This window comes from Coptis chinensis, chromosome 2, assembly GCF_015680905.1.
Source record: "Coptis chinensis isolate HL-2020 chromosome 2, ASM1568090v1, whole genome shotgun sequence".
In the NCBI taxonomy this organism is placed as follows: Eukaryota; Viridiplantae; Streptophyta; class Magnoliopsida; order Ranunculales; family Ranunculaceae; genus Coptis; species Coptis chinensis.
Window position 1 is genome coordinate 20,567,353 of NC_141457.1, and position 72,089 is coordinate 20,639,441.

General features: G+C 38.0%; 3 protein-coding genes and 1 pseudogene across 7 annotated transcripts; 3 read left to right on the forward strand and 1 right to left on the reverse strand.

The window, feature by feature from the left end:
- The first annotated feature begins 16,167 nt into the window (after positions 1-16,167).
- On the forward strand, positions 16,168-21,279 carry LOC147515286 (uncharacterized; annotated as a pseudogene). The gene is made up of 5 exons (XR_015212973.1): positions 16,168-16,230; positions 16,351-16,461; positions 16,509-17,999; positions 18,712-18,919; positions 21,108-21,279. The product of XR_015212973.1 is annotated as an uncharacterized LOC147515286 (transcript).
- LOC147515287 (cation/H(+) antiporter 15-like) lies at positions 20,637-23,766 on the reverse strand. Of its 4 annotated transcripts, none has more exons than XM_086586542.1 (3): positions 23,197-23,766; positions 21,946-22,953; positions 20,637-21,852 (listed from the first exon to the last, which is right to left on the reverse strand). In XM_086586542.1, the coding sequence occupies exons 1-3, from the start codon at positions 23,407-23,409 to the stop codon at positions 20,689-20,691; spliced, it is 2,385 nt and encodes a 794-aa protein (XP_086442668.1). In that variant the 5' UTR covers positions 23,410-23,766; the 3' UTR covers positions 20,637-20,688. The 4 variants fall into 4 exon arrangements, with proteins under 4 accessions (XP_086442668.1, XP_086442677.1, XP_086442681.1 ...); XM_086586551.1 differs by having other exon boundaries at positions 21,946-23,097; positions 23,197-23,329; XM_086586555.1 differs by having other exon boundaries at positions 23,180-23,316.
- A 9,921-nt stretch (positions 23,767-33,687) lies between these two features.
- LOC147515288 (uncharacterized) lies at positions 33,688-35,065 on the forward strand. The gene is made up of 2 exons (XM_086592857.1): positions 33,688-33,753; positions 34,340-35,065. The coding sequence occupies exons 1-2, from the start codon at positions 33,688-33,690 to the stop codon at positions 35,063-35,065; spliced, it is 792 nt and encodes a 263-aa protein (XP_086448983.1).
- Positions 35,066-36,831: 1,766 nt separating this feature from the next.
- On the forward strand, positions 36,832-38,091 carry LOC147515289 (uncharacterized). The gene has a single exon (XM_086592859.1). The coding sequence runs from the start codon at positions 36,832-36,834 to the stop codon at positions 38,089-38,091; it is 1,260 nt and encodes a 419-aa protein (XP_086448985.1).
- Positions 38,092-72,089: the final 33,998 nt, after the last annotated feature.

Here is a 72,089-nt window from a genome sequence, read left to right on the forward strand (position 1 = left end):
AACAAAGAATAATAAAGATTACATGAGAGACTCTATTCAAATCAGGAGAAAAAAGTTGTTGATAAAAAAGCTAGAGAAACAAGCTGCGAGAAAAAAAAACTAAATAGGAACTAAAAGTCCCAATTCTTAAACTTCTAATTATCTCATATTCTCGAGTTCTTCAATTTACAACTATTGTGCTGATTTCTACAAGTCTTCTTTCTCTACCTCCTCAGTATGTGTTGATTTCAAAAGTTTTCTTTCTTTTGATTTGCGAACTGTGGGAAAATAATGTTTAAAAGTGATAACCTTCGAATCTTCGATATTGTAGGTCCATCGTTCATTAAATGGGAAGACTAGGGAAAGACTGGGGGAGATGTTACCCATATAAGAATAGCTTGGCTGAAGTGGAGGTGTAATTCAGGCATGTATGTCATTGGTGCAGAATGTTGAGCAACGAAGAAACAAACTACTTCATATATTTTAATGGAAGTGTGCTCTGTGCCTTAGGAACCCAATGGGCTAATCAATTTTGTCCTTTTCCTTCTCTGGAACTTATCTTTTCCTGATGGAATTATGAGATCTAAAATTAGTCTCCTCTTCCTGTTATTAATATGGTAAGTTTTATCTAACTGTTGAATGTAGATTCATGTTTTTCAACTCTATCAAATCAAAACTAATCAACCTTTGATGGTAATGATATGTGTGTCTCAGTAACTAAGCACTTCTTAAAGACATATTGTTGTAGATCGAGCTAGAATTTCTTATATTTGTGTTCAAACTTATTGAGCCAGATGTTCTTTTGAGAAATAGTTCTAAATTGAAAATAGTGTTGCTTTGTCTACTTTTCTTTAGTCCTCTTAGGTATGCTTCTTTATTAATTTGAAAATTGTTAATTATTGGCATAGTAAAGCTTCAGATAGAACTTTGGATGGGCGAGAGATGGGAATGTTTAATACAACTATTGTTGATATAGAGTCCAATTACTTATGTGCCATTGGAATAACTGTCGAGGTAAATTTATTTTGACTTGATTTGGTATGTGTACAAACCATTGATTGTTATCGTAATATCTTATTAATCGTAAATTTTCTATACTACTAAGACTCTCTCTTCGGCCTGATGGAGGATACAATCTACCTCGAATCTGATCTACATGAGTTTTCTTACAGTTTAGTAAATTTTATTGTTTATTACTTTTCCTAAGGTTACAAGACAGACCCAATAGCAACTGCTAACTTATCTTCTTATTCTATTTTCTTTCTAATATAGGTCGATATTCTCGACGAGCCAAACCATATTCAAGAAGTTTGTATTGATATCAACATATTCAAGATGTCTTCATGCATACCTTCTTTTATAGATGTGTCTTGACATGCATTTGTGTATGTGTACTTTATTAAATTTCATATACTTCATTCCCCACATTCTGTGAAGCCTCTGCTAAGCCGCATGCAAAAGATGCATTTTGATCATGTGTTTGAGCTTACAATGCTCATTGGGGCAAGTTAAAGAGGATTTTATGAGTAAGAAACTTAACTTGGGCCATTTGGCAAAACATTTTGGGCTAAAAAAAAAACCCATCTTTGGTTGGAGGATCGTTTCAAACACAATTCAAGAAGAGAAAGGAGCATAAGCAGCGAGGACTGACGAAAAGAAGAAAATCATTTGGAAAACCTGAAAGCGGATAATATCAGGTATTGGCCATTGCTTTTATTAGTTAAGTGGTATTGCGACAAAACCGGTCCACCATCTGATTAGGCACTAGATGGTTCTCCTTTTATACCCTTACTTGTAGACACATGAATGGATTTTATTTGCATAGGTTAAGATTTTCCACCAGTTCTCCGAAAAAATTGTCGTTAAGAGCTATATCTAGAAGCCTTTTACACCTTTACAGGCAGACACGTGAATGGTATTTATTTACTTTGGTCGAGATTTTCCACCAGTTCTTCTAGCAAATTGTTGGATGTTGTTACATTGTAGAAGGCCAAAGGCCCACAGTAGCAGCAAAATATATTTATTATTTCCTGTTGTGTAATTTGTGTTTTGTTTAGAAGATGTGTATTGAATAATCAAAGAGTGCTTTTTAGTACCGAAATTTTTAATGTAACAAAACTCTCTTCTGAAACAAATAAGCCCTTCGGTCAAACTCCAAAAAGACAAACTACTTCGAACTTTTATCAATCTTCACACTTTCGCACCTTCAAGGTTCAAGGTAAATAAATTATTACATCTCTCTCATCCCCACTTATACTTTATTAAAAAAAAACACTTCCTTAATTGGTAAAAAGATTACGAATTATCAGTACATAAATTATTAATTAGTTTAAGTTAAAGAATTGTGAAAGTTGTTGTTTCAAACTCTTCCGACAATACTTAAGTTTCACAATACTCAAAGTTTGTGAGACATTCTGAATATTGAGTTTTGGCTCATGTTTTGTATGTTTCACATCATCTGTAATTTTGATATTTATATAGTTTATGATAGTTGGTTGCTAAATATTAATATTTGTTAGTAATTTTGGTACTGTGTACAACCGTTACACATACACGACATGTAATTCTTTTTTACCACTATTTACTAAGCATATGGTTTTGTCTTGCAGCTATTCCGCTCTACGATAGTGGCGCTGTGAATGGATGATGGATTCAACACGGAAACAACGACATTCACAAAGGATGTAAGAATCTACTTGACTCATTCGATGCCAATATATTATTAATTGGAATATACCTTCTAATAACTCACATATGCATTACTACTTGGTGGCCTTCTAAAATTACCCTTTGTGCGATGATTTAGTACTATAACCGTCGAAACAAAAGATAAGGAAGTTCTCTAGCTCAAATCCGACTTACCTCATAACTCTTGACAGTCTTATTGTTATATACACTAATAAAGGTAAGCAAAATGGGGTTTTTTTTTGTATAATTTAGGCACTGCTTGACAACATCATTTGACATCATTATGTATGCTTTAATTACATAATTTGCTTTAGATAAGGAAATATTCCTTTTTTCTTCTTTTACATGACATTTACCTTATCATGTGAGTAATAGTTAAGTTACATGCTGAAAGATTATGCTGGAAAAATAAACTGAGGGTTGACAACACCTAGGCCCTTTGTTTATCGACGATGTTTGGACTTGACATCTAACTGAGGAGGTTCGAAAGACGTTCCGCACTAAATATTGTCTAAATATAGTGACACCAATAATTACATTTATAGTTTGTTTTGTTTGTCTGTTTGTGGTTTGTTGCAGGTTTAATTCGTTACGTTAGTTAATGATAAAGCATGACCATTTACGATAGACAAATGGTCATTGGCTGTAATTATTTGAAGCTAGCTAGCATTATGGAGAAATCTGACAAATCAGATTGCCTCACTGATCCTTTGTGTCTTCACCACAAACAAGAACAAATGTATTCTTGATGAGTTGTTGCTTTTCAAGTTTGATGTTGTATTTGGAGAATGGTTTTCTTCTTTACTCTTTTGATTTGATATGGTTAAGTTTATATAAAAAATATTAGAAAAATCCTTGCTTTGTGGAATCTCTTTGAAGAACTCAATTGCAATTTGCATTTATCAATATTTGGATTTGAGTAGTAATTTAAATGAGCATTATTTGAGTCATCTGCTAAGAGTATATGGCATGCTATTTGTAGGGGAACACATACACCTATATAGATGTGGTGGACAAAAACACGAAGAAAGGAGAGGTGAGGATAGTGATTGAGTTTAACTTTCAAGCTGAGTTTGAAATGGCAAGATCAAGCAAAGAATAAAATCAATTAGTCTACAGGCTTTTTTAAGGTGGTAGGCTCATATTGCTTTGGATTGCTAAGACAGTTTCCTGGTTGAAGGGGCATCACTACTCAGAACAATAGCTTTTGGAAGACATGTTTTCAGGTGTGTGATGGTAACAAAACTACCTATTATGACTTGATTGGATATGAACCATTTGTAGACTTTCAAGAGAGTTAGTTAAGACCATGTCCCCTGGCTAGCATGCGATAATTTCTCTTGAAATCAGGATTATGTCAGTGATTAGAAAGTCTTTCAAATTAAATGGATTTTTCTGTGCTTTAAGGTAAGTCAATGTGGAAGGTTGAAGAGGAATGGTTACCAGAACTGGACTAGGATGACACTTTAAGTGAAGTCATTTTACTCCAACATAAAAGGTGAAAGCATATTGGTTGGTGGTCTAGATACTTCTTTTGTGTTGGAAATCATTTTGGAGTCCCTTTGTCCTCAAAGATCAAGTTCTTTTATTGGTGCACAATGATAGATAAAATGGATAGGTGGATAATAGTAGGTTAAAGGTACAATCTGCCGAATCGATGTGCTCTTTGAAAATTACAAAAGAGTTCTCCTACTTCTGATGAGATGGTCTTCTGTTCCACTCACAAGAAATTTTGGTGGATTTAACGAGCTAAATGGAGACTTAATATGAAACAATATATTAGTTTATAGAGATTTACTTATGGACAGTATATTTCCCATATATGTCTACAAGTCTTCTTTCTCTACCTCCCCAGTATGTGTTGATTTCAAAAGTTTTCTTTCTTTTGATTTGTGTGTACCATAAAGTTTGAAGTGTTAAGGGAGAAGGTAATGCAGGTCTAACATTAGTACGTTTGACTGTGACTTCCGAAATTGACAAACCATACATTTTACCTATATATACCAACCCTAACTGTTTATCAACTCAGTCTACTTCCTCATCTAGGGAGAAGGTTAAGTTATTTATTTTAGTCGTCACTATCTATATACTATCCACATATTTTAGTATGTTCCATAAAAACGTTAATAAGTGAATCTAAAGCTTTAAACCTTACATGTATAGTTTCAGAGCTTTGAACTTCTCTTTCATATGAGCAATTCTTGATCAATAAAAAATTTCAAGTAACTATTTTCACTCACCTAATCCTCATCTACTAACTGTATTTTACATAATGTGTTTAAGACTTATATTTCCCTTTTCTGTAGTTATTAGCATGCTCCATCCATGCTAACGGATAAATTTCTTTTGACATAATAATAAGATTTCAGTGCACCCTAAAGATGTAAATGCAGTTACTTATTGATGGATCTGATAACCAAGTGTTTTTTTTCCCATATTTTATATTGTTTTTATTTGTTTTAATATGTGGTTGTTATTTTTTATTCTTCACTCTTAATTTCCTAAGAGCATTTCTAGACCAATTCGTGCATGGGTAGACAGCAATGATTCTATCCATAATATCTTTAGAAGTTGAAGTAATCCAAACTTAGGATAAGTTCATGGTCGTTTAAATTTTGAATGGGGTTCTTGGTATTAGTAGTGTACTCAAGTGGGAATGAATTACTTTGTACATGTTTACATAGTTCGTGATTCCGAACGAAACTCCGGAATTCCACTCGGAATTTCGGTTTTCCAAAAAACTGGAATTCTAAATATAGTGTCGAAATAATCGAAATTCCAAAAGAATTCGAAATTCCAAATGTAATAGGGTCGAAATTTACTGGATTTCGGTTTTTGGATTTATCGGAATTCTAAGAATTCCGAAATCCCGAACTATGCATGTTTAAGGTTTGTGTGTTAGTAGTTTGCATGCCGATGGTATTTTGGAGTAGATAAATTTCTCAGAGAGTGTTAGTGGCGCTGCCAGAAATAGGAGATTCTTACATGGAAACACAAATAGGAGATTCTTCAACAGAAGGTGAGTTAGTACACTAAATGAGGTTTTTTTATTTTGTAGGGTATGTTTTTATTATTATTATATATATATACAACCCGACTCTTAAAAGGACCTTAAATAAGTACCAAATCTAAAACACCCACAACTTTACCTACAAAATAATTTAAAACCTAATCTTTTGTGCATATGATCTACTAGTCATAAAGAACATCTCTACAAAAATTGAACTGCTTGACAATTTTTAACATTGGCAAAAGATGATTACAAAAACTAGACATTTCTTGACTATTAGATATTTTTTCAAAAGTGAACAACAATTTTTATCTAAGTTAGAGGATATCAAACGAGTTGAATTTTTGTAGAGATGTTCTTTATGGTTAGTAGATCATATGTACAAAAGATTAGGTTTTAAATCATTTTGTAGGTGAAGTTATAGGTGTTTTAGATTTGATACTTATTTAAGGTCCTTTTAGGAGCCGGGCTATATATATATATATATAGGTTCCGTTTACAACACTTTTTATATAATGTTTTATACAATACCCCCTACCGGACTCTTCAAGATGTTTTAAAGGCTAATTTTTTGTAGATAAGATATTCTCACCATGGATATTACCTCCACTAAAAATTGGGTCATTTGAACATTTCTAAGTTTGCCAAAAAAAAGGGTTACAAAATCGATAGTTTTGGACTGTTGATAAAAATTCATAGGTTAAGAGCAATTTTTCTCATGGTTAGGAGTTTTCAAATGAGTTAAATTTTTGTGAAGATGATCTCCATGGTGTGAAGATCATATCTACAAGGAATCAAGACTTAATTCATATTTTCAAAGGATATTGTATAAAACGTTGTATAAAAAGTGTTGTAAACGGAACCTACCCCTATATATAATAATAATAATAATAATAATAATAATAATAATAATAAGTAAACCTCACAAATCTAATATGATATAACTGAGTTAGGTTGTGTTTTGTGAAGTTGTTGGACTATATATTCAAAACTTGAAACTATACTTCTAAATTTTTTGGTCGCACTAATTTTATTGTGTACATATGTTTATGTTGGAACATTTGTGCCGTTCAGACTACCATTCTTCAAATGCATACTTAAAGTAAAATGATGTAAACCTACATGATAATATAGATACTTGAGGGAAACCAAAATGTTCCATGATCATGTACCATAATAGTTGAGTAATATACTCATATGGATTTATTTTCTTAAAATTGAAGTTCAGGCACACAACATAATTCATATTTGATATTTCTTAAATTTTGTGGGAGTCGGATTCCCCAATTTTTCAGTTCACAAGTTAATGTTTAATGCATCTTAAAGTTAAAGCAATTGGTATTGCGTTTTTCGACGCAGTTGGGTACGTTTGATTGATTTTCTAACCTGATTGTTTTGTATGTTCTTAGATTCAGGTGTGATATTAATCTAATATAATGTTGATTTTCTTTTACATGCGTTGCTTTACTATATTTTTGTTAGCCTTAAGCTACTTCATTAGTATTTTCGTCCCACTTACAATTACAAAAGGAAGGATTTCTTAGCACTTGGTTTCTTTTGCAACAAATCGAAGACGAATAATCTAAAAAAGCATCACATTTCGAGTATGAATTTGAAGGTCTTGGTTTTCCAAGTCATGGCTCAGTCCTGAAGGTTGGACGACTCATTGATTCTTATCTAGCGGAAATTGCGCCTAATCTATATCTAGATCTACGGACATTCATTGCTATCATTGAAATCTTGCTTAACTATGCCCGAGTTATTGATGATGGACTCTACAGTGCAGCTGATATATATTTAAAGGCAACTTATCCAACTTTTTGTTTTTGTTAGTATTGCAGTCTGAATTCATTTCTAATATAGAGTGATGTTGTGATTCAGTGTTAATTCAACTCTTTCTTATGCTTTACTTCATTTTAATTTGTGATGGGGTTCTAATTAATAGATTTCTTTCGTAGAACAAAATTGAAAATTTTATCACAGGTTTTTTTTCGAAATTTTCGTGTTTTTAAAAGTGATTTTTTTTTGTAATTGCAATATTAGTAAATTAAGTATTTATTTGCCTTCTATCACGAACCACATTCCACATTTGTCTCTGATGGTTTTCAAATATTAAACCGTGAAGAGGAGTACTGTCACGCCCCGAGACCCAACACACATCCCGAGGACGTGGAATGAATCTCGAGGCCGACACCTATCCCGATTCTACCGAAATTTCGACAGAGTTTTCTTTGTTTGATCGACATTCGTAAACCCTAAAACCTGTCATAAACCTGTCATAAACCTGTCATAACCTGAAAATCCTAACTACAACCTTCCAACAACCATACATATACAACCCAACCTTCTAAACCACATTACATCCATCCCCCACTGTGTAAGTGTAACTGCGACTTGAATACATCAAATATTACATCAAAATGACTAGACTATTACTATACAACCAAAAGAAAAGAGCTATGCTCATTATATACAGCAAAAGAATAACCTAGATTATTTCTATACAGCCCAAAATATAAACTTGACTCTGTCTCTCGTCAAGCATAAGGGAATCCTCCCAAATCTCCATAACCCTCATCGCTAGGGTTAGGAAAAGCCTCCTCCGCAACTGGCTCGTCTGAAATGTTAAGTAGGATGAGCAACAACTATGCCCAGTAGAAACACACATAACCAATAAATAGTCTACTTATAGAAAACATTTAAAACATGCAGGGTTTCTATAATAGTATTCAAATATTGTGACTATGTATATATACATCACTAACTAGCAGAAATCATCTCGACATGCTTCATTGATATACAAAATAGAGTTTTTTTTTTTCACAATCATCATACAACTATTGTGGCCGCTGCATCCTATTAGAATGGTGAGGGAATGGTACGACGGGTACCAGATCCGCGGGCAATCTCGGTTCAATTACTTTCCGATTGTGAACCATGCACCGTTGTTTTCTCGATTTTACCGGCAATTTGAAATGCCGTTGTTGTGTTCGTACACACAAAATCCCCAAAGCTTTTAGGGCTCGGGTGGGCCTGTGACCCACGACCCCATACGGGATGTCACCTAACTTACGGTGGTCAACCGTTCGACGATTGCAGTAGCTTTCGGGATCGACACACATCCGAGGAGTGGACTAAACTCTCACTCCTCACGCCTAAACCTCATCGAGGTAGCATGTAACCCCACTCAAGCTAATCACCATCTGGCGGTGACCGCGCAAGCATGGTTATCTAGAAAAGTAGAAAAGGAATTCCCGGACTACATCCGATTGATGCATCCCTTTAAAGGTGGCCCACCACCTCGAAAGGTGTACACCACAGTTGGAATCCTAGAGCGAACTGCCGTCTCCGGAAATGCGACAACAGTTCCTTCTTTATAGGAATTCACAATTCCTTTTCTAAATCCCCTCGTGATAAACATAGTAATATCTATATATATATACTCATATTACCGATTATTTTCAAATACTCTAGTTACCTATGTAGTTTTTCTTTTAAAACTGTTGATTATGTAGGTGTGAGTTCACGGATTTCCCATCCTCGAAAGTAGAACAACCTATGACTCCCAAGCGGGCGGTCATAGTAAAAATAACAACCGATGATTCCCAAACGGCGAATCATCGTAAATAATATGACCATCCGGGAACAATCGAACCTCGCACCTAGTTACAAAACAACCGGGTAATCCTTACCCGCATTACAAAATCCATCTCTCGTCTCCTTCGAGACAAGAGGCGCGAACCTTTCCCAAAACCAGTTTTTCACTTTTAACTTGAGAAAACAATCCTGCACTACCCGATTTTTGAGAAAACCCATTTCACACTAAAGCTATATATATATATATATATATATATATATATATATATATATATATATAGTTTATAGCGAGGAAATCTGATTGCAAAACATGAATATCATATATACATGCATGGTTGATCTGCTAACTATCTATTTCCTAGTTAAACAATTCAAATCATGCATGAAAATAAGCGGGCTATATATATTGGTATGTAGGTTCCTACCTTAGCAAGCTCCTTCTCCTCAAGCCCACTTAACCAAATCGAACCCGATTTTAACGAATCCAACTCCTATAAATCATATAAGCCCAATCGTGAAATCTATTAGAACCGAAGAAGACAATTAATATTTCCTTTCAACATAAAGTCGAGAGAAATAATTACTCGTTGATTATATTAACCACTAAAGTAATTATTAACATACTACCCTTCTAGTTACCAAAAGTTTTGTTCTAGACTGCTATAGGCCACCACAAACCGTTCTGAGAATACCGACGATTTCTTTGTCGAGGCGATCCGACTACGTGCCATTTCGGTTCTTACATATATTTTCTCAAGAACTTAACCCCTTTAGATGCTTCAGATTCACTCTCCTCCCATCCCACACAATTTCCATTTGTAATAAGATCCCAATCCAATTCCAAATTTCCACTACAACCCATTCCACCCTCTTCGGTTCATATCAAATCTAATTACAATTACTGTCGTGTTTCTTATCAATCGTGCATTACTGAATCAAATCCTAAACAAGTTTAGACTAACATAACTTCTTTAAATTAAAGTGAATATAGCAATTCCTACCGAGTCAGCAAGCGAAAATCGCTCCTAGCTTGCTGCTCCACCAAAATCGCTCCACTTTGTCTCCTCCCACAGCTGCTGTCGACCTAACAACCACCCAATTTCAATCATCCTTCATCAATACAACCAAATAGAACGAAATCAAGTTCAAATTATTTGATTGGTGAAACTAACTCACCTCTTATCTCGATTTAAGCCCGGTATGCTCGAATTCACTTCTACTCCCAAGCTCACAAATACCAAATACCCCATCCAATATTTCCATCAATACATCCCCAACTATCGACGTCGAGTTCAAACTAGTTGTTTATATATATATATTTATATATATATATATATATATATATAGTTTATAGCGAGGAAATACAGTGCAGAACATGAATATCATATATACATGCATGGTTGATACGCAACTATCTATTTCCTAGTTAAACAATTCAAATCATGCATGAAAATAAGCAGGCTATATATTGGTATGTAGGTTCCTACCTTAGCAAGCTCCTTCTCCTCAAGCCCACTTAACCAAATCGAACCAGCTTAACCGAATCCAACTCCTATAAATCATATAAGCCCAATCGTAAATCTATTAGAACCCGAAGAAGACAATTAATATTTCCTTTCAACATAAGTCGAGAGAAATAATTACTCGTTGATTATATTAACCACTAAAGTAATTATTAACATACTACCCTTCTAGTTACCAAAAGTTTTGTTCTAGACTGCTATAGGCCACCACAAACCGCCGTTCTGAGAATCCGGCCAGTTTTTGGCATCCGGCCGATCGACTCTGAACCATTTCAGTTCTTACATATATTTTCTCAGTAACTTAACCCCTTTAGATGCTTCGTATTCACTCTCCTCCCATCCCACACAATTTCCATTTGTAATAAGATCCCAATCCAATTCCAAATTTCCACTACAACCCATTCCACCCTCTTCGGTTCATATCAAATCTAATTACAATTACTGTCGTGTTTCTTATCAATCGTGCATTACTGAATCAAATCCTAAACAAGTTTAGACTAACATAACTTCTTTAAATTAAAGTGAATATAGCAATTCCTACCGAAGTCGACAGTTTAAAATCGCTCCTAGCTTGCTGCTCCACCAAAATCGCTCCACTTTGTCTCCTCCCACAGCTGCTGTCGACCTAACAACCACCCAATTTCAATCATCCTTCATTAATACAACCAAATAGAACGAAATCGAGTTCAAATTATTTGATTGAGGCGAAACTAACTCACCTCTTATCTCGATTTCGCTTCGGTATGCTCGAATTCACTTCTACTCCAACTGCTACTGCCGAAATACCACACCCCCATCCAATATTTCCATCAATACATCCCCAACTATCGACGTCGAGTTCAAACTAGTTGTTTGGAACAATTAAACTCACCCGGCAGCGACGGTACGAAGAAATTCCACTCGATTTGAATCTTCATGCTTGGTTTTAGTGTTACTACGATTAGGTGTGAGGAATTGTTGGTTCCAATCACCGAATTTGAGAGAATTTGAGTTTCTCTCACCTAGGGTTTAAAGGATTGAGAAATTGGGGAAGATGGGTGCGATTTGGGTTGTTTGGTGCGATTTTGGTTTTTGGGCTTTTTGTTTTAGTGCGATATGGTCAAGGCCCAAGCCCAATATGACCCAATTGGGCTTAAGGTTCTAATACTCCTAACCACCAACTCGTTTGACGTCGCGTCGTAATCATTTTTCCGGCCCATCCCGCTAAATTTAATCTTCTATATTCTATCTCTCACTTGAGGCTATAACAATAACCCACTCATATGCGTGTAAGTTCGTTACTCGTGCCGGCTTGACGAACGAAAAACCGCTAACCGACCTTTTTGCCAAATTTTCGCCTATGGTCGCTTACCTAACGTGACTTATGAGTCGGAGTTAAGTTTCAGTAAGTTACGTACGGTTGAAATATAAACCCGACGACCAATTTACATCAATGACCCTAGATTTGATATGAAATTTATAAAAATACCCTTTACGAGAATTCAGGACTTTACAAGTACCTGAGTTTTTTGGAAAAATGGTCACTGAATCAATAAACATATTATTGGTCATGCTCTTTACATGCTAACATGAATTAGCAAATGATGAGCACTCTTATTATCTGCTTTGAGGAATGTACATAACGATAAATAGAAGTTGGTATTACACACCAACTTTGATAATTATCAAGAAATCAGAAACTTGACACAAATGCATTGAACTAACCACAAAAAATAATTAACGGGAAATAGGATAATAATGAGAAATCGCAAGTTGGATGCAACAACATTGAACTAAACTCAAAGAATAATTAATTAAAGAGAAATCGGAAAATGGATGCAACACTGCATTGAACTAACTCAAAATAATTAACGGGAAATAGGAAAATGGATGCAACACTGTATTGAACAAACCTCAAAGAAAAATTAATGGGTAACCGGAAAATAGATGTGAGTGCATGGAACTAACCGCAAAGAATAATTAACGAGAAATCGGAGACTGGATGCAACACTGCAATGAACTAACCTCAAAGAATAATTAAAGGGTAACTAGAAATAGGAGACTGGATGCAAATGCATCGAACTAATCTCAAAGAGTTGTTAATGCAAAATCGAAAAATTGGATGCAAATGCATTGAACCAGCCAACGTCAAAGAATATTAATGGGAAATCGGAAACTTGATGCAAATGCATTGAAGAAATCTCAAAGAGTAGTTAACGGGAAATCGGAAATTGGATGTAACATTGCATTGAACTAACCTAAAAGAATAATTAACGGAAAATTGAAAATTTGATAATTAACGGAAAATTGAAAATTTGATGCAATTGTATTGAACTAACCTCAAAGAATAATTAGTGGAAAATTGGAAACTTAGAAACTTGATGCAATTGTATTGAACTAACTCCAAAGAAAAGTTAACGAGAAATCAAAAACTGGATAAAAATACATTGAACTAACCTCAAAGAATACTTAACGGGAAATCAAAAACTAGATGCAAATGCATAAACTAACCTCAAATAAATAATTAATGGGAAATAAAAAAAATTGGATGCAAATGCATCAAATAACTATCCTCAAAGAATAATTGACGTGAAATTGGAAGCTGGATCTAAATGAATTTAACTAACCTCAAAGAATAATTAACGGGAAATTAGAAGCTGGATGCAATTGCACTAAACCAAAGAATAATTAACATGACATCGGAAACTGGATGCAAATCCAACTAACTAACCTCAAAGAATAATTAATGGGAAATCGGAAACTGGATGCAAATGCATCGACTAACCTCAAAGAATAATTAATGGGAAATCAAAAACTTTATACAAATGTATTGAGCTAACCTCAAAAAATAATTAGTGGGATGAAAATTGAAAACGGGATGCAAATGTAATGAACTAATTAACCTCAAAGAATAATTGACGGTAAATCAGAAACTGGATGCAACACTGCAATGAACTAACCTCATAGAATAATTAACGGGAAATTGAAAACTGGATGTAACACTGCAATGAACTAACCTCAAAGAATAATTAACGAAAAACCAGTAACTGGATACAAGTGCATTGAACTAATTAACCTCAAAGAATAATTGATAGACAATCGGAAACTGGATGCAAATGCATTCAACAAACCTCAAAGAATAATTAACGAGAACTCGAAAATTGGATACAAATGCATCAAACTAACCTCAAAGAATAATTAACGGGTAATCGGAAACAACATAAAACTGCATCAAACTAACCCCAAAGAAAAATTAACAAAAAATCAGAAAGTGGATGCAACTGCATCAAACTAACCTCAAAGAATAATTAACAGAAAATTGAAAACTGGATGCAACTGTAAGGAACTAACTTGAAATAATAATTAACAGGAAATCAGAAATTGGATCCAAATGAATGGAACTAACCTCAAGGAATAATTAACGACAAATTGGAAACAGGATGCCAATTCATGGAACTAATCTCAAAGAATCATTCAGGTGTAATCAAAAACCTGATGCGAATGCATCAAACTAACGTCAAAGAATAATTAACTGGAAATCAAAAACTAAATGCAAATGTATTGAACTAACCTAAAAAATAATTAACGGGAAATCAAAAACTGGATGTAAATGCATTGAACTAATTAAACTCAAATGATAATTAACTTGAAATAGGAAACTGGATGCAAATGCATTGATCTAACCTCATATAGTTATTAATAGAACTAACCTCAAAGAATAATTAACAAAAATTGAAAAACGGGAAATCAGAAACTAGATGTAATTGCATTGAACTAACCTCAAAGATGAATTAACAGAAAATAAAAAACTGGATACAAATGCAATGAATTGATCTCAAAAAATATTTAACGAAAAACCAGAAATTAAATGCTAATGCATTGAACTAACCTCAAAACATCGTTGTTTTATGTGTAGTGGAAATGTTTCGACAAGTATATGATTGGGAATGACTTGCTATTCAAGTATATTCAATATGAATTTCACCTCATTGGGCATTCTCATGAAAATTTTATCAAACTTCTATTATTAATTAAACAACAAAAAGAACTCGAAGGGTTTGTATAAAAGTGTGTTATTATTATTATTATTATTATTATTTTCTAGAGTGTGGTTTTCATATTGCAAGAAATTTGGATGAGTGACCAATGTAATATTCATATCTCATAAATAGATCTATCTACATAGTTCAAATATTTTTTAGAATAATTTAATATAACGACACCCGTTCATAAGACGGTTCAAAAGCTAGTTTGTATCTAAGGCATTAGAAGATAGCGGAAAAGACATTGACATGGAGATCTCAAGAAATATTTCTTTGTTCTCAAAACTCACGTTACGAAATATACGGGAGCTTTTAAGAGTTTCGAAATATTACAGAATAACACATATATCAAATACTTTATAGATATTTCAGTCATTTGGAAATTGGAATTTTGGACTAGTTTGCATCTCTAAAGCAGGACGCACCTACCAAAATGTACTTTGTGTCTGTGTCGAACGCAGACACGGACACGGATGCGGGCACAGTCAACACAGTCAAGACGCGGTCAATTAAATTGGATACGGATCAAGACGCAATCTGGACGCGGTCAACATTTTCAAGACGCGGATTTTGACTCAAAAACATATAAAGTAAATCAAAATAATATTTAAAAACCCAATTTTTCCAGTTTTTATTTTGTTAAGACGTATTACATGTTTTTAAAGTTTGATTGGGAAATATTAAACTTAATATTGTGGCTATTTATTTTGAATAGCTTTACATTTAATTTAGTTTTTAATTGTCAATTTATATAAAATAAATAAAATTATAAATATTAATATTAATTAATTTCCCCGTATTTTACCCACGGGGCGTCCTACTTTTTTTGAGACTAGCCACTTTGCATGTGGTACCCACGTGGGCTCCACTGAGTTTTTTAAAAAAATTATAAATGTGAAATTACTATTTTACCCCTCTAAAAAAACTGGAAATTACCAAATTGCCCTTAGGACGTTCACCCAAACACTATATTAAGATATAACGGTTTGCGTCCGCGTCCGTGGGTTTGCATTTCAGGAGAGAAATTCTGTGTAAAATTTTGAACAAATGAGACGAAACCTCAAAATCCTAAAGAATTTGAAAAACAAATGCCGCTTCAAATGATTCAAACCCAATTCGTTCATTCAATCTAGAACAAAAACTCCAACTCAACAGTCGAAATTCACTAAACCTATTAACTTGTTTCCCAAGTAATCGACCCACAGCATTCTCTTGCACTTGGTTTCTTAAATTGGGCTTCTAAAAACAAATTTCTCTCACACTTAACTCACGTCCCTCCATTTCACTTACCATCTTTCGATTTATGACGTGGTATTGCTTCGCAGACAGTGGGTAAGAAAGTGCCGTAATGGCGTTTGTGATTTTTAATAATATTGGTTCGTTTGGTGATCATGATGAGATTGGACATGAGGTATGTAATTAGCTTTTAGCTTCACTTGCTGATGGCCGTGATGGGTATGTTGATTTCGCAAAAAAATGTTTAGTGAAATGTCTGTTAGGGGGTATTTGTTTTAGTATACTGTTGGATTAGGTGTTTGTTTTTATTGGGATGTTTTGTAGAGTTTGTGAATTTGACGAGTTACTGAAATTTGTGGAAGGGGTTAAAAGAGATGTTTGGATGATTAGTGTATCAATTATTTCGGTTTGATTGTTGATGATTTGTAAAGTGGGTAGAGTACATGAGGTGAGCTAAGAAGTAGAGATTGCAAGCCTGATATTGTGGCTTACAGGATTGTAACGGAAGCTTTTTGAGCTGAAGATGAATTTGTAGAAACGGAGAAGGTCTTAAACAGGAAGAGAAAATTTTGGGGGTGGCGCCTAGGGCCAATGATTGTAGAGAGTTCTTATTAAATTTGATTTCCAAGAGACGGTTGCAGAAATCTAAAGAATTGGGCCAAGTAATTATTGAAGGAAACTTCCCGATTGAGGACGATGTACTTAATTCGACAGGCTCAGTTTCAGCTACAGATCCTCCTTTTTCAGTTTTATTTTTTTAAGTTCCTGATGTTGGCCAAGTGATTATAAGAGAGGTTTCCTTCCCTTATAACTTTAAAACAACTTGAGTAGAAATCTGAATGGAAAGACTGAGGAATTGGTGGAAGTTTATCACATTCTATCTTCTAAGAAGGATTACTTTTTGAATAAGGAGAGTTACAATATGATGATTTCCTTCTTGTGCACTGCAGGGCAAGTGAAAAGAGCTTATGCAGGTATTCAAGATATGAAGCAGAAAGGATTTGGCTTGATGTATTCTCATATAATTCTGTAATGGAAGCTTGTTGTAGAGAATATCTCTTGCCCCTTGCAAAATGGTTGTGGGATGAGATGTTTGCAAATGGGTGTTGTGGGAATTTAAAGACCTACAATATTCTTATTCAAAAATCATTCAAAATAGGAGAAGTGGAAGAGGCTCGCCGTCTATTCAAACACTTGTTAGAGAATGGATTAGCCCCCGATATTGTAACATATATATCCCTCATTGAAGGCCTTTGTCAAGAAGCAAAGTATGGAACTGCTTGTGAGATCTTTAAAATGTCAGTTGAACAAATATAACTCTTGCCCAGTCAATTTTAATGTCATTACTCCATTCTTTGTGCAAGGAAGGTATGTCGTAATTAACATGCTGTAGCATCTAAATCAGTAAGTATTTGGAGTAAATTTGCACGTTTCACAGTTGCAGCCTTATAACTATAGGTGTTTATAGAAGTATTGATTCTCACTAGTCCACCAAGTTCTTGGTACATGCAGTTAACTCTCTTGCAGCTTCAAGGGTGATTCATGGTCTTCCTCCTGATATATATTATTGATCATGAGTGTCATGTAGTTCTCTTGAAGGGTTCAAGGGATTCTGGGGACACAGAGATGGCTATTGAAAACGTTCAGTGGATTGCAGATAATTCATCTTCCATTCTGCAAGTAGCATCAGCAGAACTAGTTTCATCTCTTTATTCGTCTTTAAAGCCAGAGAAATTCATCCAGTTGATACGTGTGATGATGGGAAAGGGTCTAGTTTCGTATAATGATACTTCGATGGATGTTTGTGATGGAATCTCACTTACACTGCACGATGTTAGAGCGGCCATACATGTACTGCAGTCAGTATGATATTATGCCCCAGTTTATTGTCCTTGCTCAGTTAATAAAGAAAAAATAAGTGCGCAGATGAGTCATTTTTCACAGGTAATTTGTTTTCCCTAGATTTTCTTCATGAAGTTCAAGAATAAAGTACTTAGCTATCTCTTTATGTTTTGGGGTTTGAAATTTAGAAAAATGTCAGTTTTCCTAAAAGTATGGAGAACTAGAGTATTTGGAAACAATAAGAGTATACAACAACTGGCTAATCCACACACAACACATTGATCTGTGCGTAGTCCAGAGGAGGTGAAGGAAAGAATTGGCAAGTGCTAACCGTAAAAAATTGGTGAAAAAAATTTACCCAAACACACAGTCACTTATCTGGATCCAGAAGTGATTCACTTCGAAACTAAATAGGCATTCCAAGAGATCCGTATTGTCTAGAATAAAGCACGAAATAAAACTGTAATGGTAGTCGATCTGCAAGAGCGAAAATTTAGTTAGATATTTATATTCTACCAATGTTTGAGCTTTTAGAAATCTTCTGTACTACATTCATATGGACAACCTATATGTACATATACAGAATCCTGAGAGTAGTGGATTGGTCTCAATTATTTGGTAGGTTGCAGGACTTCACACTTTTATATGATCTCATTGTAGTCTAATGGTCCATAATACCCGCGTTTGCTTCATTTTCTATATACTAGAAATGATTATTTTTTTTTTTGCATCTGACACTGGTGAAATGCAGTATCCATGCTTGTTAATGTAATTTTCGTTGTTGAATAACTTCTGATTTTTATTTCATTTACAGTATTCAGACGACCTTCCTGTATCCTTCTATTTCGACTACTACACCAAAACCTGCATCGATCCCATTGCTTTCAGCATTAAGGAGATTTACTTTGGTCGCAGTCTCGCAGAACATACTCTAATTTAAACATGGCAGCTGTTAAAAAGTTTTTTGTTATCTGGCACTATTAGGGGCTAGAAATACAAAGGATCAAGTGAAGGAAAGAAAGGTAACAAGAAGTGGAAACACTATTAGTTTATTTTATATGATCATTAGCTCAGGTTGTTAGAAAAATATTTATAATTAGAATTATTAGGTTTTGGTAACTGTATTAATGACCTAATTAGCAGTTTGCCCGCTAGCACTTATTTGCACTTGGTCACTTATTATTGGCATTTAGCCGGTCCAAAATTGTTTGTTAACAGCAGCGTTGATTAAGGCTTTACAACTGTCAAGGAACCAAAGCCTTAATCGAAACATTCCATCAATAAAATCATATCTACATTTAGTATTTTGGACAATTGCCCTCAGAACACCTTGATTAGCTAGAATAATCTCTGTGATCACTATGTCAGCACCTGGACCATAAAAGTAAGTAAATGTTTTTGAAAAAAACAAACCTTCCATCAACAAACTCATGTGTACATTTGTCTGTGCAACTGTGTCCTATATTTAATTGGAAAGAAAGATTTATTGGTACTTCTAAGCCATCACAACTTGTGTTAGTATAGATAACCGCTAGAGGAAATGAAAATGTATATTCAGAATTAGATGCCAGAGATGATAGACTCCATTGGGGCGAGGAGGCAAGTGCAAGCTCTGAACATTAGCATGTTGTTTGTGACAAATGAACCAACTCTATGCTCATGGAGACCGCCTGATGGGGCTGTTGGGAATTCAAGATGTGGATATGGTGGGATAGTGAGGTACCAAGAAGTTGATATAGTGGCTACTTATACAGGAGATGGTAAAGTCAAATCTGTTATATTCCAAGAACTCAATGCGATACAAATAGGTGTCGAGTAGTGGTGGATATCCAGGCAGTAGCGCGGTACTGGGTTGGCGGCACTAATAAGAATAGAGGTTATAGATTCCAGGACTTGATGGTCAATTGGGAAGTCCTACTCAGGGACTAACATAGTTATGTCACTGTGTTGCTTTGGGGTCCTCGCGGTGAATCTTGGCGATTGTTGTAAAGTAGGAGTTGGTCCTTTACAGGGGGTTATGTCTGTTGGTTTGGGTTTGATGAAAATCTCCCTCACTTGGCCTTTCTGTCAGACTCTGGTATGCAATAGGTAAGTTATCTTTGTCCTTCCTGGTTTAAACACTTTTATATCAGTTGATTGTAGCTTATATATATGGTTCTTATCAATAAAGTTTTTTTCATCAAATAAATAAAAATAGGTGTTGAGATGTGTCTGACGAAGAGCCTTGAAAGAATTAAAGTGGAAATTTAATTCTTTGAGAGCTGTTCAGTAAGTTAGGGGGTGCTGAATTGGCTCGATTGCACTGTCATAACCCGGCAACTTCCATCCATAACTTAGCTAACTACTTTGAAGCCATCTCTTTTGGACATGCCTATATGGAAGTCAATAGGGATGTGTTAGCAGGAGCTTGTGCTTGCACAGTTGGACAACTGCTGCTGCTCATGTCTATAGGGAAGTTAACAGGGATGTCTATGGAACTTTCTGATATGTCAATCAAGGACAAATTAGGAACTATGCAGTCCGACTTAGAAAGGACTTGCATCCCAGTCTGTAGCGCGCATGTCTTAAACATTGGTATATGTCTTTAGTTTGATATACATCTTTTTGTATGTGTAAAAAAAACGAAAAATTCATATTGTTGCCCTTGCAAAATTTTGATTAGAAAAAGTCCCGCAATTATGTTAATTGAAACTAAATGTTGTTATCAATCTATATACACTAATACACATACCATGATTCACGATAAGTTGTCATTTGGTATCTTTCATTCAAAACGAGGTTTCTTCCTCTTTCAACACATTGTCATATCAGATTTAGTTTTCTTCTTGTCATCTTGCGAAAAATCTCTTGAGCCTGCAGTTTCTTTTGCTTGTTGCTGCATTACCAAGATTGTTGCATTTCCCCCATAATTTGATGTCTCAAAGATGTCTCCAATAGTTCCTAGTTCTGAGCATTTGTCCCAATCTGTAAGTTCAAGGATAAGTGGGGAATTATCATCATGGCGTCTGCCCAGTATGATCATTTCATACTTGTTTCCCATTGCATCAATCACATTTATTACCCCTAACCCATCATTTACTTCTTCCTCTATGTATGTGACACGATCGTTGTATTCAGTTTTGAGGTTAAATTCACTTACTGTCTCATCATCAAGACTGCTCTCCATTATTTTACTATATTCATTAGAACTCATGAGGAACCTAATTACAGTGACCTCAACGTTTGGGTGTTCAGACATTCTTTCCACATATGCTAGTGCCTCACGGTCGTCCGGGCCACCCAGGAAGATCACTGCAACATGATAAGATGACCAATTTTCTAAAACAAACTTGATGCCGCCAAGAACTCCACGGTCAATGAGGATGCCAACAGAGCAAGGGGCATTTTGAAGGACATTCCTGTTCATTGCCCTTATCCCTCCGTTGACAGTCCCAGTAGCTAATTGTCTGTGGAAGGGGAGAATAATGAGAGAAATCAATTTGCTGAGCGCAAGCTTACATGCATCAGTATGCATAGATGCATAAGCTGATACCACGGTGTAGGGCTGAACTGATACTCTGCCTTGGTTGTTTTGTTCATAATACCTAAACACATTCATGATACTTTGGGAGGCCGTAGTAGCAGAAGAAAATTTCCGGTGCACTTTGTGGGAAATGAGAATGGGAGTTTCATGGCCAACAATTTCCACAAAATGAATGATGCTCAAGTTGATGGGACTAAATTTGGTCGGATTAGTGGCCTTGAGGAGATGGATCATGGATAGTGCATTCTGCTCATGGTGGATGCATGCAAGAATGCGTAGTTCAGTGTTGGGTTCAGAGTGTTGAATGGTTCTTTTGCTGTGGAGATTATAGTTCATTGATGACTTGTACAGATATCTCATCAGGGGCGCGGAAGCCCCCGTTGTGATAACCGATGACATGACCATGATTTGAAATGTAACTCTGTCAATTATCTGCATGCCAGAAAACACCTAAAGTTAGTAAGATCAAATTGTGATATATGTTTTAGAAGTATGGGGGACATAGTGAACAAATTGTTGTTGTACCTTAAGTCCATGCAACACTTGAAAAAAAGAAAGATCCAGAAAGCCTTGTGCGTTCATCGTGAGGCCAAGTAAGATGGCATCCTTGTACGACATATTGTAGTAAAGAGCAGGTAAAAATGCTCCTAAAAATTTTCCTGTGCAACTAAGGAGAACAATCAAACCCACATGGAGAACGGTACGTAAGTCAAAGCGAAATATATCCATCATCATCCCATTCTGGACACAGAAAATAGGCATGATCATCCATGTATTTAAGAACTGAAGCCTATCGACTAGAGTTGTTCCTAGAGGTGGCCCTGGTGGTATAATCACCCCAAAAAAGAAAGGCCCAAACAGGATGTCCAGACTCAAAAAACTAGACAGACATGCTAACATCATTACCGCTACGACCACAAAACAAAAGTATGCCTCTTTCACTGCCTTTTCATCTGGTATCTGTTTAATCATCCACTTTAGTGCTGGCCGCAGTATAAATATAATTATCATCATTACTAAAGATATACAGCCCGTCACAATTATAATTGAAAGTAGAAAGTGATCTACAACACCATCAAATGCCACAACAATTGTCATTATGGAGAAGTACAATATACCACTGATCAGTGAAGAAGATAAGGCTAAGTGGCTGAACTCCGTGTTGAAAATGTTGAGTTCAGACAGATGACCAGCAATTGCAGGGAAAGCTGGAATGGATTCTACAAGTCCTACAATTATAAGATTGCGGTATAGCTTGGTGTCTACGTGCTTAGTCGTTGATGACATCAGAGTAGCACAAGCAATAGATAGAGTCGATGGAATGACAAAGACCAAAACGCAAATTAGTATTGCTTTTCTTCCTGCCTTCAGTATCATCCTTGGGTGGTTCATCTGAACTCCAGTCAAGAAGGTCTGGTAAACTAGACCCAGACTTGCATACACTTCTAATGTTAAGAAACTTCCCCTGGGGAATATCATCTTTCGGAGTCCTTTGAAGCGACTTAGACATGAAGGACCTAATATGATACCAGCCTGTTAGATAAGAAACGCGCAACATTAACATTAGGTAGTCTTTTAAATACGAACTGTATAACCCTGTCAGATGATTCATGACCCCATGACCAAACAAAACTGCACATTTTAGTTTGTTGCGCTTGCCATCTATTCAGTTGGTTTCTGTTATAGGAAACAATATTAAAATCTAAAAAAAAAGTATTGCATTATAAAGACATATTTACATTATATATATACAACTTACAAGCAGAAGGAGCTTACAAAGATTTGAGAAACCGTTGTAGGTATGCCAAGAGGCTTAAGAAGAACTGATATGATAATCGCCGTGAATGAAGCTATAAACAGTTGAATTTCCAGTACAGGGAAGGAGAATTTGAGAGGATTATGACTGAATATACCAAAGGAAATGGCCGAATGGATGAAATCACATCCTTCTGTAATAACTGGCTGATACGTGGTGTTCTTACCTGCCATGATCTGAACTTATTTACTAGCCATTTGTTCTTGTTACAGGTACCAGAAGAACACATCAAGAATGAAGAAAGCAACAGAAAACCAATTCCTTCCTTGTTGTCTGGTTGAGAGTCAAGACTGCTATGTATGATCTTTTTGCTATATGCTAAATGAAGATGGTTTTTGTTGAAAAAAAAGGAAGAAAAGGAAGCGAATATAATTGATAAATGTTTGACCATCTAATTCTGGGTCTGTGGTTATTGTCTTCGAGAGGTCATTGCCTTACAAATAGGCACGTCTACATATATACACTTTTTTTTCCCATATACCATTTCAAATCCCCGCTCTAGATGTAATCTGTTCATGTTTAAGTATAAACACCAATCTAGAATATGAAGCTATGGAATAAAAATTTGTACGTGACTATATGGTGATTTATACTTTATGGCTCAGCCTAATTGCATATAATAAATTGATGTCATGTCATCATTGCCACGTGAGCTTTGTTGAGGTTAAACACCGATACCAATCGATTCCCCACTACATAGATAATTTGTATTTGAACACAATTCAACTCCAGACAATAATTTCAATATTCCCTACAACCAAACTAACATGCCCAACTCGTTAAACAACTATTAACAATAGATAATAATGTAAAGCAGTAAAAGCAAACCACAACAGAAAAATATACCGTGGTCCGGCCAATTGTGCCTACTTCCACAAGAGTTTGTCTTTTTATAAAGTAGGAAGGAATATTACAATCACTCCTTGCAGTCTCTCACCTTACTAGATCACTCCTCTCTCTTTACAGGGTTGTTTCTCTGTAAAGGTTATCTCTCAATCTTGATTGCTTTTAAGATTGGGTTTCTCTCTCTTGTGCTGTGTATTTTCGTGTCTTCTCCCTTAGTTAGGTTTTGCCAAAAACCTCAACCTGTATTGTAAACTCGCGGTTCCACAAAAATAGAATTCTTCTGAAAATAGACATGTGCGCGGGTCGCATTTCGGGCAAGCCTATTTGAGCGCGGGTCGCACTCAGGCTTCTACACGCAAACAGAATTCCTTTTCTCCTCATGTGAGGGATAACTCCAACAATCTCCCCCTCTCGAACAGTGAGAGGGATATCTCCATGCAATTTCCAAATCAACAGGAGGAGTTTGCTACCATTCCGGCAGTAGCACAACAAATATCAAACTTACCTTTCGGTAAGACTTTGGTCATCATATCCGACCCGTTCTTGTTGGTATGGATCTTCTCGATACACAAATGCTTGTCTTCGAGTACTTCTCTAATCCAATGATAACGTACGTGTATGTGCTTGGATCTAGAATGAAAATTTGGATTCTTGCTCAAATGGATGGCGCTCTAACTGTCACATAGAACTACAAACTGTTTCTGCTTTAGCCCTAGTTTGTCGAAGAACCTCTTCATCTATAGCATATCTTTGGAACACTCAGTGGCTGCAATATACTCGGCTTTTGTAGTGGAGAGGGCAACACACTTTTGTAACTTAGATTGCCAAGAAACTACTCTCCCTGCAAAAATAACCAGATAACCAAAGGTAGACTTCATCGAGTCAACATCACCTGCCATGTCTGTATCAGTGTAGCCTTCAAGTAAGGGCTTACTTCCACCAAAGCACAAACACGATTTGGAAGTGCCCTTAAGATATCTCAATATCCACTTAACAACTTCCCAATGTTCCTTACCCATATTTGACAGAAAACGGCTTACAACGCCCACGGCGAAAGTAATATCCGGTCTTGTACACACCATTGCATACATCAAGCTGGCCACTGCGGATGCATAAGGAATCTTTTCCATCTTACTCTCCTCATGCTCACCCTTTGGACACATCTCTTTGGTCATGTGGAGCTGGCCACCAAGCAGACAACTGACTGGCTTCGCTCGATCCATGTTGAATCTTTTCAACACCTTCTCAATATAGCTTTCTTGAGAAAGCCACAACTTCCCACTCTTTCTATCACGAGTGATCCGCATCCCAAGTATCTGCTTTACTTGACCCAAATCCTTCATCTCAAAGGACTTACTCAACTCTTTCTTCAGCTTGGATATCTTATTGATGTTTGGGCCAACTATCAACATATCATCCACATATAGTAAGAGCACTATGAAATCCCCATATAGAAATCTCTGAAGAAACACACAATGATCGGAAGCAGACTTCTTGTATCCTTGCTTCACCATAAAGGAATCAAACTTTATGTACCACTGTCTCTGTGCTTGCTTCAACCCATATAAGCTCTTTATCAGCTTGCATACTAGGTGCTCCTTGCTTTTGACCTCAAACCCCTCTGGCTGGTCCATGTAGACATCTTCTTCAAGGTCTCCATGAAGAAAGGATATCTTAACATCTAGCTGCTCAACCTTTAGGTTCATACTTGCGGTCATACCCAATACCACCCAGATATAAGTCAACTTCACTACAGGAGAGAAAATCTCATCAAAGTCAATCCATTTCCTTTGACCGAATTCTTTCACAACAAGGCGAGCTTTGTGCCTTGGGTGACTTATTCTTGAGAATTTTTCGTCCTTGCGGTTTCTCAACTAACTCATAAATATGATTCTTATGCAAAGAATCTATCTCGTCATGCATGACCTTCAACCACTTCTCTTTGTCTGTACCTTCAAGTGCCTCTTGATAGTACATAGGTTCTTCACCATCTAATAGTAGAACATACGTATATGGTGGATACCTGGTTGAAGCTAGTCTCTCTCTGTTTGACCTCCTTGCCCCATCTACTGGTGCCTCAAGAGAATGCACTTCTGCTTGCTCCGGTGGTGGTTCATGCACTTCATCTACATCTTCTATACCAATATGTTATATCCCATCATGAGCAATAAGATTCTCATTATGAGCTTAAAACTCATAGTTCTCTCCATTCTCAATGCCTTCTACACGTTCCACAGTAGGAACTTCTGGTTCTTAATAAACAAGATCATTGGTGAAAGCATGTAGCTTCTCACCCTCCTCAAAGTCTGCTATGGTTTGGTCTTCTAGGAACACAACATCTCGACTTTGGATTACCTTATTGTTAATCGGATCATAGAGTTTGTAACCAAACTTTTCATCTCCGTAACCAAGAAAAATGCACTGCTTGGCTTTGTCATCAAGCTTGGATCTCTCATCCTTCGGAATATGCACAAATGTCATGCACCCAAATACCCTCAAGTATCCATAATCAACATATCTGCCTGACCATACTCTCTCTGGATAATCACTACTCAGAGGCTTTGACGGCGATAGGTTGATCACATGTATGGCTATACGCATTGCTTCTACCCAGTATGTTCTAGGTAGCTTAGAGTGAGACAACATGCATCTCATCCTCTCTACAATGGTACGGTTCATTCTCTCTGCTATTCCATTCTGTTGCGGTGTCTTGGGAACGGTCTGCTCATGACGAATCCCATGATTATAACGCCCGTATTTAAAATACGTATTTATTTATTAATTAATTTATTTAAAATTCGCTAGATTGGATTTGGGATACGTGGGCCTGATTTTTGGGCCCGAGTCTGTGTTGGGCTTAGGTTTCAAACCCATGTATATATACATATTTTTCTAGAGAATAGGGTTTTTAGATAAATATAAAATAAAAATGGAGGAGGAGATAAAAGCTTGATTCCTAGAGCGTCGGAGCGCGACGATTCGGACGATGAGGGATTCGTCGAGTTTTTAATATAGGTGAGTAGATTTTATCTCTCACTGACTACTAAAACTATTATTTTCGCCTGTTTAGAATTTATGAATTTACTATCCAAAAATATATAAGTTTTGTTCATTCTTCCAGTTCATTATGTTCGATGCCGAAATATTCTGTCGGCTGTTGAAACCCAGTTATACTGATAAAATGGGTTTGACTATTAATTAATTTTAATTAGTTATCCATATATAATAAACTATTGTTTGTGTTATCGATTTTATTTGTTTTGGGTTGGACTGTTTTGTTGGTTGTTGAGTTAGAATCGGCGGTGGCTATTGATTGTGGGTGGAAGGTGGCTATCGATTTGGTTGTGTGTTGTTGTTGGATGGAATACGGTGGTTGGGCTGTCGAAGCTCGTAGAAGCTGTTAATGGCGGCGCAAATTCGAGATCTAGATTTGATGAAGGGCTTTGATTTAAGGATTTGAGGTTTTTGTTTGTATTAAAGTTGTAGGGGTTTTGAATCTGGTTATTTTCGAGTATGTTTGGAGGGGTGGCGATCGGAACTGGTGGTGGCTGGTGGTGGAAGAGGCTGCTAGAGCAGTTGAGGGAGACGACTTGGTTGGGCTTGGGTCGGGACCAAGTGGGTTGGTTTTGTTTGGGCCAAAAATCTATTTTAGTTTTGGGCCGGTTTTTATATTAGTTGCTGGGCCAAAATCTAATTTTGTTGTTGGGCCGGCTCACATAAGCTTTCTTTGGACCGGTTTTTTCTATTTTTATTTTGGGCTTGGTCCATATGTTTTAAAGTGGGTCAGGTTGATTCACTAGGCCAATTTAGACTTTTGGGGCCGGGTTCAAAGGTTTGGGTTTGGGCTTGGCTAGTTGGGTCCGAACCATTACCTTAGTAATGAGCCCAGGAGCCATGCACCTTGACCGTAGCCATGAACCATGGCTATGACCCTGAACCTATTGAGCATGAAAATGACAGGTTGACTTTGACATTGACCATTGACCGTTGACTGTGGAATGTTGACTTTTCCCAGATTTTCACATATTTAAGAATATGGACAAATGTAGTAGTAAAATATTGTCAAAAATTGTATAACCTTGTTTGTCATTATCTAATTAAGATTGATGTGAGTAGTGTGTAAAGCATATAAATATTAGCACGTAACAAGATGGGAATTCTTATAAGACTTAGATATATACGTTTTTATGAGAATTAAACTACATACGGACTCAAATTCATGGACTTTAGTATTGGGCTTTTGATGGTTGATCAGTTTGACTTGACTTATGATTTGGACTCGAATAATTATGTGTGATATTTGGACCTGAGTTGTTTCTTTCTTTTTAAAGTCGTTTCATTTTGACATTGGTAGAATGGACATATATTTTGATTATTTATATACTATTTATATTGTGCACAAATGGAAATAATGCGTGCCTTTGATAGTGAATTGAGTTCACATAAATATATTGAATGAATACATTACATGATTGATTACTATTATGAGTTGCTACTTAAATGAATTGTAGTATTTATGAAAGCTTGAGATATTCCATATGGTGTAGTGCAATATATGATTGGCATGTGAAATAATAAGTTTTGAGATTTGAAATAGAGATGCTTGGATATCGTGCAATGAATAGAATTGGCACGTGATAATGTGGTTTTTTATTATAACGAGAAATGTTGAACTTCAGTCCAATTAAGTGTACTAACATGAGATAGAACAAGAATTATTATTAAGATATTTCCAAATATGGTGGCTTAGTGCAATAATTTATTTAGCACGTGATAGAGTGAAATGGTTATGAGATACTAAGGTATGACACCTGAATAAATTACGTAACAAAAATCCTAGAACATAGCTACCACAACTCATGTGATTTGGCCCTAGTGATGGGTGTATGTGATATGATTGGCCCTTCTGGCGTTTCAGTGAATCTGAATGGCCCTTCGGGAGTAAGTAATTTGATTGGCGCTTCTGGCATTTCAGTGAATCTGAATGGCCCTTCTGGCGTAGCTAAATAGTGACTTGATTATTTCGTTCGCAAAACTAGAACGAGACGCGCGATATTTTTATGCCGAATAGTGGCGATTACTCACATAATGGCTTTTCGTGTGAGGGTTACCTGGTATGCGATATCCCGCTTAGGGTAGCTACACACGGAGTGGTTCATTATGTGAGAGGAGGCATGTGGATGTACATGTTCGGCGTTGGGTAGTGATTATGGTAGCCAGGAAAACTAGATAAGACATAAATACGATTTGATTTTAGGGACACGCAAAGAAAGCCTTAAATAATATAATTATGGTAATATGTTGGTTAATGATATATCTTTAAATATATGATTGTATATAGTTTTGCAGAAGGGTGGGTCAAACTAATTACAAATGAGAGGCGACCCACTTTTAATTTAGCATGAAATGCGGTAAGTATAGAATATGCTTGGCTGGTTTTTAGTTTAGTTAGAACCTAAGGCGCCTCGGTGGAGGAACTAAATGTCTTTGTATTATGGTTGGGAAGCTAAGGCGCCTCAATGGAGGAACTACATGCCTTATTTATTATGCGTATAGTTTGTTGTGTGGTTAGTGGGAAGTTAAGGCACCTCAGTAGGAACTACGTGCCTAAATTATTGTACTTAAGGATGTTGTATTAGTCGTTGGAAGTTAAGGTGCCTTGGTGGAGGAACTAACTGCCTTATGGATTGTGTATATATTTGTACCAGCATTATTTATAATGCTGACCCGATTTGCATGTTTGCTTATCGGGTGTGTTCATTAAATGAACATAGTTGATAAGTCTTGACAGGTTTAGTGTTGAAGAAGGTTGGTTGCTGCTTGTGGTTTGCATTAGCGTCGCATTTCAAGATATGTTTTGTTTTCCCTTGAGGTGAAATAGATTTTCAGTTGAGACAATATTTTTGTATTTTCATTTGTAATTTTAATTAAAGGGTTATTGAAAGGAGATTTGTAACCTAATCTTATTTGTGAATTTTTGTAATGAAGAGGACTTTTGTTTAAGTTGAAATTTTTATTGGCTTTTAATTATCCGTATATTTAAACTGTTTATGATTTTTTGGAAGTTAAGAGTGCACCACACCTCGAAAATCGAAGAGTCGGGAACAAATATTGTTTTTTCGAATTCTGTCGAAATTCGGGGTGTGACAATGACTCTGGTAATACTCTTCAAACGACCCAATGTACTCACCCCCATTATCTGAGCGAATACACTTCAACAACTTCCCACTCTCTCTTTCCACTATGCTGTGGAATTTCTCAGACAAGCCAAGTACTTCATCCTTGGTCTTCAAACTATATGCCCATACCTTTCTTGACGCATCATCAATGAAGGTCACGAAGTATAAAGGTCCCCCGTGGGACTTCACTTTTATAGGACCACATAAGTCTGTGTGCACTAGTTCAAGGATGACATTGTCCTTTCTGTGAGACGTGAATCTTTGGAAAGACACCCTGTGTTGCTTTCCTACCAAACAGTGAGTACATGTATTTAAATATGTACCTTTGATGTCTGGCAAGGCATTTTGCTTAGCAAGAACTTCCATCCCTTTTATGCCCATATGACCACGGTCTAGCATTGCCCAGTTAGGAGGAAGCTTCTTCTTACATAGCATACACGCCGATTTACACAAACTAGCCTGTGTTTTGTAAAGAGAGCAAGTTTTCTTCCCTCTGGCTGCTACAATGGAACCTCTGCTCAGTTTCTATACCCCATTACCAAACGAGTTTACAAAGCCATCGTCATCTAACTTCCCAGCCGAAATTAGGCTTAGTCGTATGTCAGGGACATGTCTTACATCCTTGAGTGTCAAGGTGTAGCCGACATTGGTTTCTACATGAACATCTCCAATGCCTATAATCTTCGAGACACCATTGTTACCCATCTTCACTTTACCATATTCACTACAGTTGTAGGAAGTGAAGAATTCTCTGTGTGGTGTGACGTGATAGGATGCTCCTATATCTATCACCCACTCTATATCCTGGCATGAGGCACTAAGACAGCACACACCACAATCTGACACAATTCCCACTAAATCATCGACTAGTGCGGTAGTATCTCTACCTGTGTTTCCGTTCCTCTGCACCATGTCTTCATGTACACAGTTATTCTTCTCATCCATCTTTAGTGTTCTGCACTCATACCTGAAGTGACCCTTGGTGGTACAATAGTAACATTGCCTCTCTGCCTTAGGAGTTCTAGCTTCACCCTAGATTTATACTGTCATCACCTTTAGAGCGAGATGGTTTCTGTTTCTACCTCTTCCCGTTTCTCGTGACAAGGATCTCTCGAGTGAGAGGGCTGCCTTTTGAACTCCTTCTAGTCTCCTCATTCAACAAAAAGCGATAGCCATCTCCATGGTAACGATTCCATCCTTGGCGCTCTCGTGTAGAGGCGCTAACGTCTCCCGACTTTTCGGGTAGAGAGCCTAATAGAAACAAAGTCTCAACTTCGTCTCCCAAATTAATCTTCATCAAATGCATCTGATTGATGGTATTTTGTACTTCGTTAAGATGCTCAGACATTGAAGAACCTTCTTAGTACTTCGTGTTGGCAAACTTCTTAACGACTAGCACTTTGTTTCCGCCCGACTTCCTCTCATAGAGGTCTTCGAGTTTCTTCCACAAGGCAAAAGTTGTAGTCTCTTGGGATACATGGTGAAAGACGCTGTCGTCAATCCACTGTCAAATGTACCCAATTGCTTTTCATTCAAGCTTGCTCCACTCAGCCGCAGTAATCGTTTCTGGTCTTTCTCCTCCATTCTCAATGAGTTATGCCAAGTCCTTGCAATAAAGTAAGTCTTCCATCTTGGCTTTCAAAATGGTGTAGTTCTTCCTATTCAGACTCGTCATGCTAGTGTTCACGAAATTGTCTATCTCTACAAGTTATTTAAACTCAAATCTTTTCTCAGGAGTTTTGTCAGACAACTTCCGACCAAGATTTGGATAACACCCTAGGCTAATCTAACCAAGGCTCTGATACCACTTGTTGGGGTTAAACACCGATACCAATCGATTCCCCACTACACAGATAACTTGTATTTGAACACAATTTAACTCCAGACAACAATCTCAATATTCCCTACAACAAAACTAACATGCCTAACTCGTTAAACAACTATTAACAACAGATAATAATATAAAGCAGTAAAAGCAAACCACAACACAAAGATGTACCGTGGTTCGGACAATGGTGCCTACTTCCATAAGAGTTTGTCCTTTTATAAAGTGGGAATGAAGATCACAATCACTCCTTGCAGTCTCTCACCTTACTAGATCACTCCTCTCTCTTTACAAGGTTGTTTCTCTATAAAGGTTATCTCTCAATCTTGATTGCTTTCAAGATTGGGTTTCTCTCTCTTGTGTTGTCTATTTTGGTGTCTTCTCCCTTAGTTAGGTTTTGCCAAAAATCCCAACCTGTATTGTAAACTCGCTGTTCTACAAAAATAGAATTCTTCTGAAAATAGACATGAGCGCGGGTCGCGCTGAAGGTACTGGAGGTCGACCAAGGCATGAGCGCTGGTCGCTCTTTGGGCAAGCCTATTTTGAGCCCGGGTCGCGCTCAAGCTTCTGCACGCAAGCAGAATTCTTTTTCTCCTCAGGTGAGGGATAACTCCAACAAGCTTGTCTATCCACGAAAAGAAATAGAAAAAGTGCAAATTGGGGATGCATTTCAATATTAGAAAGGCATTGGTCTATGATCTAGTTTTGCACTACAAATTTATGTTGTGAGGCAATGGTTTATGCTCTGTTATATAAGGTTATATATTGTGTGAGGTGACAGATATATAACAATAAGGATAAATTTGCTTTGATTTTGCACTGAAAATTTATGTTGTGTGCAAGAGATGATGTTACGTATAATGCAAAATCAAAACAAACTATATGAAAATCAATATACTGTTATCTTTTGAGTCTATATTCATACAAATGGGATAATGATACAAATCAGGTCTATGGAATGAATTTTTTTTCCAAGCTTTCGATGTGTTTCAAAGTATATTTCTTTTCCATTTTTTTCCATCTTCTCTGTTAAAGCGCTTGCCTTTAATTCCATTTGCAGTTGTTTCCATGGTTCCTTTTAACATATGCATGAAATTCCACTAGATTATGAACTTTAATTTCCCTTGCTCATACTCTGCTTAATAGAGGTGTTGCCGTGCTGGACAAAGAAAGAGGAAATTATTCAACACTTTTTTTTTTAACGACAACAGATAATTAAATTTTAAAGAACGTGTCTAGTTGTCCATACATACTGTAGTGGCATAATGTGGTAGTTGGACTAAGTCAGCGATGCATAGGATAGGGTGCAACATAACGAAGGAAAAGGACGAGCATGGTAGCGTAGCCGCTGAACCCTAGACTGCAGACATGGCAGGTGTACGGCCAGAAGGAGAGCCATGGGATGATAAGATAGATGGACGGTCCAGATAGAGGGAGGAGGATATAAAAAGAAGAGGAAGGGGAGAAAAAAGGGAGGCCGCTAGGGAGAGAAAGAGGTGAACAGTGAGAATTAGAGAGAAAAAGAGAGGCTTGTAAGTTTGAGATATATTAGGTTCATACATTTGGCGCCGTCTGTGGGGACAGATAAAAGCGACTTAGAAATGGCACCAAAGAGAGCAGCGGGCAGGCCAAAGAAGGTGAGGGTTCAGGAACCAATGCCAGAAGCGGTGATTGAGGAGGGGCAAGAATGAGAAGAGGGGCGAGCAGCGGAAGAAACACAACTGATGCGAGAAGAGATTGAGAGCCTGAGAGAGGAGAACAATGAGCTGAGAATATAGAAAGAGAGAGAGAGAAGGGGGAGGAAGAGGCCGGGGAAGAGCTAAGTGAGGGGTTTGAAAATGAGGGATCTGAAGACGAGGAAGAGCCCGGACCGAATCTTGTGGAAAACCTGGTAGTTGGTTTGACAATTGAGCAAGTCCAAGAAATGATAAACAATGATAGGGAAGCAAACCGACGGCAACGAAGGAGCACAGAGGAGCGGCCAGTCAGGTGGTGGCTGGGTTGAATCGCAACCCTTTAGCAGATGACATATGGGCTTCGGAGGTCCCAAAGCGGTTTGCCCAGCCGAGGTTCGAGAGGTACGACGGCAAAGGAGATCCAGCGGATCACATCCATCATTTTCGGCAACAGATGCCACTTTGGCAGGAGTCTCGGTATGATGATCTGCGGTGTATGATGTTCCCGGCTAGCCTTCAAGGAGGGGCATCGGATTAGTACTACATATTGCCAGTGGGGAGCATAAAAAATTTCCAGGAATTAGAGCAGGCGTTCATAGATCACTTCATACATCAGAAGCAGCGGGTGGTAGATATCGCGGCTCTATTCAATGTGCAACAAAGGTCCGCGAAATCAGTTAAGGAGTTTCTGTGCCGGTTCAAGACAGAGACACTGAAAGTTGAAAATCTGGATGAGAGGACAGTGGTGATGGCCTTTGAGAGAGGCTTGCGTCCAGGGACAGGAGTGCACCAGTCCGTAGCCAAGAATGAGATCGCGACATTACATGAGCTGTATCCGCGAGTGGAAAAGTATATAAGGTATAAAGATTCTATGCAGAAGGATTCCAAGAGGTCAAGAAAGGCAGTGTTGTCTTTGGAGAAGGAAATGGAACACCGAAAAGCAGAGACATCAGAAAAAGAAAGTGGGGGATACCGCGGATACAGAGCATGGGCAGAAGGAGGCCGGGAAGGCGACCGAAGGGAGTACAGGGAGAGGAAGCCATACTGCAAAATGGAACAGACTCCGCTGAATAAGCCACTGAGTGAGATCTTGCCCTTAATAAAGAATCTGCTGGGTTATGAAGGATCGCGAAGCACGCCAATAGAGATACCAGAGAAACCCTTCTGTGCATATCATCAGATAAGGAATCATGAGACGAATGATTTTTACGCTCTAAAATGGTTGGTTCAGAGAATGGTGGAGAAAGAGAGGATGAGAGAGTTTGTGAGAGACGCCCAGAATGAGGAGCGCATGCCGCCGTAGGGAAGAGTACTGGGAACCATCAATGTGATTTACAGCGGCGAGGTTCTGAGAATAGATAGACCATGACAAAAGGAGGTGACAGCAATAGAAAAAGACAGAATCGTATTTAGTAGCGCAGACCTCCAGGCAGTGGACTCACCACACGAAGATGCGCTGGTCATTACAGTAGCAATGGGAAACTACATGGTGAAAAGGGTGTTGATTGATTATGGAAGTGCAGTGGATTTGTTATTCAGAGGTGCTTTAGAGGAAATAGGAGTCGATCCTAAGCAGCTACGTCCTTCGTAAACTAATTTGTATGGATTTAACGGGAGTATGACAGAGCCCATGGGGGAACTCTTATTGCCCGTGACAACAGGACCAGTGACAATTTTTGCCCAATTCATGGTTGTAGATTTTGCTTCGCAATATAATGCAATCTTAGGAAGGCGGTGGACTCACGAGATGAAGGTCGTCCCATCAACGTATTATCAGGTAATACGATTCCCCACACCTACCGGCATGTTTGAGGTTTACGGTGATCAAGTAACTGCCAAGAATAGTCATCAGGGAACAGTGAAGCGGTTGATCCGCGGACCAGAAGGAGAGACTTCCAATCTTAGGAAGAGGTAGGCATAGCAATTATAGTGCACCTCGTTGGAGGGGGAGGATGAGACATCGACGGATCCAAAGACGCTCGATGAGATTGAGGTGGTGAATATTGGAAGGGGGGAAGAGGAGAAGTTCACGTCGATAGGATCCAGTTTGCCAGAAGAGTGGAGGGGTAAATTGATACAGTTCTTGTCATAAAATAGAGATGTCTTCGCTTGGACAATAGAGGATGTTACTAGGTTGGACCCGGAATTCACGTGTCACCATTTACATATGAAAGAAGATGCTAAACCCGTGAGACAAAAGATGCATAGTATTAGGCCGAAATACGCCGAGGGGATCCGTGAAGAGGTTGCTAGATTGAAAGGGGCAAGGATAATCCGAGAGGTTGAGTTCACGGACTGGTTGTCTAACATAGTCGCAGTACTTAAAAAGAATGGAAAGGTGCGTATGTGCGTGGATTTTACTAATGTAAATCTCGAATGCCCAAAGGACAGTTATCCCATGCCCCGAGTAGATGAGTTGGTGGATAGGACGGCAGGATTCAAGATATTTTCCTTCATGGATGCATCGATGTTGTACAATCAGGTCATAATGTATGGGCCAGATCAAGAAAAGACATTATTTGTGGTGGAAGGCGGTACATACTGCTATACGAGGATGCCGTTTGGTTTGAAGAATGCGGGGGCTACCTTCCAGCGGTTGGGTGAGAAAATGTTTGAAAGCAAGATTCGGAAGAGAATTGAGATTTACATAGACGATATGTTGGAAAAAAGTATGTTGGAAGAGGAACATATAGAGGGTTTGAGAGAGACCTTCGGGATACTGTGGAAATACAACTTGAAGCTGAACCCTGAGAAGTGTACATTCGGGGTGACTACTGGAAAGTTTTTGGGTTATATCGTTACTCATAGGGGGATCGAGGCTAACCCCGAGCAAATAAGGTCCTTCGTAGAGATGTCATCTCCATGTGAGAATGTGAAGGAAATCAATGCCGGTTAGCGGGGCGGTCCACGGCTTTGAATAGATTCATTTCCAAGTCATCCGATAAATGTAAACCGTTGTACAATTTGTTAAGAAGCACACCGGATTTTGTTTGGACCGCGGAGTGTGAGGAGGCATTTCAGGAATTGAAAAAATATTTGGGCAAAGTGCCTTTGTTGTCATGACCCGAGATGAGGGAGAAGTTATATTTGTACTTGGGGGCCATGGAATATGCAGTTAGCTCAGTTCTAGTTCGACTGGTAGACAAAATGGAGAAGCCGGTATATTTTCAGAGCAAGACATTACTAAACACAGAAATGAGGTACAGTAGAATTGAGAGGTATGCCTTGGCATTAGTTTTCTCCACCTTGAAGTTGAAACCCTACTTTAAAGCGCATGTGGTGGTGGTGGTAACAAATTTGCCTCTGAGACAAGCACTGAAGACGGAAAAATCTGGTAGAATGTTGAAGTGGTCAGTGATGCTGAGTTCCTATGAGATACAATATCAGATAAGAACCGTGGAAAAGGCGCAGGCGATGGATGAATTTCTGGCAGAGTTTCCTGCAGAGGATCCCACGTGGGGAGAGGAAATGGTCATGGAACCAGAAAGGGATGGAGAACCAGACCTCCTAGACCCGTGGGACAAGAGGAATGGATGGAGGGTATTCGCAGATGGGTTGGCTACCGATGCATGCAGCGGCATAGGAGTCGTGTTGGTTACACCTGATAATGGCAGAATAGAGCAAACCATGAAACTAGGGTTCGCAACATCCAGTAATGAAGCAGAATATGAAGCGGTGATAGCGAGATTGAGAATGGCCGAAGATTTGGGAGTGAAAGAGCTGACAGTATATTCCGATTCAAATTTGGTGGTGTGTCAAGCGAATGGAGGGTTCGCCGCCCGATGCCCTAGGATGGCAAGATATTTGGATGTGTTGCGCAAACGATTTGCAAAATTCACAAAACTCAGGTTCCTTCATTTGGGCCGCGGAGAGAACAGACATGTTGATGCCCTGGCATATGTAGCAGCCGCAATTCCCGGGTCAAAAGAAAGAACAATACGAGTGGGAATGTTGGAGAAACCGAGCATCGAGGACGCGATAGATATTTGTCAGGTCGCGGAAGAAACAGGGGGATGGATGGAGCCAATTAAGGGCTTTTTGGCGGGAAAGGAGGTGACAGATAAGAAGGAAAGAAGAAGATGGGAACAAACTTCTCAGAGATACGTTCTGCTGGAAGGAGAGTTGTACCGAAAAAACTTCAATGGACCACTGTTAAAATGCTTGGGTCTGCGGCTATCCCATGAGGTGTTGGCAGAATTACATGAGGGAGATTGCGGGAGCCATTCAGTGGGAAGAACTACGGCACATCGACTACTGACACAAGGGTATTTCTGGCCCCATATGAAAAGGGATGTCGTGGAATTTGCTAAGAGATGTGACAAATGTTAGAGATTTGCCCAGCTGATATTCGCCCCCGCAGAACCATTACATAACGTCTCGAGCCCATGGACGTTCGCTATGTGGGCAATGGATATAGTGGGACCGTTGCCCATGGCCAGTGGCAAATGGAGGTTCATGCTCGCAACCACTGATTATTTCACGAAATGGATTGAAGTCGTACCCTTGCAGCAGGTGAAAGAAACGCAAATCGTCAAGTTCTTATGGGAGAATATTATTTGCAGGTTTGGGCTGCCATACGCCATCATAGCAGACAATGGGACTCAGTTTACAGGAGCGAAGGTGGCCAGGTTCTTACAAGCCTATAAAGTGAAATAGGGGTTCTCGGCCCCTTATGACAAGCTTCTTTTTATGTGTTAGATGGTGTATGGTCGTTAAACAAAACAAAAGTGTATCAAAACCTAATTATCCCTCAATAAGTAAAGGATGAGTAGGGTATCGTTCCACTTTTAAGTGTATGTTATGTGAAGGACAGGACTGGAAATAGGGTTTAAGGGATTAAAAACTATGACTGTAGAGATTTTAGATTCTAATGCTAAACTAAATAAAATAACTAAACTATTGAGAATTTATAAGAAAGAGAATTCAAGATATTAGAATCCACAAATACTTTTAATCTATGACCTTCTGCTTCATGGTTGTTCTTACAAGTAGACTACAATTAGGCAATCGAGCGAGTGTCGATGCCCTCTTGGACGAAACATCGTTAACAATTAACTCTACTTAAGGTTGTTCCTATGTTTATACTATTAATATCTTCTTTCCTTTTATATAAGCTCGAGCAGCCATTCAATATATTACCGAGAGCAACGTCAAGGAGTACTTCCTAATAGGGCGGCCATTCAATGAATCACCACTTAAGGCAAACACAAAGAATACTTCTCCTAGGCAGCCACTCCCTGAGCTACCCCTTCTAAGGCAACACAAATAATACTTCCCTAACTCTAAAGAATTATACTACTAGAAGAAAAGTAAAGAACACTAGCATGATATTAATATTGCAAAACATAAACCCTATTCTATACTTCCATCCCCTGGTGTGGGCAATAGAACTAATAACTAAAAACATAAAGAACTAACCTGATTGAAGCCAAAAGAATCATTAAACCTTAAGCACTGGCTTCACCTCCTCCCTTGAAGGAGAAGATTAGCCTTCCATAGAGAAGGAAGAACACGAAGAACAATAAGAAGAAGAGTCGAAGAACATAAGACTAGAAAGATTAATTTATTAAGATTTAGCTAGTTAAAACCGATCTTTTATTATTAATCTCTCTCTGCCTCAAGTTCTGGAGACAAGAGTATAAGTGAATTGGCCAATTACATGAGGCACTTAGGTCCTCTATTTATAGAGGTTACAATGAGCTCTAAAAGTATTCCAAACCGTCATTTGTTTCCTAATACAAATAGACTTCTTTCAGAGTCCAACTTCGTCTCCAAAACTGAGAAGAAATTGGCTACAATGTCGATCCATGCGTATGGACACACTATTTATACGTCTCAGACGCAAGCAATGCGTCTGAACGCTCGATCCATGCGTCCCAGACGTGTAAGCCTATTTTGTCTCTTTTGCTCTATCCTTCTATCCTCTTTTGTGGGCTTTGGTCCAAGCAACGAATCCTTTGGCCTTGGGCTTCCAAATAGGTTTTAAAATAGGTCCAAGTCACATCTTTAATAGCTCCAATTCCTTGGCCTTCTCCATGATTGTCCACGGGCTTCCCATGTGATCCTTAATGCTCCGAATTGCTCCGTTTTACCCCATTTTCTCTAATATTCCACAAAACTCTCTCTTTGACCTGTAGAATCATAAAACATAACTTACAAACACTATTAGTCTACTAAGATGGTTAAACAAGAGGCATAATCGAGGGTTAAATAGCACTTTTTGAGCACTTATCACAACTCCCAACTAGCCTTTTGCTAGTCTCTTAGCAAATAAGATAAAAAAATTGATAAGTGATCAAAATCACATCCTAATAACAAAAATAAAATCCTAACTCATTTTAGAGGGCATCGCGATTGCATTTACCATATGCAACAAGGCTTTAAACCTTTAAGTCCCCAAAAGGGGCGAGTTATAGTCTCTCGTGAGGGTTTTCGGGTGATATACCCACAAAATCAATCAATAGCATGTTCAAGAATGATAGTATTTTTCAGAGAGAAATTCTTTACCCACTTAGTGTTTACTCAATAGACAATCTCCATTTGCTAACTCGTTCTTTGCAAAAGACTCATAAATTATGATGGGAGATAGTAAAATTGACAAAATTCTCAATCAAGGCTTATGTGTGTACTTAGTCAATCTCCTATACTCTCCTATCCAAGAAATGGAATCCCTAGTTTACCATAGGTAGATAATCTCGACTTTCAATCCTCACCGGTCATACTCTCAAAAAAGAATCTCTCAGAAGATGGTCTACTATTTTACCTCATGTATGTGGAGAAAAGAATAATGCATACGAACATCCCACATACTACCTTGAAAAACAGACTTCTGAATAAAAGTAGTCTCATGGAAAGAATGTCAATCACATATGAAGTGTCGGGTCCTTCACTTTAGCATCCTCTCACCTATTCTAGACTCTGTACCATACTGTAGTGATAAGTCATGGGTTGTAAGTTGGTTTGGGTATTGGTTTATGAAGGAAAGGTAAAAAGGATTCTAAGGTTGTTTCTGAAAACACTAAGGGTTTTCAGAAACTTGGTGTTTCGCTCGAGGAAAGGTTTATGGGTTATTTTGCTCGGTTTACTAGAATTCCTTCCGTTGAAACTTGGTGACCCAGCACTATCCCTTCCTTTACCATGAAGTGACACTTTTCCCAGTTCAGAACTAAGTTGGTATCGCAACAACGTTTAAGGACTAAGGAGAGATGATGCAGACAATCCTCAAAAGGACATGTGAACGTGGTCTTCTCTTGGTCCTCAGGGTGAATATGGATCTGAAAGTATCCTGAGTAACCATCAAGAAAGCAGTAGTAAGCTTGTCCAGCCAATCTTTCTAACATCTGATCGATGAAAGGCAATGGAAAATGATCTTTCCTCCATGCACTATTCAACTTCCTGTAATCAATGCAAACTCTCCATCCTGTCTAAATCCTGGTTGGAATCAACTCATTGTTCTCGTTCTCGATTACTGTGGTTCCAGACTTCTTCGGCACAATTTGAACTGGACTAACCCATTGACTATCAGAAATATGGTAGATAATGCTGGCATCAAGGAGTTTGACGTCCTCTTCTCGAACTACTTCCTTTATCTTTGGATTAAGCCTCCTCTGTGGTTGCTTAGAAGTCTTGGAATCCTTTTCCAAATGAATCTTATGTTGAACTATCATAGGGCTAATCCTCTTGATATCATCAATTGTCCAACCTATGGCTGACTTGTATTCCTTTAAAAGTGCTACTAACCTGGATTCCTGCTCCTCAATCAAATCTGATGCAATGACTACTGGGTAGGTTCCCAAATCTCCCAAGAAAACATACTTGAGTGTAGACGGCAAATGCTTTAATTCTAGCTTAGGCGGCTCCTTCTTAAGCTCTTTAGATGGTCCATCAGGCATAGGCGATTCAAACTTTTCTTTGAACTTGCTGTCATCCATGATAGGTGATGAATCCAAAATTGCATTGATTTCCTCGACACTAAGTTCTTCATAGTCTGAGTCTGTCTGAGCTTTCAACAACTCGTCAGCAGGTTATGAATGAGTCAGATAATCCTATGTTAATGCTTCAATCATGCATACCTTGTTCACAGCATACACCTCCTGTGGTTGCTGTAACATATGGAAAATATTGGTCTCGACTTTCATATTACCAAAGGATAACGTCATATTACCATTTCGACAGTTGATGAGTGCATTTGTAGTGGCCAAGAATGGTCTGCCTAGAATGATTGGTATCTGCCTACCAGATGTAGGTTCTGTGTCTAGTACTATGAAATCAACTAGATAATAGAAATCTTCGATCTTGACTATGACGTCTTCAATGCGTCCTCTAGGTATCTTCACTGATCTATCTGCCAACTGTAAAGTAACATCAGTCGGTTTAAGATCCTTCAAGCCTAACTTCTCGTAGACAAAATATGGTAGAAGATTCACATTGGCACCCAAATCTAATAAAGCTTGCTCCTCCAAAGAATCTCGATTCTCATGATGTATGATTGGACTTCGGGATCATTCGGGTTTCACAACCGATAGATTCTGTAGGTACGATGAACATCTTTGAGCTAGAAAAGCTTCTTTCGGAATGTTGTTCTTCTTCTTTACTAGATCTTTCAGGAACTTGGCATACGAGGGGACTTGCTTGATGGCGGTCAGAAATGGGATATTAATATGCAAATTCTGAAATACATCGCAAATCTCCTTATACTGGTCATCTTTTCTGGTATTCACTAGTTTCGAAGGAAACAGTGCTGGCGGATTCTTCAATATCGGTTCTCTTCTTTTCGGGCCGGTTGGCTTGGTAACAGATAGTGGAGTGACAGGTGGAGTCACTCGTGATGGATTCTTCTTACTTACTTCCACAGTAGTTCCTTCAGCTTCTCTCTCAACAGTTACTTCAGTGGGTGGCACAACACTAGATATATCTAGAATGTTAGAACTTGGTGGGATGGTGAGAACATAAGTTACCTCAGGCTCTGCAAAATCTTTTCCTAATTCATAGACAATCTTGTTATCAACTTTCTTGCCTGACATCAGAGTGGTGACAACATTAACTTGTTCATGAGTAATCTCCAGGTTATCCACCTGCAGGACACCTCTTCCTTTCAGATTTGGCTCCGCTTGGTAATGCTCCTTTCGATTTTCAAAAGCAAAAGCGATTTGCCCTATCGGCCTTCAATGACACTAAAGTTACTCTCCAACTTCTCGGTTCTTTGATTTGTATGTTTCAAATTTCATTGACAATGGTGGTGATAGATTCTTCGGATGTGGGATAACTGCTTTGCTTTCGAGGCGTAGGGGCAATATATCCACTCATAATCCGGTACTAACTCTTTTTTTTGTTGGCTTGGTATTCTTTGGTTTCGGTATGATTTGTTGATTTCTATATGGTTGCCGGGCGGTTTTGGAACCGATAATGGGGTTATTCGAACCGATTTGGTGATTTTGGAATCATGGAGGAAAATTCCTCGATTTGTATTTTGTGGCTTCCAATAATTACGTCCTTGATTGAACTAGTTATTTCTTCCTAAAGAGTTGATACTACATGCCTCTGCATTAGTATCCAAATAATCTGAAACACTCTTGATTGGTGTGGCCTTCATCAGAACATAGCTCACAAATTGCATAACAAGGCTTGGTTGGCTGAGGTTTAGCTTGGAAATTGTTTGGTTTTGGAGGATTCATAGAGAACTGATCAAACTTCTTGTTCAGAGTTTCAAGTCCTGTTGATAGGCTTGCCATAATTGATATCATCACTTGATTTGGGTCTTCTTGAACTTGGTTGCCAAATTGCTTCGGCACCCCCTCCACTCTAGCTACGTCCTCGTTGCTAGTACTCTATTATTAAGTCTCTTCAGCTAAATTCTCGAGAAAGTTGTAGGCTTCCTCTCCATCCAATGATGTAAACTTACCTTGATGCATTGACTGTATCATCTGCTTGTTCATAGTAGAAAGTCCTCGAAAGAAAAAATATGCCAGTGTGCTCTTATCATAACCATGATGTGGACATGAGACTAGCAGATTATTGAATTTCTCCCAACTTTGATGATATTCTTCAGTCACCTTCCCTTTGAAATTGTTGATGGCTTGCTGCATGGCATCTGTCTTCTGGGGTGGGTAGAACTTATTCATAAACTTTGTTCTCAACTTCTCCCAGTTATTAATTGAATTGATCGGCTGTGCAGTTAACCATTTGGATGCTTTATCTTCGAGTGAAAGTGGAAAAAGAATTAACTTGATACTCTCATCCCTGATATTCTGGTTCTTGAAAGTTCTGAGGACTGATAGAAATTTGTTCATGTGAACATAAGGCTGAACATTGTATGAACCATTGAACTTTGGAAGCATAGAGATTACTGATGCTCTAAGTTCAAACTGGTTAGCTACATCTCTGGAAAAATAATATCTTTGGGTGGGTCTCCAATGATTGGCGAATAGAAATCACAAACTTCTTCCCTCATTTGTGCTTGCATGGGTGGGATAGCCGGGATTATTGGTGTCCAAAACACCTCCATCATTCGTCGTATGACCATTGTATCAATCTCGTCTAGTATTCTTGTCGGTCGGTTGTTAAACCTTGTAACCTTTGTTGTGTTCTTACTAGACGATGATATGGACGACGGGGTATACACTAGAAAATGCTATGCGAAAAAAACGAAAAACTATCCTACTATGCTTGAATAGTATGCAATTATTCTAAGTTATACTAAAATGTAAAACTACTTTCCTTCAACTGGGTTGGGCTTTGCAGCTAGTATCTCGCCCGTTGTCTAAAGAGGCTGTCTCTTCTAGGGTTATGGTAAATCACTTGGATTGCTTAAGTACCACTGCCCACAGACGATAGTCCGTTTGTCAAGATTCAGACAAGAAACACTAGAGTTTGATGTTTCGGTGTATTGGCTTACAACTTCAATTGTTGAAAATGTCCTAAATGTAATTATGCTAGAAAGCAATGAAACTAAACTATGATGCAACTATACTAAGAAAGCAATAAAACTAAACTACGATGCAGCTATACTAAGAATGAAATTAAAAGAATGAAGATTCGACTAACCTGGATGGTAGATCTTGTCTTCGAGATGTCCTTCAAGCTTCTTTCTTTCTCAAAAGGATGGATGATGCGGCTAAAATTACCTCAAGATCCAAAATTCTAATCTTGAAAGAAAACGTTAAACATAAACAACTTAAAACGGCAGCGACGCCATTTGACAAGCTTCTTTTTGTGTGTTAGATGGTGTATGGTCGTTGACCAAAACAGAAGCGTATCAAAACCTAATTATCCCTCAATAAGTCAAGGATGAGTAGGGTATCGTTCCACTTTTAAGTGTATTTTATGTGAAGGACAGGACTGGAAAGGGGGTTTAAGGGATTAAAAACTATGACTGTAGAGATTTTAGATTCTAATGCTAAACTAAACTAAATTAGCTAAACTATTGAGAATTTATAAGAAAGAGAATTCAAGAGATTAGAATCCACCAATACTTTTAATCTATGACCTTCTGCTTCATAGTTATTCTAACAAATAGACTACAATTAGGCAATCGGCGAGTGTCGATGCCTCTTTGAATCTAAAACATCGTTAACAATTAACTCTACTTAAGGTTGTTCCTATGTTTATGCTATTAATATCTTCTTTCCTTTTATGTAAGCTGGGGCAGCCATTCAATGTATTACCGAGAGCAACATCAAGGAGTACTTCCTAATAGGGCGGCCATTCAATGAATCACCATTTAAGTCAAACACAAAGAATACTTCCCTTAGGCAACACAAAGAATACTTCCCTAACTCTAAAGAATTATACTACTAGAAGAAAAGTAAAGAACACTAACATGATATTAATATTGCAAAACATAAACCCTATTCTATACTTCCATCCCCTGGTGTGGGCAATGGAACTAATAACTAAAAATATAAAGAACTAACCTGATTGAAGAACACCATGAACCAGAAGAATCATTAAACCTTAAGCACTGGCTTCATCTCCTCCCTTGAAGGAGAAGGTTAGCCTTCCATAGAGAAGGAAGAACACAAAGAACGAGAAGAAGAAGAGTCGAAGAACATAAGACTCGAAAGACTAATTTATTAAGACTCAGCTAGTTAAAACCGATCTTTTATTATTAATCTCTCTCTACCTCAAGTTCTGGAGACAAGAGTATAAGTGAATTGGCCAATTACATAAGGCACTTAGGTCCTCTATTTATAGAGGTTACAATGAGCTCTAGAAGCATTTCAAACCGTCATTTGTTTCCTAATACAAATAGACTTCTTTCAAAGTCTAACTTCGTCTCCAAAACTGAGAAGAAATTGGCTACAGTGTCGATCCATGCGTCTGGACGAACTATTCATGCATCTCATACGCAAGCAATGCGTCTGGACGCTCAATCCATGTGTCCCAGACGCGTATGCCTATTTTGTCTCTTCTACTCTATCCTTCTATCGTCTTTTGTGGGCTTTGGTCCAAGCAATGAATCCTTTGGCCTTGGGCTTCCAAATAGGCTTTAAAATAGGTCCAAGTCGCATCTTTAATAGCTCCAATTCCTTGGCCTTCTCCATGATTGTCCACGGGCTTCCCATGTGATCCTTAATGCTCCGAATTGCTCTGTTTTACCCCATTTTCTCTAATATTCCACAAAACTCTCTCTTTGACCTGTAGAATCATAAAACATAACTTACAAACACTATTAGTCCACTAAGATGGCTAAACAAGAGGCATAATCGAGGGTTAAATAGCACTTTTTGAGCACTTATCACCTTACAATCCCGAGGGCAACGGACATGCAGAGTCATCCAACAAAACTATCATGAATAACCTTAAGAGAAAATTGGAAGATTAGAAGGGGGCATGGGCAGACGAGATGAATCATGTACTATGGGCCTACCGAACCATACCTCGGTCGTCCACCCAAAACACCCCATTCTCATTGGCTTACAGGGTGGAGGCCGTGATCCCTTCTGAGATGGTGGCAGCTACAACACGAACAAAGGCCATAGAGGAGGGCTCAAACTGGAGAATTTTAGCAGCGGATCTGAATTTGGCAGAAGAGATAAGAGACATTGCCTGTATAAAGTTGGAAGAGTACCACCGGAGATTACAAAGACAGTACAATTAATAGAAGGGTCAAGCCGAGACAATTCCAAATAGGTGACCTGGTGCTCCGTCGAGTGACACCTAGTACCAGGAAAGAGAAAGATGGATAGTTGGGTCCAAACTGGGAGGGACCTTATATCGTGGTGGATATCGGAGGGGCGGGCACCTACAGATTGTAGACGCAGGAGGGCAAGTTGATAGAGAAATCGTGAAACGTGAGGATGTTAAAAAAAATTCACACTTGAATGTAATAGGAATCTATAACAAGAATCTGTAGATGTATGTAAATATATAATACAACAGCACTTTTGAGAAGAGACTATCATTTGTAAGGGCAGGAATCCAAAATAAATAAGTGGCATGGAATACAAATGAAACAATGGAGGGGATGATCCCTTCACTGACACAAGGTTGGATTTGGGCCTGGGGCAAAACAAGTTGCCCCAACTACTTTTCAAAGCTATAAAACCCTAAGAGGGGGACGAGCCCTTCACGGAGGAGAGGCGCAAATGACATATGGGACATGGATTCCAGGCATGGAGAGGGACAGCAGAGGGGAGGAGCCCTGCGCTGATACAAGGATAGGGTGGAGTCTAGGGCAAGCTGAGTTTCCCCAATTGACTGGTTGAAGCTATAGATCTCGCGGAGTGGGATGAGCCCTTCGCGGATGAGAGTTGCTAATCACACATGGGGCAAGGAATTCAAGCATGGAGAGAGACAGCGGAGGGGATGAGCCCTTCGCTGATACAAGGATAGGATGGAGTCTGGGGCAAGCTGAGTTGCCCCAATTGACTTGCTAAAGCTATAGAGCCCGCAGAGTGGGATGAGCCCTTCGCGGATGAGAGATGCTAATCACACATGGGGCAAGGAATTCAAGCATGGAGAGAGACAGCGGAGAGGATGAGCCCTTCGCTGATATAAGGATAGGGTGGAGTCTGGGGCAAGCTGAGTTGCCCCAATTGACTTGCTGAAGCTATAAAGCCCACGGAGTGGGATGAGCCCTTCGTGGATGAGAGATGATAATCACACATGGGGCATGGAATCCAAGCGCAGAGAGAGACAACATAGGATGAGCTATCTTAATTAAACTTCTAGAGGTTATGGAGCCCGCGAAGTCGGTCGAGCCCTTCGCGGGGGAAAGGTACAAACTGCACGTGGGGCATGGAGTCCAAGCATAGAGGGAGACCGCGGAGGGGAGGAGCCCTCCGCTGGTATCAGGTCGGAGGTGAGCCTGGGGCAAGATGAGTTGCCCCGACTAACTTCTTGAGTCTACTGAGTCCGCAGATGAGACATGCAATTAAACGACACATGGGGCATGGAGCCCGTGCATGAAGAGAGACAGCGGAGGGGATGAGCCCTTCACTGATACAAGGATGGAGTTGAGCTGGGGGTAAGATGAGGGGCCCAACTAACTTCTCAAGGATAGGGAGCCCGCGGAGTGGGATGAGCCCTCCGCGGACAAGGGATACAATTTACACGTGGGATAGGTGGAGTGACTTGCATTCGAGTAAGTAGCCAAACAATGAGAAGGGGATAGAACAAGGCCAGTATATAATTAATTCAAACTTCACATTAAAGAAAACATTGTCAAAATGCCAACAAATGAGCAGTGTAGCAACAACTAGATAGGAGGGGATAAAAGTAAACTATTACAGACAAAGAAAGATTTCTAATGCATCTCAGAGAGAGAGTCTTGGGCAAGCATTGTGTCAGTGGCTTCTGCAGGGGGTGTAGTGATGATTCCTTCAGTGAGGTCCTCCATAGGTGCGACAGTGGTCTCCTCAGTGACCGTGGCAGGGGTAGAAGTCTCTTCTGGCACAGGGGGAGTGAGGATGGTTTCATTGGCCACCACTTCTTCCCTCGTGGTCTTAGGGGAGTCTATTACTGGGGTGGTAGGCCTTTCAAGGAGAAACCGCCCTTCCTGCATGAGTCGCGCATGCTCTTCTTGGATTTTCTTCACCACCCTCTTGTCGGCTAGAAGCTTGAAGCGTTCGCGAAGGGCAGTTATGTCTACTTGTTGTTGCTTCAGTAGGTCGGCGGCAGCATCCTTGAGTTTCTGGTTAAGGGCGTCAACGGCTGCATGGTGTTGTTGAGTAAGAGCATCCATATTGAGTTGGTGTTGTTGGAGAAGCGTTTCCCTTTGGTGACTCAGGTGGTCGTTGACCGAGTCCATGTATTTCTAATGAGAAGACTCCGCAGACTTGAGTTCATCCAGAGCCTTGAGCTTAGCCAAGTTAGCAGCGGCCAGATCTGATTGGAGTCCGGCATAGGCAGCTTTTATGCCAGAAGGGTTGTTGAGTTCTTTCTCCAGGGCAGTCACCTTGGTCTTAGCACTGAAGAGATCATGGATCACGAATGAAACGTCCAAGCTTACATAGAATCAGGAAGAAAGATTAAAAAAAAAAAAAAAAAAACCCTCTCCCAGTTGGTATACATAGAGGTACGGTGCTGATCAAACGACCCCTCGTTTGCGTAAGCTATATCCTTGGGAAAATGAGCGTTGTAGAATAGAGAAGAGGCTACGGCCGCATTATCTAGAGCGAAGTCCGCAGTATTCACCCTGCGGTTGTGTACATTGAAGATAGGGCAGAAGTCTTCTACAAGGGCTGACTCAGAGACCGGGGCTGCAAGTGGAATGGGTTCTTTGCCAGGCCGGCGAGTGTGGGGGGAGGAAACAACGGGTTGAAGTGGAGAGCAGACGGGGGTAGGTTCTCCAGAAGCGGAGGTCCGCTGAGTGATTGGGATAGATTCTTCAGAGGCGGAGGTTCGTGGCCTCTTGGCTGGGGGCGTTTCAGCAGAAGCCCTTACTTCTGTGGGAGGAACCTCCCTCACATCGTCTTCATCAAAATAACTGTTGAACAGTTTTTGCTTGTGGATATCCATATCGTCGAGTGGAGAGTGGGGAGAGGTGTACTGGTCGTCACAGTTAGAGATGGAGCAGTAAGAAGGGATGTCTTCAGGAGCAGAGGAGGTGGGGGGATTGCGGGATTCAAGGGAGTGAGAGGAGGTTCGGGGATGACAGCGGCGGGAGGCAGGGACGCGAGTCCTTTTTCTTGTAAGGGGAGATGCTCTGGGTTTTCGCTCCTTGGGAGGGGGAGGATAATAGAAGGGGGCTGAGTAGCCGCGGAAGTTATGTAGAGCTGGGATTTGCAATAGGGGAGTAGCGATAGTAGGGTGAATGCCCAGGAGGTCGGCCTGGGTAGGGCCGAGGTCTCGAAGTCTTTGGAAAATAGGGCAGGAGATGCTGGAATAGAGTTGGGATTTGGAGTCTGGCCGCCAACCTACAAAACAGAGAAGAATATCGGGTTAGTGTGTAACGAAAACAACACATCTAGAGAAAGGGGAGGAACAAAGATACTCACCACGGGTTATGAAGGCGAGATGGGTAAGAGTTAAATCTGAAGGAATGTCCGCGGACAGAAATTGCCCCGATATGTATAAAGGATAGTGATGCCACACTTTATCTGAGGTTGTGACACGGAGCAAGAGTGATGGCTTCCGAGGACGTACACAAAAAGACTGGTACCCCACACCGACGTCTTTGGTACTTTTCTTAATGAAATAGTGAGAGAAAATATCACGGCTTGTAATCTTGGGCTCACCGGTTTTATTGTATGAGTTTGCGGCATACATGATTCTCCAAAAATTCCCTATGCCTTGACAGGGGGGAATGTTGAAATGATTGCACACCTCGACATCCAGGAGAGTGAGGGGCAGCCAGAGACCGGCGACAATTTGACCCACGGTGATCACATGGTACCCCAGACGTCGGGGAACCAAGTGAGGGTAGTATGTGACAGATAGCACGTGCTCTAAGGTTATGTCGGCTGGAATGCCATAAGCAGCCCTAATGGCATCTATGTTGGGGCGGCAGAAATGAGAGGGTGGTGGCAACAAAGGGCTTGGCGCCTCGAGGTAGATGGGACCGCAGTATGGGTAATAGGAGGCGGAGATGCGATTCTATGAGACGGAGAAGAGGAAGAGTCGTCGGATTCAGAGCCCGACATCGGAAGAGTAGATGAACAAACGCAAGATACTAACAAACACCAATATTCAGTTCAAACAAAAATAAGTAAGGCCCAAAAAACGTACCGAATGGAGCAAAGAAGAAGTAGTTGGGCCTGAGTAGAGTATCAGGAAGAGGTAGGAGCCACTGGAAAACTAAGGAGGAGCGCGCAAACTAGAAACTGATCGGAGAGGGGAAAATGGCAAGGCAGTGAAGAGCAAAGGGAGAAGGGAAAGTAAAGTGAGGAAGAGGGAGAAGGAAGGGAATTTAAAAGGTAATTACTCAGGGTTGGGGAACTCGAGGACTCAAGTAGACAGTCCAGCCAGAATGAGACACGTGGAAGCGCGAGGTACGAGGGGCGGCTGAAAACGCGCATGATGAGTGCAGTCCACCTCACACGCAAATCGAGAAAAGAGAACGTGGGTAGTGGAAAGAGAACACTAGTGAGAGTTCTCGGCCCTGAATCCATTATCCTGACCGCGGAGTCGAGAAGGGGCATTTGTAGTGGCATAATGTGGGAAGTTGGACTAAGTCAGCGGTGCATAGAATAGGGTGCAACATAACGAAGGAAAAATAGGAGCATGGTAGCGTAGCCACCGAACCCTAGACCGCAGACGTGGCAGGTGTACGGCCAGAAGGAGAGCCATGGGATGATAAGACAGATGGATGATAAATGTTAAAATGATAATTTTACTCAGGAATAAATGTTGAAACTTAAACGCAAGTAAAACTAAAACTAGACTTTACTAAGGGTTTATCAAAGATTTCTACTCTCGAATGCTATCGCAATAGAGTTGGAGTAGAAGATTCGTTCCACTCCTAGTTCTTTAGAATTCGTGTTTCCTAAGATTATCAATCTATCCAAAGTTAATGAGAGTTTTACGAAATTATACTACGATGCAAATTATGCTAACAAGATACGAATAACGAAATGATGGAAATGCTAAATTGATACTAGATAAATAATTAGGGGGGATTGATTCCACCTTAACTCAACTTAATTAACTAATAAAAATTCGTCGTAATCCGAATTGGAATGCTTTCGCATAGCAATTGGGTGTTCCTAATCCCTAATTGTTCATGGTAATCTCTACCAACTAACAATTAGTATGTGAAGCAATCAAACCCATTCTCATGGTGAACTAATTACTTTCTAGATTGGAATGGAAAATTACGACTATTCTACGCTAACAACAATCAAGCTTTCATCAAGACTTCCTCAAACCCCTCTAATGGAGGTTTAGCCTAGAGTCATTAAACTATCATTTCCAATTGAATTTAAACAAGAACAGTAAAAACAAATTATTATTGAATAACTAATTAAACTTTCTTAATCTAAATTAACAATAATCTAAGATTCAAAAATGGATTACAATTGAAATTTAAACTAATTTAGAACTAAGATTATGAATACTAATTATCAAATTAAACAACTAAATCTATGAATGCAAGATTGAATTCGAAATTAAAGATTGCAATATAAACTAAGTATTTTATTCTAAGATTCAAACTTGTTCTAACAACTAATAAAATTGACAACTAACTAGATTAATCTATATAAACTAATTTAATGAATTAAAACTAATTCTATATTACAAAAACTAAATTTTATGAACTAGAACTAGGTTTTTATACAGATAGCTTAAGAGCTAAGATTTTGTCTCTTGATATAGAAGAGTTAGATCCCCAAATTCGTGCATAGGCTGAGGAGGCATGTTTTGGGCCGAAAAATCATGCCCAAAACCCAATTTGTTGAATCCAATACTTCCAATTCTGGTCGTGTTACTGTAGTGCAAGGTTTCACCAACTTATACTACTCTGATCGAGTCAAGGTCTAGACTATTGGAAAGAGCTTTCTGAGCCGGTCATTTTGATATCAAATGGGCCCAAATCCGAAGTTTGAGCCCAAAGATATGGCCTTTTGAAGTTCTGTTGACTTTTCTTCAACTTTCTAATCCGGTTTGACTTTCACTTAACAGCTTGACTTGGGCTTTTTAAGGGCTTTTTCTCCATGAAACTTGGGCTTTCTTCATAAAACTTTCATAGCAATCACTTTAGCTCCTTTTAGCGCCTAATTAGTAACAAATTAACATTTATTTAACTCTGAAGCCTGAAATACTCAAAAGCACATAATTAGTGATAAACCTATATTATTAATTATATAATTGGTCTAACAGCTATATTGTTAAGGGGTTAAAACTATAGTTTTAGGCTCTTCTCAATGGACGGTCCAGATAGAGGGAGGAGGATATAAAAAGAAAATGAAGGGGAGAAAAAAGGGAGGCCACTAGGGAGAGAAAGAGGTGAACATTGAGAATTAGAGAGAAAAAGAGAGGCTTGTAAGTTTGAGATACATTATGTTCATACACATACCATCAGGGAAATAATCGGAACTATTGCTTGGTTTCTTCCTATAAACATGGCAAACTGAGTAGGTGCCTCCATCGATATAAAATTATTATAGGGTGAACTAGTGTTATCCCCACTAGATGTGCCAATTAGGATTTCCCCCCACTATATAGGAAATTAGGGTCTCCCCCCTAAATACACACAAAAAAAATTTGGCCAACCCAATTTGACTTTTTTTTGTGTATTTAGGGGGAGACCCTAATTTCCATCTGGGGGTAATATTGGTTAACCCTATTAAAATTATTACATTTTGTCCATGACTTCTTCCCCCATTTTCATTATTTCTTGCTCTCCATGACATAGTGTGCAGTTTGAGTAATGTTGCTCTGTCACGCATAATAGTACTGCACTATACCAGTGAATATGTACAAAAGAAAATTGAAAGTTATGTGTGTCCTAGACGAACATAAGTATTTTGAAAAATCAAATTATCCCATCAAAATACTTGTGCCTTCAGAACATCTGGATAGACAAGGTACATATATTTAGTATACCAATTGAAAACCCAAACTGTTGTTATCTCTATACACAGACCCTGCATGAATGATTCTTGACAGAAGGCATAATTAGGTAACTTCCTTTCCGAATGAAATTTACTAGCTCCTCTTTTAAAACGTGGATACTCTAGGATCTATGTTCTAAATCGTTATCCACTTATCCTGGTACCAGTGGAAGCAAAAGGTCTTTTGTGCGCTTTGTGGGAAATGAGGAGGGGGTTGCTTAGCCAACAAGCTCCACGAAATGGACAATGCTCACACACATTGATTGACGAGGTTAGCTTTTTAAAAGAAACGACTTTTTAAAAGAGAAAATAATTTATATATTTATTTATTGGGAAGGATGAACAGTGAGGAATAAGACTGTATTAGAAAATAGACCCGTGCATACGTACCAACTCTTTTAAGAACTTATTCAACAATCATAACTATACATATAGAAATTTTCTAACAAATCGTGATTCCTGTTTTTGTCGCTAACCCGTTTTAATTTTCTAACAAATTGTTTTAATCAAGTCTTTAAAACTCATTTTAATTTCTCAACAAATTATTTTAATTAATTTTTAAAAACCCATTTTTTAATTGGAAGAGAGATCCCGCTTTAATTTAGAAGTGTGATTCCTGTTTTTAATAGGAGAAAGACTCTCGTTTTAATTAGAAGTGTTAGATATATTTTTCTTTTTCAATAGGAGATGAATTCCCATTACAATAGGAGAATGATTCACGTTTTTTAATTGGAGGAGGGACCTCGTTTTAATTTAGAAGTGTGATTCATGTTTTTAATAAGAGAAGGATTCATGTTTTAATTAAAAGTGCTAGATTTTTCTTTTTCAATAGGATAGGAGAGGAATTCTTATTATAATAGGAGAATGATCGATTCCCATTTTAATTAAAAATGCTATAATTTTTCTTTTCAATAGGAGAGAAATTCCCATTTTAATAGGAGTTGATGACGTGGAATTTTAAGAGAGTTAGAAAAATACCCCAAATAAAGTAACGCTTATACAACATTGTCAATGCTTATATAATGTTGGAAACTTTCTAACGGTAAATAACCGTTACAAATAAAAAAAAGGTGCATGTTGCAAATATCCTATTATGGTGTAGTGACTTCTGACTGCCTCAAGGGGGGGACATGGAACCTAATATAACCCCATTGATCAAGCATCACATAGTTCTCTTAGCACAATAAAACTAAAAAGAAAAGTACACTAATAAACTATTAATCAAAAATAGGACTGGACCCATTTTTACTTGCGAAATCACTGATTACGCTTGCATAGTCAATTTTCTCTACCAACTCCTTCTCAATGGATAACTTGGCTAATCCATTTAATCTATCTTGTGACATGCTTGACCGAAGGTAAGATTTTATCAATTTCAACTTTGAAAAGCTCTTTTCTCCAGATGCAACTGTAACTGGTATAGTGAGTAATATTCTGTAAGAAATCCATGCATTTAGAAAACAACTAATCGTTAACTTCAAATGATCCAACACATCAGCTGCCTTCTTTATGCTTTATGGCAAATCTTCTCTTAAGATCTTTAGTTCATAAAATAACTCCCTCCCATCAATATTAGATATTGTGTCGTGCTTCAGATATATTTCAAGATTCTCACAATAAGCTTTTAAACTAGCATTATTTACAAACTTCAACTTCTCCAAATCATACAAAAACCCGAAAATTCCTTCAAAATTTTGAAATTCTTCAAATCGGCTCCTTAATGAGGAAAAAACTTGGTCAACTATATAAATGAAGTAGTGGATTCTTAACAACTCTTCAACAGATTGTGGCAATTCTTTAGTGACATTCTCATCAAACTGCCTCTTCCTACGAATGATGCGTTTTTCACGAAAAACGGGTTCAACTTGCATATCATTCGCGATCTCCTTAGTTTCCACCATAGCCTCATCAAATCCAGTATGTTACTCTGTACCTTTCAAAATATGAAATGAGTCCTTCCAACTTCTTTATAGCTACATCCATATGCATGTCTTCTTTTTGCAAGAGTTTGCTAACATAGTTAACCTGTGACAATACATTGTACCAAATAATCATACCAACCAAAAATTCAAAATTTTCAAGCTCGTGTGTTGCTAGAGACTCAGCATCATTCTTTGTTTTTGGATCATCACTAGCTAGTATCAACCAAGTGAACTAAAGCATCTTGAATCTGTGGAGTCTGCTCTTTTATCGTTGCAACATTGTCCAAACGACTTTCCTAACGTGTTGGTGCCAATGTCTTAAGAGTAAGACCACCTTGAACCTTATCTTTAAAAATTTGTCATCGCTTTGTAGATGAAGAAAACACCGAATATATATGTTGTACCACTCCGAAAAAAGATACAGCTTTCAGACAAGAGTTCACCATATCACATTGAGCAAGATTAAGCGTGTGACAACCACATGGACTATAGAATGCTCTAGGATTAACTTCGAGCAATCTATTATGTACACCTTTGTGTTTCCCTTTCATATTGGATCCATTATCATAACCTTGGCCTCTTATATTACCAATGTCGAGTTCAAGAGTATCTAGCATATCTTTCAGTTTCTTAAAAAGTCTCAAACCTGATGTGTCATCCACCTTCCAAAATTCTAAAAAATATTCTTCTACCTTCGTTGGACTCATTGAAACATCCACACACCGTACAACAAGAGACATTTGTTCTTCGTGACTTATATCAGGTGTACAATCAAGGATGATTGAGAAATACTTTGTACCTTGTCTAAAGCGTGTGAATAGACGAGCCAAATTCTATCTTGGTTCTCCCCATTCTCCAAATGTCGAGTGTAATAAGTTGAAGAAAAACGCCTCCTTTTAGAATTTCTAGGAAAATTACCACTATGATCTCTTAATGGACCCTTTTGTACTAGTAAGTCTCTAAAAGTTTGGTCAATCTTATCCCAATTTCCTGGATCATAATAATTCACCAGTCCCTCATAATCACTATTAGCTTGTGCATGTTCTTCAATCACCACATTTCCAGATTCCACATTATCCAATTCTTCACGTTCTTCATTAACTCGTTCCTCATTTACCAACTCTTCAAACCCTTCATTAATCCCTTCCTCATTTACCAACTCTTCATGCCCTTCAAGCATTTGTTCATCCTTTACTTCTTCTCCATTGCCATTGTGATTCTCATGTACCTCGTTAATAGGATTTGCATTTGAACTCTTTTCTTGTTTTGTGGTCATAAAGAACTTTTTTATAGATCCTACTTGAGATTGAGCCATTGCTTCCATTCTTTGTTTTTTTTTTCCATTTTTCATGACCAGAGGGATACCTTCTAGTGCCTGCCATCGAAAAAATCCGAAAAAACAACAACCTGATTATCAAATCAACTAAAGTAACTAAATTAGCGCCTGTTCAAGTGTTCAACTTCCTAGGCATTAAGAGAAGAATCTTACTTGTTTTATGAGCTTGATATTGTTTATGTGACTCAGAAGAAGAAACATAGCCAAAAAGAGTGAAGATGGGCTTTTAATTCTTTTAAAGATAATCAGGTTTGCCAACATAAGCTAGAAAGAATCAATTTGGGTTTTCTCTTACTTTGAAATGGACTTTTGTGTGGATGTGGACTTTTTTTTGTGTGGGCTATATCAGTTTTGTAAGTTGACATAGTAATGGGTTGAAGTGGCCGACGGAGCCCTTAAAATTAGCAAACATTTGGGGGTCCTATGCAAGGCATTAGGCAACATAGGCCCAGGGCCGGCCTTGTCGACAGTCACGAAGCTGTTCATAATACTCATTGCTTTGCTAGAGATCCCAATATCAGCAAAAATTTGTTTTAATACCTTGTAAATGTAGAAATTGTAAGAGTCTAATGTTTTCTTTGTAAGCTTCTTCTTCTTCTTGACACATGAAGTAATGCTTGCTCCTCTTCTAGATCTTTTCTTGACACTTGCATCTCTTGGATCTTGTACTTTTAGAATAGGTCATTTAGTAGTTAAGTGTTTACATACCTGACATAACAAAGGTTTTATACTCATTCATAAACATTAAGACACGCATTACTCTAATGACAAAGCAACTAACAGAGTTACCTCATCGATCACATCAGTCGCCAATTTACATTATTACATGGTAGACCTCTTACAACTTCCATAATACCATATCCAAGAAGGGCCTTCATGCAGGCGCACATTGATTCTTCTAGGGGCTCTAGGTTCATATCTCCCCCGATGCCATCATGCAAACTCAATCAGCTGAAAGACCGAAAACTCTCATAACCAAAATTGAAAACAAAAGCTGCTAATATAAAATAATGAATTAAAATAAAACCATAAAAACAGGTGCTAAGAGAATTCAATGATTTACTGGAAAGGGGGACAGAATAAATATTTGGGGTTATAACAGGTTTGACAAAAGTTTAAAACCAGGATCTCAAAGCAGAGCTGCTTAGTCACCAATGGTGCTATCGACTTGGCATGAGCACCTTTGTAATTTATTAATGTGATACTGATGAAGGTGAACTGAGACCTCAAATGGAAATATCTAGCTGCTTGAGCGTTTCATGAAATTAAGAAAAAGAAGGCTAGTATGTGGTGGGGTCCCTCACCATATCTGGAACGTACGGTATGGTAGCATCTAACTGGTGTATTGTTGGAGGGACCCTATGCCCTATGGGATCGTTTGTGAGGAGCTTTAACCGACCTCATGACATAGTTTGAAGCTAAAACTGCTAGAATCGACTTTCAAACAATCAGACCACATCGAAATGAAAAGAAGCAGCTCGACCCCACCGCGTCGAATGGAAACCGATATCTCGGGAACTGAAATTTGACAGACGTGTTGAAATTTCATAACACTATAAAACCAAAGTTATTTTTTGGTGTAACACAAGTCTTTGAGAGAAACCAATTTTGAGAGCAACCAAAATTGAGAGAAAACTCTTGCAAAGAGATAAAACTTGTATGGATAGAAATTAGTGAAGAGAGATCTAGTAAGTTTGGAGAGACTTGATAGGAGTGATTGTAATCTTCCTTCCCATACTTATAAAATAATTTGCTCTTGTGGAAGTATGTATCATTAGTTAAACCACGTTACATCTTGTGTCTCATTGTGGTAAGTTACGTTACATTGTTATTGCTTGTTTGTGACAGCTAATTCTATAACTTAGGTTTATGGTTCTTGGTTGTAGTGAAAATTTAGATTTTTCGATTGAAGTTTAGAATATTCATATTCAAGCTATCTTAGAGGGGATCGATTGGTATCGTTTTTCCCAGCAAATGGTATTAGAGTCGTGGTTAGATTAATCACAAAGGTGGTTATCTAAATTTTACTCGGACGGTGTTTGATTAAATTCCTAAGAGAAGGTTTGAGTTGAAATAGTTTGTTGAGATGGATCATTCTATAAACACTTGTATGACTAGTCTAAATAGAGGTAACTACACTATTTAGAAAACAAATATGGAAGACTTGCTTTATTGCAAAGATTTGGCACAACCAATTGAGAATGGAAGAGTAAAACCAGATGCAATGGTCGCGGCTGAGTGGAGCAAGCTTGACAAAAAAGCTATTGGGTACATTCGACAGTGGCTAGATTGATGACAGTGTATTCCAACATGTATCCTAAGAGACTATCGCTTTTAGCTTGTGGAAGAAACTCGAAGACCTCTATAAGAGGAAGTTTGCAAACAACAAAGTGTTACTCATTAAGAAGTTTGCAAACTCAAAGTACAAAAAAAGTTTTTCAATGTCTAAGCATCTCAATAAAATATAAAATACCATAAATCAGCTACATTTTATGAAGATTCATATGGGTGACGAAGTTGATGCTTTGTTACTATTGAACTCTCTACTCGACAGTTGGGAAACTTTGGCAGTTTCTCTTGGCAAAGCCGCTAAGGATGGAATTGTTTCAATGGAAATGGTTACCGGTGCATTGTTCAATGAAGAGACAAGAAGGGGTTCATGGAGTAGCTCCTCTCACTCAGAGATCTTTGTCACAGAAAAAGCAGGGGAGAGGCAGGAATAGAAAACCACCTCATTCTAGAGGTGATGACAGAAACAGATCTAAGGGTGCATCTAGAACTCCTAAGAAAAAAAGATAGTGTTACTATTGTGCCACTAAGGGTCACTTCAGATATGAGTGTAGAACACTGAAAATGGATGAGAAGAATAACTATGTATATGAAGACATGGTAAAGAGGAATGGAAGTACAAGCCAAGATACTACCGCATTAGTCAACGGTGGTATAGTAGGAATTATGTCAGATTATGTTGAGTGTTGTGTTAGTACCTCATGTCAGGATACATAGTGGGTGATAGATACCAGAGCGTCCTATCACGTCACACCGCACAAGAGTTTCTTCACTATTTACAAATGTTGTGAATTTTTGGTGAGGTAAAAATGGGTAACAGTGGAGTCTAAAGGATTACATGGATTGGTGATGTTCATGTGGGAACTAGTGTTGGTTACACCTTGACACTCAAGGATGTAAGACATGTCCCTGATCTTCGACTGAGCCTAATTTCCGCTAGGAAGTTAGATGATAATGGTTTCTACAACTCGTTTGGTAATGGGGTATGGAAATTGACCAGAGGATCCTTTGTGGTAGCCAAGTGTTGATTGCTTTACAAGACACAAGCTAGTATGTATAAAACAGAGTTAAATGTGGTACAAGAAGAAGCTTCCACCTAATTATATGGCATAAGAGATTGTGTCATATTGGAGAGAAAAGCATAGAAGTTCTTGCCAAGCAAAAGGTGTTACCAAACATCAAAAGTACTCATTTAAATAGATGCATTCATTGTTTAGTTGAAAAGCAACATAAAGTATCTTTCCAAAGATCCCTTTCTCACCGCAAGGAGAATGTTCTTGAGTTAGTACACTCAGATTTATGTTGTCCCATGAAAGTGAAGTCCCACGGGGGAGTTTTGTACTTCTTGACTTTCATTGATAATACGTCAAGAAATGTATGGGCATATGGTTTGAAGACCGAGGATGAGGTTCTCAGTGTGTCCAAGACTTTCCATAGTACGGAGGAAAGAGAGACCGCACCGGGAAGCCTTTGAAGTGTATCCGTTCAAATAATGGGGGATAGTACATTGGGCCATTTGAAGAGTACTGCAAGAGTCATGGGATTTGTCATGAGCAGACAGTGCCCAAGACACTGCAACACAATGGTATAGCCGAGAGGATGAACCATACAATTGTAGAGAGGATAAGATGCATGTTGTCTCATTCTAAGTTACAAAGAAGTTACTGGGTATAAGCAATGCACACAGCCGTACATGTGATCAACCTATCGCCTTCAAAGCCTCTAAATAGTGATTATCTAGAGAGAGTATGGTCAGACAGAGATGTTGATTATAGATACTTGAGGGTATTTGGGGTAGAGCATTTGTTTATAATCTTAAGGATGAGAGGTCCAAGCTTTATGACAAAGCCAAGCAATACATTTTTCTTGCTAATAGGGTTGAGAAGTTTGGTTACAAGCTTTATGATCTGATTAACAAGAAGGTAATCCGAAGTTGAGATGTTGTGTCCTTGGAAGATCAGACAATAGAGGACTTTGAGAATGGTGAGAAGCTAGAAACTTTTGTTGCTGACCTTGTTCATTTAGAGCCAGAAGTTCCGACAATGGAACAAGTGGCAGATGATATTGAGAATGCAGAGAACCATGGGTTTGAGGCTCATGATGATGATCATATTATTCATGATGGGATTGAACCTATATATTGAGATAGAATATGCAAATGAAGTGCATAACACCGCCTGAACAAGAAGAATTGCATCCTCCCGAGCCGCAAGAAGATGAGGTGAGGAGATCCAAAAAAGAAACACAAGCTTCAACCCGGTACCCACCACATACGTATGTATTGCTATCTGGTGGTGGAGAACCTATGTACTATCAAGAGGCTCTTGAAGGTAGACGGAGAGAAATGGTTGAAGGCCATGCAAGATGAGATGGGTTATTTGCATAAGAATCACACCTATGACTTATTTGAGACACTGAAAGGAAAAAAAGTTCTCAAGAACAAGTAGGTGTTCAAAGTCAAACATGAAGAAAGTAATCCATATCCAAGGCACAAAGCTCGCTTTGTTGAAGGGATTTGGTCAGAGGAAAGGTATTGACTTTGATGAAATTTTCTTTCCGGTGCTTAAGATGACTTCTATCAGGGGGGTATTGGGTTTGGCCGCAAGTATAAACCTAGAGGTTGAGCAACTAGATGTCAAGACTACTTTTTTTCACGGTGATCTTAAGGAAGATGTCTACATGGACTAGCTAGAGGGTTTTGAGGTCAAAGGCAAGGAGCACATGGTATGCAATTTGAGAAAGAGTTTGTATGGGTTGAAGTAGACACCGAGATAGTGGTACATAAAGTTTGAGTCCTTTATGGTGACGCATGGCTACAAGAAGTCTACTTTCAATCACTGTGTGTTTGTTTAGAAATTTTCAGATGGGGATTTCATAGTGCTCTTGTTGTATGTGGATGATATGTTGATAGTTGGCTAAAACATCAACAAGATATCCAAGTTGAAGGAAGACTTGAGTAAGTCCTTTGAGATGAAAGATTTTGGTCAAGCAAAGTAGATACTTGGTATACGGATCACTCATGATAGAAAGAGTGGAAAGTTGTGGCTTTGTCAAGAAAGTTATATTGAGAAAGTGTTGAAGAGATTCAACATGGATCAAGCGAAGTCGGTGAGTTGCCAGCTTGGTGGCCAATTCCGTATAACCAAAGGTAAGCGTCCGAAAGGTGAGCATGAGAAGAAAGAAATGTAAAAGATTCCTTATGCATCCGCAGTAGGTAGCTTGATGTATGTGATGGTGTGTACAAGACCGGATATTACTTTTGTCATTGGTGTTGTAAGTTGATTGTTGTCAAATTTGGGTAAAGAGCATTGGGAATGTGTTAAGTGGATATTGAGATATCTCAAGGGCACTTCCAGGGCGTGTTTGTGTTTTGGTGGGAGTAAAACCTTACTTGAAGGCTACACAGATGCAGATATGGTAGGTGATGTTGACTCGTAAAGTCTACTTCCGATTATCTGTTTACATTTACAGGGGGAGTAGTTTTTTGGCAATCTAAATTACAAAAATGTGTTGTCCTCTTTACTACAGGAGCCAAGTATATTGCATCCACTGAGTGTTGCAAAGAGATACTATAGATGAAGAGGTTATTCAATGAACTAAGAATAAAGGAGAAATAATTTGTAGTTCTTTGTGATAGTTAGATCGCCATTCATTTGAGCAAGAATCCAAGTTTTCATTCTAGATCCAAGCAACATACATGTACGTTATCATTGGATTAGAGAAGTTCTCGAAGAGAAGCAATTGTGCATTGAGAAGATCCATACCGACACGAATGGGTCGAATATAATGACCAAAGTTTTACTAAAAGGCAAGTTTGATGTTTGTTGTGTTACAGCCGGATTGGTGGTACACTCCTGTTAACTCGGGAATGTGTGGAGTATCGTCCCCTTATGGTTCGGGAGGGGGAGATTACTGGGGTCCCTCACCATATTTGGAATGGTATGGTGGCATCGAACTGGTGTATTGTTGGACGACCCCATTGCATCGTTTGTGAGAAGTTTTAACCGACCTCTTGACATCGTTTGAAGCTAAAGCTGCTGGAATCGAGTTTCAAACAATCTAACCACATCAAACCGAAAGGAAACAGCTCAACACTACTGCGTCAAATGGAAACCGATATCTTGACATTGGCATGTCGGTTGGAACTGAAATTTTGCAGACACATCAAAATTTCAGAACACTATAAAACTAAAGTTAGTTTTCGGTGTAACACAAGTCTTTGAGAGTAACCAATTTTGAGAGCAACCAAAATTGAGATAAACCCCTTGCAAAGAATGTAACATTGAAGTAGCAACTTCAATGTAACAATTTCCTACTTTGTCGCCAGAAACTATCAATTAACAGAAATTGTGAGTAGCAAAAAACAATTATTCAACCTACCCGAATCGAATCCAGCAAAAATAAGTATGATGTCAGGTTTATAAATCCTTGCTATTGGGATCAAAATATGATCCCACACCGCAAGGTACTCTGCATCCCCGTACTGCTCCCCAGGCTCCTCAGCTTTCCATGGGATATTTATTGTAAAACCTTCACCACGACCTTCTCCTGTCTTCGTATAATCACCATCCTTATAAATGAAATTCTTCCCTCATGGGAAAAATCTTCCATCTTCTGACCTGCAATATGGTAGAGACAATTTAAAGCATACATTTAATAGTAGATTATCTCAAGCAATCTCCTAGCCATATATCTAAAACACCCAATTTCACATACCCACCAATCAAACTATTCTAAGAAACAATATCCAAATTCCTACTCATCAAACACCTTTTGAGCTAACCCTATTTCCTTAAAACCACAATACATACTAATAAAAGTATTAACAACAAACACATTATCTCCAAACCCATTCCTCAAAACATGTCCATGTACTTGCATTCCTTCCCATACCAATCCCACATTCCCACCGTGTTTAAAACAAAAGGGTATGTATAATTATCAGGTTTAGTTAAACTCCTTAACATTTTAACATAAGTAATTAAACCTTGTTCGGGAAATGAACTAAGAGAATACCCTTTTATTAAAATGTTCCATAAATTAGATGAAGAATGTGGTTCAGTTTGTAAGAGAGGAGTGGATTTGCTTGATATCAAAAAGGTGACCTGCCATAGAAGTACTTGGGAGTTCCACTTTTTAAAGGCAGGGTCACTAAATATTACATTCAATCCTTGGTTGACAAGATTAAGAGGAGGGCCAGTGGCTGGGCAGGCAAAGTCCTTTTGTTTCAAGGGAGAGTGGTGTTGGCACAATCAATTCTTAATAGTATTCCGGTTCACAACAACATGGGGATCTATAAGTAGCCTAGAAAATGCATTAAAGATGGGGAGGCAGCTATAAGAAACTTTTTTTGTTTAGGCAATCCGACTATGTGGAAAGTCACCACCTTAAAGTGGGAGAAAGTTTGTAAACCAAAATCACATAATTAATATGTGTTTACCTATGGACAAATAGAAATAGAACTTTGTCGTCCTTCCAAAATTCATCCTGAGTCCTATTTCCGTGGTGGACATCCTAGTCCACCAGGCAAATTCTCTTGCCTCCTAAATTGAGTAATATTATATGCATAGATAGATATAAGGGGGTGCGTGTGGGGGCGGTCACACCCCCTGAGATTAGAAAATTTTCACTACCACATAAATAATTACCTAGAAAAATCTTCAAACTATAAGGACTCGCACCCCCAAATTTTTTTTTGCAAACTTCCACTATCGCACCCTTAAAATTTTCACAACTATAGTGAGATTATAATCAACAAAAAAAAAATAGTATGAAAAAGAAAACTAATAAAAAACATTCCAATAAGCCAACGTTTTTTTAATTTTCTTTTTGCCCTTACAAAATTATCATTTATCATTTTTTTGAGTTCAAAACCATTAAATATGGACAAATAATGTGTCTTTGATATTCAAAACCATTAAATATTGACAAATGTGTCTTTAAAAAAAACAAAAAACAAAAAACAAATTCAGAAAGGACTTGCAGCGTAACTTGTTTCACGTTTGTCCTAATTATCTATAAAACTCGTTATTATTATCAATAAAATTTTCACTTAAAAAAAATAATAACTTTTTACTTTCAATGTTAATCTTTTATAGTTTTCTCCACATGATAATATGGTTACAGACTTATAACATTATAGGAAGTTGACAATTTGTTGAATTGTTGTGGACTTGTGGACTAGATTATGTAGATATATATAGACATAGTAGTATCAATTAATGACTTAAGTGCTTAAGTAGTTAACTTCGTCAGTCCATATTAAATTCTTAGTAGTCAACGCACTCTAGTTTTGTGAATTACATTAAATGCATAATTTTGTTAATCTTTATTGTTTAGACTTTTTTTTTTAGGGCGGGAGGGAGGTTACGTACCCCCTGGCTTAGAATCCTGGCTTCGTCCTTGACTATATGTTAGTTTATGTTAACTTGCAAACATGAGAGTCCAACTTTTAATGTTATCTAAATATTAAACCAAAAAATTTAACAGTTATATTAATTCTTCATGGAAGTTTATACCCTTTCCAAAAGACAAGTAGCGGCTATAGCAACATCGCTAAGCAAACAAAACCACATGGCCTCCTTTGGCATCGAGTGATGCCCAGGAGGTCTCACTATTGCCACACCGAACCTCTAATCTCCCTCAGCAACATTGATACATACCTACGAGAAAACCTCTTCTCAGATAAAACGCAAACGGTATAGAACACTTGAAAGGAAATTATTAAAACTGGACAAAAGAATTACACGAACAACTGAACCCGCAGCATGAAGGGCAGATGATGTAGACCATTTCCGGAAATAAACCGAATCGTACTTTTTACCTAGATTGATTTTGTTAGAGTTTGAGTGAAGTCATTCTATTTCTTTGACGTAGTCCCCGGAGTGAACTTTAATCAAGTCTTCGTGGTTTTCCGCTACACCCAAATCATAGTTACATTTGCTCATTAACAATATATAAATAAGTAAAACTATATAATGTAAGAACCCTTGTGGCGAGGTACTATTACAAAACTTGTACATAAAAGAGGGATGCGAACCTAGATTTGATTCCTTCTGCGCCAACCTTATCCCAAATCACCTTTAATCTTTCTGGACTTTCAATACGACCCTTCATCATGTGCTCTCGCACATGATTTCATTGTAGACTATGCCAACTACAATACATTAGTCATCCCTATAAAAAAATATATATAGAAGTTGTTTAGAACCCCAATTTTCATATAAGATTGTAGTTACAAGTCATTCTGTCTACAAAGGAGTATAAATCTAAACTACTTTAAAAATCAGGATCCTCATCTACATCTACAGTCCCGCAATAGTAAAAAATTAATTTTTTTAAATTACTTTAAAAATCACACCCTCATATGCAGTCATGCAATATTAAAAAACTAATTTGTTATGTATCTCTAAATCTCTTAATCATTTTTTATCTTACATGGTTTGTTTTTTGTTTTGACTATTTTACCCATGTTCTTTTAGTAGATTGACGACTCATTGTGCATGCATCAATCTAGTAACCTATAAAGCCATTTATCATTCTGACACAGGAACAAACACCATGATTAAACAGTGAATGGGCATAAATGTCACTAAACAAACTATCATGCCAATTCATAACAACTATTTAAACCATGATCAGGCTCTAATCTCTTATAATACAACCCTCTTCAGACACAGAAACATTATAACACCCTATTGACCCATTCTATCTTATTTTCATTACCGGCCAAGACATTGAAAATGCCTTCTTTAGCACCAGGTGCCTGATTCTCATTTCGACAAACTTTCAATTATAATTTTCTACAACAATTTCCTAAAATCTTTAACGAGACAATTGAGATAAACACCAAATTTTCATTATAATGTCCATGGTTCTTCATCTTCCTCATAATTGGAAAATTCCCTAAGCCTAACAACCAAGAATGTCTAAAGTGAATGCAGTCACAATGAGGATCTACAAATACGTTCATAACCCTTAACTAAAGCGTATAACAATAAAAACCCGAAACCTCACAACCAACATACCTCAATTTTCTTTCAATTCGATCAACACCCAATTTCGAAATTTAAAATCGAGAAAGGAAAAAACAAGTACCTAAAAGCTTCAGAGAGACTTATTAAAAGCTACAGAGATGGAAGACGAGTGTTCCTTGTGAAGTGATGATGTTATTCTAGTTCTTGGTGAGAGGGAAATGGTTCTTGCACAAGCAGAAACGTGAAGAAAACTTTAAAAAATAGACTCGCGCGTTTTGTTGTCGTTGTTGTTGTTTAGTTTTGATTAGTTGGTCCCTCACTTATTGCGTTTATTAGAATTTGCTCCAACATTATTTGACCGCTTGACTTTTTGTTGACCGTGGATGGGAATTAAATTGGCTAAATCCTTTTTTTAACTGAAACTGAAGTGAAGATGTTTAGCTCCAACAAATTAAAGTGGCATTGTCGAACACACTTATTAAACAACCAAGTTGAGTAGTTTGTCCATTGCAAAAGCGTTCAAATTCAGGTTAAAAATACGAACACAGCCATTTGGATAAAAAAAACTGAAATTAACAATTATGGCTTGTCAAGAAAAATGTCCTCCTCTCTAGTTAGAACAAATTTCATGAAAACTGAAAGAGCCGTGACTCCCTGAGCCTATGATCACCACCAACAAATCTGAAGTTGATCAAAACTCAGCCCAGTCACCTCTATGACTAACAATGAAAGGATCATGATTTGAAAGTTTTGGTGGTCAATTATCTGCATGTCAGAAAAACAGCATTTGTCAAAAGTTAATAACGCTGATTTGTAACTGTCAGAAGCATGGGTCACTGAAATAAACAGATTCATCCAAGAATTAGAGCTGACATTGTGCAGGGTTTGTTATTGTACCTGAAGATTTCTCAACATTTGAAACAAGGAAAGCTCCAAAAAGCCTTGGGTGTTTATTGTGAGGGCAACTGAGATGGCATCCTTGTAGAACATATTGTAATAAAGAGCAGGTAAAATTGCTCCTAAATTTTTTCCAATGCAACTAATGAGAACAACCAATTCAACAAGGAGAGCCGTACATACATTAAGACGAAATAGATTCACCATCATCTCATTCTGGGCATAGAAAATTGGCGATCATCCATGTATTGTAAACTGAAGCCTGTCAACAAGGGTTAATCCTAGAGGTGGCGCCCTGGTCCGCCTTACATTATTACTGCTATAAACACATAGGTATCCCTCTTTCATTTTCTTTCATTTTCGTATCTGTTTAATCATCTACTTCATAATTACCATCACTACTATCCAAAAAAATGGTATCATGCCGTGACCAAACAAAATCTATAAAACTGCACGATTTAGCTGGTTGTGCATGACATCTATTGAGTTGGTTTTTGTCACAGGACACAATATTGACTGTTGTGACCTATCTCTTCTCCTCCTCTCCTATTCTATTTATAATTCCCCTACTTTCCCTTGGGCCCTCCATCTGTCCATTCATCTCTCGGTTTATGGATTGCCACGTGGTAAGTTCCCGTACGATGTTAGGGTTTCGCCCTTGCTCCTGCTGGGCACGTGTCCAGATAGTTCAATTCCATGTTAGCTAGCCTTCCGCGCCGCGGCTCTCCGCTGTCGGTCCTCGGTTCTCGGCCTCCATACTTAACTCCCATGTCTCCGGTCTTAAATAACATGCCCGTCGTCCCACACCCAGTCCTCTTCCTGGATCCATTGCCCGCCGGACCCTTGGCCCTCATAAATTGGGTCGCTACATTGACATTTGTAAAAAGATGGCCAGATATAGATTCTTTGATATAAACAAACTGTAGAACACTGTCAGGTACAGTGTAATTATTCAAAACCTTTCTAAAACAAAGACTTTCTATTGGTCATAAAATTACTCATCATTTACCCTGTACCAGGCAGAGAACAATACAGTCAGTGTCATGGCCATACCCATATCCAAACAAAGCCTATAAAAAGTAATAAAACTGCACAGTTTAGCTCGTTGTGTCATCCATTAAGTTGGTTTCTGTCCTTAGACGACACAATTTAAAATTCTAAAAATACATGGCAGGGTATAGACATACTCATGTTACGCCAAACATACAAGGAATATATAGGAGCTTACGATGATTTGAGAAACTCAGAAACCGTTGTAGGTATTTTCCAAGAGGCTTAAGAAGAACCAAGGTGTTAACAAAACGGACATAAATGAAGCTATAAAGAGTTGAAATTCCAGTAGAGGGGAGGAGTATTTGAAAGGATTATGTAAATCAAATATTCCAAGAAACATACTCGAATAGATCGTCTGTAGTCCTGGGTCTCTAGCTACTGTCTTTGAGAGAAAATAGCCTAGCACATAGGGTACTTGTAATCTTGTATTATCTTTTTCTGTTACACCTATTCAAATCGCTCTCTAGGTGGTAATCTATATCTTTGATCTGTAAGTTTTATAATTATTTGGAAATTAATCTTCCATATTTAATTAATCATAAGATAAATACTTCAAAATTATGCTTCAGATTTAATTCTGTTTTGTACAATTTGAATCAGATTAATATGTTATGCTATGTTTTTTTTTATTGGCAAGCCTATTTTAAATGAGATCAGTAACTCTTTGATATTGGCGGGGTGGGTTCGAGCCCCAGACTTCTAGTATCATCACCCAAAGATTTTACAGACTTTGATAGTCAACCACCTCCATGTTATGCTATGTTGATTCTACAAATAGTTAAATGATATAAATCAAATCACATTACTAACAGTGAAATTCCTTCCAAGCTTTCTGTAAGGGGGATTTCCCGTCATTGATTAGATGACACGTGTATGGGAAATGACCCAGAACTATAGATATCCAGAATGAGACGAGGACCATCGGATCAGTTCTGTTAATAAATGATTTCGTGTTTAGCACGAGTGTTTAGTAGGCACTAGATTTTGGACTCGGGCATACGCCTGGGATCTATTAAATATTTTGTGTGCTAAAAAAGCTTTACAAAATGTCTCACACAAATTTTCGAATCAGAATATATTTTTATTGAAAATAAACCAAAATACGTTAATGACCAGCGATTATGGTGCATAAGCACTTGGAAATTAAGAGATCAAATTGAAATAACTTCTTCATTATATGGTTTAGGATATTAATCCATAATTTTCAAATAGAATTATCTTAAACTCAATCTAGCTTGTATAATAGTTTTCTTAGATTTATGGTGATTTAGCAGCAAATTTTCGAATTAGAATATAATTTTATTGAAAATAAACCGAAATACGTTAATGAGCAGCGATTATGGTGCATAAGTACTTAGAAACTAAGAGATCAAATTGAGATAGCCTATTCACTTTGTGGTTTAGGATATTAATCCGTAATTTTCAAATAGAATTATTTTAAACTCGATCTAGCTTGTATAATAATTTTCTTAGATTTATGGTGATTTAGCGGCAAATTTTCGAATCAGAATATATTTTTATTGAAAATAAACCGAAATACATTAATGAGCAGCGATTATGGTGCATATGTACTTGGAAACTAATGGATCAAATTGAGATAGCCTATTCACTTTGTGATTTAGAATATTAATCCATAATTTTCAAATAGAATTATCTTAAACTCGATCTAGCTTGTATAATAGTTTTATTATATTTATGGTGATTTAGCGGTAAATCATCACCGTTCGGCTTACGTACTAATGTGTACAAATCACTAAAACAGATTGATTGTTTCCATATCCTCAAAGAATACACTACTCACACTTGAAAAGATTTATCACATGAACGTGTGTCCTACGAACGGGTGTCATTATATTAAATTATTCTAAAAAATATTAGCAACTATGCATAGCTATGAGATATGAAAATTATATTAATTACTCATTTAAATTTTTTGCACCACTCTCTATAAAAAGGAAGCACCAAATCTTGATAAAACTCATCGACTTAACTTCTTTTTATTCAGGTTTAATAATAGAAGTTTGATTGAAGTTTTGTGAGAATACCCAATGTAGCGAATATAATATGAAGCTACTTGAATAGCAAGGCATTCCCAATCACAATAAAAGAATTATAATAAACACTATTTAAAATACAAAACTATATTTCTCGAGACATTTATTTCCCCTACATATAATACAAATATGTTTTCGGGTTATTAGTTCAATGTATTTTGTATCAAGTTTCTGATTTTTCATTAATTATTCTTTGAGGTTAGTTTAATGTAGTACGTTGCATCCAGTTTTCAATTTCTCATTAATTATTCTTTGAGGTTAGTTCAATACAGTTACATCAAGTTTCCAATTTCCCGTTAATTATTATTTGAGGTTAGTTCAGTGCAATTGCATCCACTTTATGATTTCCCGTTAGTTATTCATTAAGGTTAATTCAATATAGTTGCATCCAGTAGTTTTCTATGTTTCATTAATTAGTCTTTGAGATTAGTTCATTGCATTTGCATCCAAGTTCCAATCTCCCATTAATTACTCTTTGAGGTTATTTCAATACATCTGCATCCAGTTTCTGATTTCTCGTTAATTGTTTTTCTAGGTTAGTTTGATAGTTTATAATTTCTATACAGTTTGCATACATATAAGAGTCTGTTTTTATAAACTCATTTTCGTTTTGGGTTCCTAATTACTCGTAATTACTCATGTGAGAAGGCTAAAGAAGTGGACATTTATGCTTTGAGGTCAGTGCGATGCAGTTACATCCGACTTTCGATTTCTAGTTAACTATTTTTTTAGGTTATTTCAATGCATTTGCATCCAATTTTTTATTTCCCGTTAGTTAATCTCTGAGTTTAGTTTAATGCAGTTGC

Coding starts and splice junctions, on each gene's coding strand:
- LOC147515287 (XM_086586542.1), bottom strand. CDS start 23,409: ATGGCAGGTAAGAACACCACGTATCAGCCAGTTATTACAGAAGGATGT. Junction 22,954..23,196: donor CAACGGTTTCTCAAATCTTT/GTAAGCTCCTTC, acceptor CTTATCTAACAG/GCTGGTATCATATTAGGTCC. Junction 21,853..21,945: donor AAGTGTTGCATGGACTTAAG/GTACAACAACAA, acceptor TCTGGCATGCAG/ATAATTGACAGAGTTACATT.
- LOC147515289 (XM_086592859.1), top strand. CDS start 36,832: ATGAGGGAGAAGTTATATTTGTACTTGGGGGCCATGGAATATGCAGTT.
- LOC147515288 (XM_086592857.1), top strand. CDS start 33,688: ATGGCACCAAAGAGAGCAGCGGGCAGGCCAAAGAAGGTGAGGGTTCAG. Junction 33,754..34,339: donor AGGAACCAATGCCAGAAGCG/GTGATTGAGGAG, acceptor AAAAATTTCCAG/GAATTAGAGCAGGCGTTCAT.